Below are 70,429 nucleotides of genomic sequence, written 5' to 3'. Positions count from 1 at the left end.
CGAAGTTTGTTCGGACTCCCGGATGTGATCACGGACATGATGAGGAGTCTCGAAATGGTCGAGACATAAAGATTGATATATTGGATGACTATATTCGGACACCGGAAGGGTTCCGGAGAAGTATCGGATAAAACAGTTTGGGGGGGTCCTACTCCCGATAGGAGTAGGATTCCTCCTGCGCGCCACCATAGGGCCGGCCGCACCCCCCCTTGGATCCTTTATATACGGGGGCAGGGGCACCTCTAGACACACAAGTTGATCCACGTGATCGTTCCTTAGCCGTGTGCGGTGCCCCCTGCCACCATATTCCACCTCGATCATATCGTTGTAGTGCTTAGGCGAAGCCCTGCGTCGGTAGAACATCATCATCGTCACCACGCCGTTGTGCTGACGGAACTCATCCCCGAAGCTTTGCTGGATCGGAGCCCGGGGAGCGTCATCGAGCTGTACGTGTGCTAAGAACTCGGAGGTGCCGGAGTAACGGTGCTTGGATCGGTCGGATCGGGAAGACGTACGACTACTTCCTCTACGTTGCGTCAACGCTTCCGTTGCGGTCTACGAAGGGTACGTAGACAACACTCTCCCCTCTCGTTGCTATGCATCACCATGATCTTGCGTGTGCGTAGGAATTTTTTTGAAATTACTGCGTTCCCCAACAGTGGTATCAGAGCCTAGGTTTTATGGTTTGATGTTATATGCACGAGTAGAACACAAGTGAGTTGTGGGCGATATAAGTCATACTGCCTACCAGCATGTCATACTTTGGTTCGGTGGTATTGTTGGATGAGGCGGCCCAGACCGACATTACGCGTACGCTTACGCGAGACCGGTTCTCCCGACGTGATTTGCACATAGGTGGCTTGCGGGTGACTGTTTCTCCAACTTTAGTTGAACCAAGTGTGGCTACGCCCGGTCCTTGCGAAGGTTAAAACGGAGTCAAATTGACAAACTATCATTGTGGTTTTGATGCGTAGGTGAGATTGGTTCTTTCTTAAGCCCGTAGCAGCCACGTAAAACTTGCAACAACAAAGTAGAGGACGTCTAACTTGTTTTTGCAGGGCATGTTGTGATATGATATGGCCAAGACATGATGCTAAATTTTATTGTATGAAATGATCATGTTTTGTAACCGAGTTATCGGCAACTGGCAGGAGCCATATGGTTGTCGCTTTATTGTATGCAATGCAATCGCGATGTAATGCTTTACTTTATCACTAAGCGGTAGCGATAGTCGTGGAAGCATAAGATTGGCGAGACGACAACGATGCTACGATGGAGATCAAGGTGTCGCGCCGGTGACGATGGTGATCATGACGGTGCTTCGGAGATGGAGATCACAGGCACAAGATGATGATGGCCATATCATATCACTTATATTGATTGCATGTGATGTTTATCTTTTATGCATCTTATCTTGCTTTGATTGACGGTAGCATTATAAGATGATCTCTCACTAATTATCAAGAAGTGTTCTCCCTGAGTATGCACCGTTGCGAAAGTTCTTCGTGCTGAGACACCACGTGATGATCGGGTGTGATAGGCTCTACGTTCAGATACAACGGGTGCAAAACAGTTGCACACGCGGAATACTCAGGTTATACTTGACGAGCCAAGCATATACAGATATGGCCTCGGAACACGGAGACCGAAAGGTCGAGCGTGAATCATATAGTAGATATGATCAACATAGTGATGTTCACCGATGAAACTACTCCATCTCATGTGATGATCGGACATGGTTTAGTTGATTTGGATCACGTGATCACTTAGAGGATTAAAGGGATGTCTATCTAAGTGGGAGTTCTTAAGTAATTTGATTAATTGAACTTAAATTTATCATGAACTTAGTACCTGATAGTATCTTGCTTGTTTTTGTTTGATTGTAGATAGATGGCTCGTGCTGTTGTTCCGTTGAATTTTAATGCGTTCCTTGAGAAAGCAAAGTTGAAAGATGATGGTAGCAATTACACGGACTGGGTCCATAACTTGAGGATTATCCTCATTGCTGCTCAGAAGAATTACGTCCTAGAAGCACCGCTGGGTGCCGGGCCTGCTGCTGGAGCAACACCAGATGTTATGAACGTCTGGCAGAGCAAAGCTGATGACTACTCGATAGTTCAGTGTGCCATGCTTTACGGCTTAGAATCGGGACTTCAACGACGTTTTGAACGTCATGGAGCATATGAGATGTTCCAGGAGTTGAAGTTAATATTTCAAGCAAATGCCCGGATTGAGAGATATGAAGTCTCCAATAAGTTCTATAGCTGCAAGATGGAGGAGAACATTTCTGTCAGTGAGCATATACTCAAAATGTCTGGGTATAATAATCACTTGATTCAGATGGGAGTTAATCTTCCAGATGATTGCGTCATTGACAGAATTCTCCAATCACTGCCACCAAGCTACAAGAGCTTCGTGATGAACTATAATATGCAAGGGATGAACAAGACTATTCCCGAGCTCTTCGCAATGCTGAAAGCTGCGGAGGTAGAAATCAAGAAGGAGCATCAAGTGTTGATGGTCAACAAGACCACTAGTTTCAAGAAAAAGGGCAAAGGGAAGAAGAAGGGGAACTTCAAGAAGAACAGCAAGCAAGTTGCTGCTCAAGAGAAGAAACCCAAGTCTGGACCTAAGCCTGAAACTGAGTGCTTCTACTGCAAGCAGACTGGTCACTGGAAGCGGAACTGCCCCAAGTATTTGGCGGATAAGAAGGATGGCAAGGTGAACAAAGGTATATGTGATATACATGTTATTGATGTGTACCTTACTAATGCTCGCAGTAGCACCTGGGTATTTGATACTGGTTCTGTTGCTAATATTTGCAACTCGAAACAGGGACTACGGATTAAGTGAAGATTGGCTAAGGACGAGGTGACGATGCGCGTGGGAAACGGTTCCAAAGTCGATGTGATCGCGGTCGGCACGCTACCTCTACATCTACCTTCGGGATTAGTATTAGACCTAAATAATTGTTATTTGGTGCCAGCGTTGAGCATGAACATTATATCTTGATCTTGTTTAATGCGAAACGGTTATTCATTTAAATCAGAGAATAATGGTTGTTCTATTTATATGAGTAATATCTTTTATGGTCATGCACCCTTGAAGAGTGGTCTATTCTTATTGAATCTCGATAGTAGTGATACACATATTCATAATGTTGAAGCCAAAAGATGCAGAGTTGATAATGATAGTGCAACTTATTTGTGGCACTGCCGTTTAGGTCATATCGGTGTAAAGCGCATGAAGAAACTTCATACTGATGGACTTTTGGAACCACTTGATTATGAATCACTTGGTACTTGCGAACCGTGCCTCATGGGCAAGATGACTAAAAACACCGTTCTCCGGTACTATGGAGAGAGCAACAGATTTATTGGAAATCATACATACAGATGTATGTGGTCCGATGAATGTTGAGGCTCGTGGCGGATATCGTTATTTTCTCACCTTCACAGATGATTTAAGCAGATATGGGTATATCTACTTAATGAAACATAAGTATGAAACATTTGAAAAGTTCAAAGAATTTCAGAGTGAAGTTGAAAATCATCATAAACAAGAAAATAAAGTTTCTACGATCTGATCGTGGAGGAGAATATTTGAGTTACGAGTTTGGTGTACATTTGAAAAATTGTGGAATAGTTTCGCAACTCACGCCACCCGGAACACCACAGCGTAATGGTGTGTCCGAACGTCGTAATCGTACTTTACTAGATATGGTGCGATCTATGATGTCTCTTACTGATTTACCGCTATCGTTTTGGGGATACGCTCTAGAGACGGCCGCATTCACGTTAAATAGGGCACCATCAAAATCCGTTGAGATGACGCCTTATGAACTATGGTTTGGCAAGAAACCAAAGTTGTCGTTTCTGAAAGTTTGGGGCTGCGATGCTTATGTGAAAAAGCTTCAACCTGATAAGCTCGAACCCAAATCGGAGAAATGTGTCTTCATAGGATATCCAAAGGAAACTATTGGATACACCTTCTATCACAGATCCGAAGGCAAGACTTTTGTTGCTAAATTCGGAAACTTTCTGGAGAAGGAGTTTCTCTCGAAAGAAGTGAGTGGGAGGAAAGTAGAACTTGACGAGGTAATTGTACATGCTCCCTTATTGGAAAGTAGTACATCACAGAAAACTGTTTCTGCGACACCTACACCAATAAGTGAGGAAGTTAATGATAATGATCATGAAACTTCAGAACAAGATACTGCTGAACCTCGTAGATCAACCAGAGTGAGATCCGCGCCAGAGTGGTACGGTAATCCAGTTCTGGAAGTCATGCTACTAGGTCATGATGAACCTATGAACTATGAAGAAGCGATGGTGAGCCCAGATTCCGCAAAGTGGCTTGAGGCCATGTAATCTGAGATGGGATCCATGTATGAGAACAAAGTATGGACTTTGGTTGACTTGCCCGATGATTGGCAAGCAATTGAGAATAAATGGATCTTCAAGAAGAAGACTGACGCTGACGGTAATATTACTGTCTACAAAGCTCGACTTGTCGCAAAAGGTTTTCGACAAGTTCAAGGGGTTGACTACGATGAGACCTTCTCACCCGTAGCGATGCTTAAGTCTGTCCGAATCATGTTAGCAATTGCCGCATTTTATGATTATGAAATTTGGCAGATGGATGTCAAAACTGCATTCCTAAATGGATTTCTGGAAGAAGAGTTGTATATGATGCAACCGGAAGGTTTTGTCGATCCAAAGAGAGCTAACAAAGTGTGCAAGCTCTAGCGATCCATTTATGGACTGGTGCAAGCCTCTCGGAGTTGGAATAAATGTTTTGATAGTGTGATCAAAGCATTTGGGTTTATACAGACTTTGGAGAAACCTGTATTTACAAGAAAGTGAGTGGGAGCTCTGTAGCATTTCTGATATTATATGTGGATGACATATTACTGATTGGAAATGATATAGAATTTCTGGATAGCATAAAGGGATACTTGAATAAGAGTTTTTCAATGAAGGACCTCGGAGAAGCTGCTTACATATTAGGCATAAAGATCTATAGAGATAGATCAAGACACTTAATTGGACTTTCACAAAGCACATACCTTGACAAGATTTTGAAAAAGTTCAAAATGGATCAAGCAAAGAAAGGGTTCTTACCTGTGTTACAATGTGTGAAGTTGAGTCAGACTCAATGCCCGACCACTGCAGAAGATAGAGAGAAGATGAAAGATGTTCCCTATGCTTCAGCCATAGGCTCTATCATGTATGCAATGCTGTGTACCAGACCTGATGTGTGCCTTGCTATAAGCTTAGCGGTCAAGAACATCCTGAAATACCTGAAAAGGACTAAGGATATGTTTCTCGTATATGGAGGTGACAAAGAGCTCACCGTAAAAGGTTACGTTGATGCAAGCTTTGACACTGATCCGGACGATTCTAAATCGCAAACCGGATATGTGTTTACATTAAACGGTGGAGCTGTCAGTTGGTGCAGTTCTAAACAAAGCGTCGTAGCGGGATCTACATGTGAAGCGGAGTACATAGCTGCTTCGGAAGCAGCAAACGAAGGAGTTTGGATGAAGGAGTTCATATCCGATCTAGGTGTCATACCTAGTGCATCGGGTCCAATGAAAATCTATTGTGACAATACTGGTGCAATTGCCTTGGCAAAGGAATCCAGATTTCACAAGAGAACCATGCACATCAAGAGACGCTTCAATTCCATCCGGGATCTAGTCCAGGTGGGAGACATAGAGATTTGCAAGATACATACGGATCTGAATGTGGCAGACCCGTTGACTAAGCCTCTTCCACGAGCAAAACATGATCAGCACCAAGGCTCCATGGGCGTTAGAATCATTAGTGTGTAATCTTGATTATTGACTCTAGTGCAAGTGGGAGACTGAAGGAAATATGCCCTAGAGGCAATAATAAAGTTATTATTTATTTCCTTATATCATGATAAATGTTTATTATTCATGCTAGAATTATATTAACCGGAAACATAATACATGTGTGAATACATAGACAAACTTAGTGTCACTAGTATGCCTCTACTTGACTAGCTCGTTAATCAAAGATGGTTATGTTTCCTAACCATGAACAAAGATTTGTTATTTGATTAACGAGGTCACATCATTAGTTGAATGATCTGATTGACATGACCCATTCCATTAGCTTAGCACCCGATCGTTTAGTATGTTGCTATTGCTTTCTTCATGACTTATACATGTTCCTATGACTATGAGATTATGCAACTCCCGTTTGCCGGAGGAACACTTTGTGTGCTACCAAACGTCACAACGTAACTGGGTGATTATAAAGGAGCTCTACAGGTGTATCCAATGGTAGATGTTGGGTTGGCGTATTTCGAGAATAGGATTTGTCACTCCAATTGTCGGAGAGGTATCTCTGGGCCCTCTCGGTAATGCACATCACATAAGCCTTGCAAGCATTGCAACTAATGAGTTAGTTGCGGGATGATGTATTACAGAACGAGTAAAGAGACTTGCCGGTAACGAGATTGAACTAGGTATTGGATACCGACGATCGAATCTCGGGCAAGTAACATACCGATGACAAAGGGAACAACGTATGTTGTTATGCGGTCTGACCGATAAAGATCTTCGTAGAATATGTAGGAGCCAATATGGGCATCTAGGTCCCGCTATTGGTTATTGACCGGAGATTTGTCTCAGTCATGTCTACATTGTTCTCGAACCGTAGGGTCCGCACGCTTAACGTTACGATGACAGTTATTATGAGTTTATGCATTTTGATGTACCGAAGTTTGTTCGGAGTCCCGGATGTGATCACGTACATGACGAGGAGTCTCGAAATGGTCGAGACATAAAGATTGATATATTGGATGACTATATTCGGACACCGGATGGGTTCCGGAGAAGTATCGGATAAAACAGGAGCACCGGGGGGTTACCGGAACCCCCCGGGGGGTTAATGGGCCTCATGGGCCCAATGTGGAGAAGAGGAAGGGGCTGCCAGGGCAGGCTGCGCGCCCCCTCTCCCCCTATTCCGAATTGGACAAGGAGGGAGGGGCGGCGCCCCCTCTTTCCTATTCTCCCTCCGCCTCTCCTAGTTGGACAAGGTTTGGGGGGGGGTCCTACTCGCGGTAGGAGTAGGACTCCTCCTGCACGCCACCATAGGGCCGGCCGCACCCCCCCCCCTTGGATCCTTTATATACGGAGGCAGGGGGGCACCTCTAGACACACAAGTTGATCCACGTGATCGTTCCTTAGCCGTGTGCGGTGCCCCCTGCCACCATATTCCACCTCGATCATATCGTTGTAGTGCTTAGGCGAAGCCCTGCGTCGGTAGAACATCATCATCGTCACCACGCCGTTGTGCTAACGGAACTCATCCCCGAAGCTTTGCTGGATCGGAGCCCGGGGAGCGTCATGGAGCTGTACGTGTGCTAAGAACTCGGAGGTGCCGGAGTAACGATGCTTGGATCGGTCGGATCGGGAAGACGTACGACTACTTCCTCTACGTTGCGTCAACGCTTCCGTTGCGGTCTACGAAGGGTACGTAGACAACACTCTCCCCTCTCGTTGCTATGCATCACCATGATCTTGCGTGTGCGTAGGAAAATTTTTGAAATTACTGCGTTCCCCAACAGTATTAGTGATAACTTTTATAGGGTTTTTGTTTCTGCATAAATCAAGGAGCTCCTCCATCATCCCCGCCATCGTCCCCGTCACCGACCCCCTCCGACCTCGAGGTGAGACCAGCCAAATCTCCATGTCAATATGAGTCCTATAAGATATGATGTAGATAAAAACATGTATATCTTGTGTTGCTCAAATAGGATATGTGGTTGCCCAAGTGGCCGGTCATGTTCAGGTTACACCTCCGAGTGGCCTATATTTTGCCGGAGTGTTGATTAATTTCCGTTCCGGCAAATTTCAGGCGCTTGATATGTCCCTTTTTAGCAAAGGTCATGCCGGAATTTTCCGTGAATTTTGGCATGACTTGTGCTAGAATATGTAGGAAATATCGAGTGGCCTGGATTTTCTCGAAAAATAATTAAATGACATTTCGGGTTGACTTTAAGTCTGTCAAGGCCGAAGAATCCCAACTGTTGTCGTGGGGGTCGTTTCTCCTTCTTCTCCTTGTGCTAGACCTTTGTTATGTACTAGGGGAAGGAGGAGTAACGACCATCACCGATGGTCGCAAATGTCAGAGAGGAATCAGTGAGGAGAGTCTCCATCATATATGAGAGGACGAAGAATCTCGACTATTGTTGTGGGGGTCGCTTCTCCTTCCTTCCCGTGTGCTAGACATTTTGGTGTAATGCACTCGGGAAGGAAAGGAGGAGCGACCATCACCAACGGTCGAATGTATACACCACATGAGCTGAGAATTTTCAAGAAGAGACTCGACAGACCGATAATCAACCCGTGATGAATAATAATAATCTAATTTAGGTTTTTTAGTACATATATTTAATTGTACAAGTTTAATCTTTGAATTATGAACGTAGGAAATGTCGTATTCGGATGACGAAAGTCTTCCGGGGGAGTGCAGCTGGTGCCACGACGATCGAGGTCTGTGCGACAGGTGCCCTCACCTGGACGAAGATCGGCGCTTCAACATTAAGCTCGAGGAGACCTTCGACGTTGAAACGGTACGCAACGACGACAAGTGTTTTTTTCATAATTAAGCACGACTTGAACTATTTCAACGTCTAATTTTCATCTTTTACAATTCGACTAGCTTATCCCATGCCATGCAAGACGCTATGTCTTGGAGAGGATGGGTTTTGAAGACCATGAATATTTTGAAACAAAGAAAATACACCTAAGGACCCACCATGATATGTATTTTGAAGTAAATCTGTACAATTCTCAGATCGTAACCCATTTTGGTTGCCAAAATTGGGAAGCACTTTGCAAAATGTATGGTTTTTATGAGGGTATGATTGTCACCATGGATCTTGGTGATCCTGACATCGAGCAAAACAATATGGACATTTGGGTCCTTGTTGATGCGCTTCCGATTCTACTGCTATGTGAGTTTCTCAAACATAGTTATTAACTAATTTATATTGTTTATTTCAAAATAGTTGACAACTTATTTCCATTGACAGGTTATTTTCATTCTTCAAAGGATGTGTGGAAGATGGTAGACAAAACCCACTACACCGATGGCTCCGAATTAACTTACAAGGAGAAAAATCATCTGATCGCATTTTGTACTTTATTTGAGAATTACAATACCTATTATCGAACTCCTCCAAATTATGGTGAATACGTGCCACTAGTGCACGTGTTGAACCACGATAACTTCTATGGAGATACCCTGGTAAGATTTTTTTACTATTACGACATCCGTGCATCTTTTGCATACTTCTAAAACTAGTACATCATTGCTAACTACGAAGTTATTACTATGTTTTTCAACAGAAAATCCCGATGGATTGTGTGCCTCATCTGATGTATCAGAATGGTCGCCTTGAAGTTCTGAACATACAGCCAGGTCATCATACGGATCTCACCTATGCATATCGGATTTCTAAAACCGGTGAACACATGCTAATCAAAGAATGGAAAAAATGTTTGGACATTCGTAAGGAGGTTCTTGGAAGCAACATTAAGCGAAAGACAAGAATTGGAGACAGGATAATCTCCATTCTCCATAATGGAGAGCCAGGGGCTATCTTGTTTTTTTGCTATTTTACCTTAGAGAATATAGTAGGTCCTAAGAGAATGTAGTAGGTCCTATGAGGTACAATATATTTATTATGTGGTACAATGTGTTAGAGTTGATGATGAGGAGTAGTTTGATTATGACTAGTGACCAACTTGCTATGTGATGTCTCATCAATGAAAACGATGATCATGAGAAGGTGTTATATGACAATGATGTATTATGATGATAAGTTGTTAATGATATGATGATGATGATGATGATGATGATGATGATGATGATGATGATGATGATATTTATTATATCATTGCGTGAAAGAACCGCGAATTAGTTTTAAGTGGATGTCCATCCACTTGAAACGAGTCCACGGTTCTTTCACCCAGTGATGTAATAACTCATTATGATGTAAAAACAATCTCTAAATTGCTGCTGTATGAAAACTTGTATAGAGGTGTATGAATACAACATGAAATAAAAAAGAAATAAAATATGGAATAATAGTAGTAGCGTGGGCTGGGAGAAGCGCTACTCGTAGTTACCAGTAGCGCCGCGTGGATAAAGCGCTACTACTAAGTCGGTGTAGCAGTAGCGTGGGTTAACCAACACTACTGCTAACCTTTAGTTGTAGCGTCGTACCAGTAGCGCTCCTGCCCACGCTACTGATAGGCCTTAAACCCGCGCTGCTGCTAGGCTTTTCCCTAGTAGTGAATAGGTATATAATTGGAGAATACCCGTAGCAGCTGACCTGAAACTCACAAAAGGAAAGATGTATGCTTTAATTTGAAATACAGAACATAAAGACACACATGTAATTGAAAAAGAGATAGAAGATTATACCTGACATTTATCATCAATAACATGAACACTGCAATGTGGCCATTGTCAGGACTTGACAACTGCCAGGGTGAACCTCAAAGGTGAAGAAAATGCTAACCAATTACCCTCTCTTACTCAAGGGTGTGCATTTTTATTCAGAATTAGTGATTGTTCTCCAAGGGACTGTAGCTGTACAAATAGCTAGTAGCTTGACAATTGGCTCATAGTCTTCTTACAATTTTTTTTAACTAAAAGATAACAAAGTTCTTCACTTATATATAAAGCAGACATATAATGTACACAACTAATTTTGGGATTCATGTTGCAGAAACATATGAAATGATTCAACGGAAAGGTGTGGGTCCTTGACAGTAAAGAAAAAATTAGTTATGATGCAACTAATTCGTCTATAATAATATAATGAATACATATATTGGGTCTTTCAGAAATTGTGATTCAACAAGATATATGTTTCGAAAAGCACATACTACTTTTTCTCCAATTTATTTCTGAATATAGGACTATGATTTATAGCAGTTAATAAACAACAGGAAAACTGTACCTACCGTTCATCATTTTTTTCTACCTGCCTAGATAATCACGAAATGGAAAAATTGAAGCTAACTTGGTCTAGCGTTTGCCTCCAAGATAGTGATGATAACCATGGTATTCTACACCTGCCTAGAATGTAATATATTTTTTCATGTTGAATGGGAAATCAAAGCTACAAACTAACAAGGTAAGTTGCAGAAATGCTTTGGGATATTCATTGACAACAAAACAATTCTCTGGTCGGCGAAACAAGTAAATACAAGATAAAAACATTAGTGTTTGACCTAGAACTGAACCTAAGTTCACTTCCCTTCCTAGCTTCCAAACATGTCCTCCTCAGACCTCTCTGAACTGTACCGTTGTCATGTACAGGGCCACACTTGCTCATGAAGATGGGTGGAGGCTGTCAAAGGAACAAGAGTGGAGAGGAGACAGTATCCAACCTAGGAGACATTCTGCTATCAGAACAAATACAAACGAAATAAGTAAAGCTTTTAACAAAGCTCTCCTCTAGCATGGTCCTGTTTAGATTAGCACAAATCGTAACATCAAATTGCAGGAATATACTTGATCGTGTTAATGTGAGAGAGGGAGTAGAGAGAGAAAGATTAACCGGGTTTTCACCAAAACTCTTCCATCGGATTCTTCTGTTTCTTGTGCAGTCGATGGCAAGCTTAAATTAATTGTTTTGTTCGGCTGCACTCGAGGGCGGAACATGCGAGGAGCAAGAACACGGGGGAGCATCATCACTATGCCTTCTCTGGCCGCCGCATCGATGCCTACAACCTTCTATAAAACATTAAAACCATGTACATTTCAGATGACCTAAAATGTTAAAACACCCCTATCTTAGAAAACAGATCATCGCCACGGAAAGAAAACATAAAAGAAAAAATGATTGTGTGAATAAAATCCCCCACGTAGTGTGGGTGCTTGACACACATGAAAACAGTGCCACATGCACAAGAACAGATAACATTTTCTCAAAACACAAACAGATGAGACTTGGCTTTACAAATCAAATATTTTTCACCTTCAGAACATGATTGTAATGGCTGGCCATGGTGCATGTGTTCTCATGGGAACACATAATGTATGGTCAAAAGTGTAGAATGTGTCGCGTGACGGATGAACCCAGATCATCATTATATTCTCATAGTATCCAATCTAATTCCAAAACATATATGCTTCGAGTAAACATGTGAACAATCCAAATTTAAAATGAATCTCTTGATTAGTTGATTAGATAACATATTATCTTATATCTGCGAAAACAAAACTAGAGAGGTTGGTACAAATATGCAATAAAGCGAACTTACTTGCCAAATTTCTTGAAGATATTTTTGCAGCCTGATGATATGCTTCTTTCCTTGTACTACCAATGCCTTCACCACTTTTTCCCCCACTATCCAAACCTAAATAAACGAAGCAAGCTCAGGAACACTAAAAGCAACAATAAAAAAAAATTTGTAGACCAATCTGCCATTAGAGGATAGGAGTGAGCGGGGAAGGGAGGGGAGGGGCACACCAGATCAGACATCTTGATGAGGCCCTCCAGGCGGGAATCTTTCTTGACGTTGAGGCGGCGGAAGGAGATGCGGTCGGCGAGGTGGGGCGGGGGTGTGTTGATGAGGTGGTCAACGACGAGGACGGAGTGCGGGTTCTCGGCCATGAGCTTCTCGCGGAGGTGGTAGGAGATGAATCCGTCGGCCCCGATCACGCAGATGGTGCCGCTATGAGCACGTCCAGATCCAGTCTGCCACCACTGGCGGGCGTCGGCGGCGACATGATCTCGACGGTCGTACGGGTGAGCCGATCCAGGTCGAACGAGAGTGTTTCTTTGGAGAGGGGAGAAGAGGTTGCGTGCTCGGGAAAGAAGGTGTGTGAGGCTCGAGGTTCATCTCCTCTTTTCTTTCTTCTAAATGAAGAAAAGGACGCGGCAGCAGAAGGTCGGACCCACTCGGATTCATTCTTTCAATTGGCCAGCACACACAGTGCAGCTATGTCGACCTGGACACTACCAGAGATCGCCATAGTAGCGACTCTTATTGTGTTTGATGCCAGTAGCAAGCGAAGCCCAAGAGCCGTTCTTGGTCCACATACTAGTGGTGTTTCCTGTCTCGAGGCATTGCCACTAATAGCACATTATTAGTGGCGTGTAACAGAAGTCGCACCTCACTAGTATCCGATATATCTAAATAGCTGGTCCTCACTAACTTCAATTTTCTCAAACATGCAACTATGCCACCATACCATGCCATCATGCATGAGAAAGCAAATATATTAACATGCACTATACTCATGTTCAATACCCACTAACTTCAATTCTCTTAACATGCAACTATGTCACCTAGCCATGCGACCGTGCAGGGAAAAACACTTATATCAACATCCAATATGCAAGCTACTCAGATCAAGGAAAATGCTACAAAATAGAATAATCAAATACAACAAAGTATATGCATTTTAGTTCCAATTTGGACATTGTTAGTGTAAATAATAATGCTTCATACAACCAATTCTCATTGGAATAATTGCAACCAACTCCGCAGCAACGTGCCGAGTATATTATTTCAAGTTTGGACAATTATCAATCACGTAGTTCTTTTGGGCATACGTTTCTTTTAAAATATAATGATTTCTGCACTAGTGTCAGTAGCATGCAACGAACTGTAGGAGTACAAAGAAGGGTGCATGTACCAGCCACAGCCACGAAAGAACTTCCGGACATCATGGCACAGTAGCGCTTCTTCTTTCTGTCACGTGGCTGCCTAGGTAGTAACCATCACCCATCTCACCCCTCAAAATGTAACCATCACCATCTCTCATCTGCGCATGCTAATAGCGCCTATAGCGTGGCTGTCACTGACGAAGACAGCACAGTGCACGCTGCACGCGGCGGCAGCCGTCCTTGATTGCCCTTCTCTCTCACCCCGTCTTCCTCCCCCACCCCAACAGTTTGGCACGAGCTCTCTTCGACCCCCGGCACTGGCAGGCCCGCCCATGCATCCTCCCCTGCCGTTGTTAGGCGAGACGCTCTGCCAGGTCTGCTCCCGCCGGTGCCCACGCATCGCGCGTCGAGGGCAGGGTCCCCTTCCCTTTGAGGTCCAGAGCGTACGTCCGCCGTGAAGTTTCTTGGCAGGCTGGCCGGTCGATCAAACCAGCCACCAAACAGTGCGCTACTGAGCTGACATCATGCATCATGCATGGAGACGAAACCTTCCACGCTCGCTTTGTAAGCTGCAGGACGAAACCTCCTCTCTCTCTGGCCAGCCTGAGTGAGCTTGCGTTGCATGCCAAGCTTCCGCTCATATATGAACTCCCACGTCAGGGTATCCTCGTCCACGTACTACTACGCGTGGGCACACACAGTGTTCATCAACCATCTGTAGTGGGTTTTCTGTCGTGCGATAATGCGTATACTGTATGCACTGTACTACTGCTGTTCATGCATGCAAGCCAGCCAGTAGACTGTAGACACGATCGACACAAGCCAGGAGAATGCGACAGTGACCGGCGTGCGTTCTCCATGATGGAGTGCATGATAGAGATCTCTACATGATACGACATGACGCGGAACTAGTTGGATCTTGTCAGCTGTTGTATGGTAGTACAGTAGTATAATATTGTAGTATTTGTACTGCTGCACCCTGCAGATCGACAGTCATGTGGTGAGCAATCAAGTGGTGCAGATGGTAACCCAGAGTAGTGGCGCTAATAATTATCCGGCCACTTCCAGCAGCGAGAGAGGGCCTCCTCTCCAGTCAGGTCACACCTGAACCTCGTGTGCCAATTGCGTGCCGACTTCAAAGGAACCTCCGTCCTCGACGCGTTGAAAATTAGACATGTGTTCAAAAAAAAAGGAAAGAAAAAAATGAGTCTTTGCCGAAGCAGATCTCCCGAGTGGGCCTCTGCCAATGCAAACCGGCTTGTCCGGCCCGCTTGCTGCGATGGATCCCGGTCCCTTTTCAAATGCTTGGTTAACATTTTTCAAATACAAGATTAGTTTATTAAATACATGGTCAATATTTTTTCTATACTTTTCTAACATTTTTATATACATGATCAAAAAATTCGTCATTTTAATACATTGTCAACGTTTTTTCTATACACATTTAACATTTCCCAAATGCTTGATTAACATTCTTCAAATACTTGTTCAACATTTTTTCAAAAGCTTGATTAACATTTTTATATACATGATCAATTTTTCTCATCTTTTTTCAACACATGGTCAACAATTTTTCTATACACATTTAACATTTCCCAAATGCTTGACTAACATTTTTCAAATAATTTTCAACATTATTGTTTTGAAAATGCTTGATTAACATTTTTATACACATGATAAAAAATTCATCTTTTTTTAATACATGACCAACAGTTTTTCTATACACATTCAATATTTTCCCCATGCTTGAATAACATTTTTCAAATACTGATTAACATTTTCTAAATACTATGTGGTAGTATGCATCCTACCACCCGGGGTAGTTACCGCACATGTATCATATATTATTATGTGGTAGTACGTATACTACTTTATCATTCTAGTTCATATACTATATCTAAGATATTTAAAAGCAAGTTAGACGAAAAATTGCATATGAGCCCATAGCTTGTGTCATATTTGTGTAATACGGACATATTTGTACGTAAAAAAGGGTATGCTCAAAATATGGCACATACTACTTAAAAGGTAATATATACACTACCTAAACATTGTTATATAGTTCATACTACATGTACATACTCCCGGTTTTGATGAATAGTATATATGATATACAAAAGGCAAGTGGTGGTATCTATCACTGGTGGTAGAAAGCATTTGTCCTATAGGCTAATCTTGCTCGCCCCTTCAGCGAGTCGGAAGCAGGACTCGCTGAAGATGAGATATAGAGGCCCCCCCCCCTCCCCCTCCCGGGGGCAATGGCTCGTTCTCTGTGAGACAGTAGCTCGGCTCGCCTATGAAAATGGTAGTAGGTTGACCCAGTAGTGATGTAGGGTCGTCATGTTGTTGTCATGCACTTTTTTCCTCTTTTATTTTTCATTATATTTTAAAAAATGCTCATATATTATGAAAAATTAATTTAGCTATTTTTTAATATGTTCGTAGAATATTTATAAAATAGTCATGCAGTATAAAATATATTCGTTCGAGTTTTAGAAAATAGTCTTACCATTCAAACAATATGTATATATCACTGGAATAATGTTCACATGTTTCAAAAAAGTACGGGATACTTTTTGAAAAATGGGGTCAATGTAAGAAAGATATTTGTGTAATTAAAACATGTTTATAGCATTCAAAAAATGTATATTACATTGAAAACATTCAAATCTTTCAAAAATATGTTTGTGACATTTTTCTAGAAATATTTATACAGTTTAATAAATGTACCATAGTTTAAAAAAATGTTTGTATAACTTAAAAAATAGATTTCAACGTGTGTTTGATTTTTTTTAACACACATGGAAAAAATATTTAAAAACATGTATCTAAAAAGATGTTTAACATGTATAAAAATGTTTTAGATGTGTATGAAAAAGTAGACATCAAAACATATATTTGAAGATGTTAATTGTGTATTTAAAATGTTAGATGTGTAAAAAAGGTTCTGATGTATACGGAAAATGTACAATGTTTAAGAAAAAAATATAAATGTATTGAATAAAAACCTTGAAAATTGAAGAATGAAGGAAAACCAAAGAAAAGCCGAAGCAAACCCGAAGAAAACCGATGCAAAACAGTGAAAACCCGATAAAAAAAGCCACTGAAAAAAACTCGCATGACAAGTGCAGTACATGGCCAGCCCAGTACCGCTGCGCCAAAGGCGAGACCTACTTACCTATTGCAAAGGGCAAGAAATAGCTGCTACTCCCCGCGGCACGGCTACTTCATGATTCCATCACCCATCAAGTATAGAAATTGGTACGTCTAAGAAAATATTTGTACTAAATGACATTCATTAGATCTTAAGCACTCAACTCACCCTTCGAAACATCAATCATCTCTAACCTCTAAGGTATGCACGCTAGTTCTTTTGGCGCTTCTGACTGCATGTGGTTTCAGCCGCAACATCTCTATTGGCGTATCTAGCAGACGTGACGTCGTCATCTCGCACATGGACAAAGTAGTACGATATGGTATATTAAAATATCTTGTCCACTTGTTGCATAACTACACATTTGCTCAAATGGCAAGTTGGTTGCCTTGTAATCTATATGTAGTGTGTTCGGAAAATGCCAACGGAGGCCGAGCTCCAGTGAGCTCGTTTTTAATTTTTATTTTTTTAGCGCGGAAAATTCCAAATTTATTTTTTGAACACACATGCACATGTATACTATGTATATGCAAAATTTCACAGTATTTTATGTTTACATGTGGCGTACAGGAAAAGGACAAATACACATTTTTTAATGGGCCTTTTATTTTTGTTATTGGGCCAGAAATTTGTTATTTTGTACAGCCTACAAATCACAACATTTTTCGACGAAATTTAACACGTTCTTGCGGAATACATATAAGTTTTCATTGTATTGTTTCAGATTTTTTTGGAACTTTTAAATACACTTTTTGAAAAAAAAATTCAAAATACCGAGCTCACTGGAGCTCGGCCCCCAAAAATCCGCACTCGTTTGAATTCTCTCTATCTCATTCTTTAGTGAAAATGCAATTGGCCTATACACTCGGAGAGAATGAACAGTCTAGTCCACAAACTCAAAAACTACACGATCAACACTGACGATGTACTATAGCAGGGGTGGCCCATGGAATCCCATTAATGGGCGAGACTTAGGCCCTTCCCCATGATAGGAGTCCTGGCTTCTAGAAGGTTCTTCATCTTGGCATGCAAGCCAAGGACTCCTCAGTCGACCAGGGCTCGGGGTTGGTTAGGAAACTTGTAACCCTAAGCCTCCCCCCTCCCCTTACAAGGCCAAGCCAGGGATAGTTCGAGATCCATCTAACATCATTCTCATCGTCCAGGTAGATTTAATCGACCCATACTGTAACCCTCCACAAATTCTCATCAGTAGCGTCCCTCGTCATGGGCATGGCACTAATATAAAAAGAACCAGTGGCATGTGCCTTCCTCGCGTGCCACTAGTAATGTTGGGTTGGCACCCTTCTGGGTGGCAATCACTAGTGGAGTTCGAGTAGGTCAGCGCGCTACTACTACATACTTGCTAGTGACGTCCTTGTTTTGGTTGCAAGCCACTGGTATTCTATCATGTTCTTGTGGTGTGCGTCTTTGTCATCGACACAAATAAGGAAATCCTATAAGGCGGTTCCTGCACTAGTGTTACTTGCAACTTATTAAAAAATAATTGAAAGTTGTCCAAAAAATATATGAAAACCAGCATGGGCTCATGTTATGACCTCATAAATTTGCTTTAAAACTTTCAAGGATGTGAGAACTTGGTGTACATTACTTTCTAACTAAAGGCATCATATCATTGAAGGAAAATATGAAGTTTGTACCCCACAAAATACTTTGTTCCCTAATTTTTACATCGAATTTAAACTACAACTACATTTCATTAGTATTTAGAAACATACCTTCATGTTCCATTATTTCATTAGTATTTTTTCAACACAACATATCTTGTGCAAATCATTTAAAAAATATTTATACAAAATACTCCAATTTTTGTCTACAGGTAACATATCACTGCATTATATTGATAATTTTAAAGTCCATTATTTAGGTATTAAATGCCTTTCTAGCTACCCATTTATATATAAGTCAAATTTGATATATATGTAAATCAAATAAGTCTCCTTTTTAAAATCACATTTAAGTACATTTTTGGCATGTATCCAAAAACCATATGAAAATTACAAAATAACAATATCAGAAAACTTAGCCTCTATAATATTCATCCTCGTGATTTTCTCTCTAGGAATTATGTAGTAATACTATCTTTGTCGAGATACTTTTTATATTCCTCACAATTATTTTTATTTCTGACTACTATTTTCAGTTTTGCATTTTTTTTGTTTTTGTCTATGGGATCAAATATGATTATATATTTTTCTATTGGAAAATCATTTTGAGAATTTTGGGATCAATTCATCATGGATGCCCCCCCCCCCTTCCTAGTCCACTTAGATCTAGCTTATTTACCTAAAGAAAAGCTCTAGGTTATGTGTGATTGGTTTGGTGGCTTATTGGATCGTGGCCTAGAAGTGATCAAATAAATTGATAATGGGAAGATAGGACGACCCTTGTATTTTCGGATAGACGTGTGACACATAATATAAAAGTTTCATCTTGTATTAAAGAAAAGGGACTCCTTTCACTGGTGCTCACTTATGCAGTCACCGCGAGCACGAGATGACCGTACCTCTCGCAAACACTTTTTTGCTGCGAAATTTTCAAAATTCTAAAAGTCACATTTTTCAGACCAAAACTGCAAAAGTCCATAATTTTGAACTTGAAGTTCCAAATTCAAATTAATGGATGGTCAAATTATAGAAGTTGGTATTTTGGAAGTTCAAAACTTTGAAAGTAAAAAAAAACTCAAAAGTTTCAATTTGTGAAAGTACGTCCATAATTTTTTTAACCTGGTATTATAATACTAGAAAGTTCCCCAGAAGGGAATTACCAAAAATGGGAATTTCCTCAAAAGTAAAAAGTTAGAAGTCAATCACAAGTTAGTGTGGATGACTCTCTTAGGTACTACCACAGAATACTTATTTTTTTTGTTAACTAGAGAATTCTTATGTACTCTGCGGTAGTACTTACTTTTTGTTGTCATGTTATCAACTAGTTCCCGACGCGGGGTATTCTCTAGTTAAATATCAAAAAAAATTGAGGTACACTGCCAAAACACAAGCAAAATAATGCCCCCGATCAAGACAGAACTCAACAATGCAAACAAATTCAAAATACAAATGATTCAACGTTGCAACAACTCAGATAAATATGCCGCGTGGCGTGGCGCGAAACTTGCCATAGTTCTTTCTAACAGAACAACTCTGGACAAGGGGCTTTGCGATTAGGTGATTCGAGTCAAAAAAGAAGAAGATTAGAGTGACGAAGTAGTAGTACGTCGATGCTGCAACCTGTTCATGTGTCTATCCAAGAAGGGGATCACGCTGATGAAGTAAGTATTTATTACGTCCATGATACATGTAGCACACCAAGGAACGAAAAATACAAGAACATTAACTGAAGATAAATACAGAGTTACAGACGCTCATCAAGGAAGGAACATGGACATGAGCGCAACGCCGATGTTTTTCCCTCCGGACAGTGCGTACAGGTAGAGAGATAATCAAGGGTGAGCAGGGATCGCCGGAAGCGCCACCGCCGGGCCGGTAATTGTACTGGTACCGGTAATGGCTCCCACCAGCGGGAGCGTCGGGAGCGTCGGGAGTGTGGGGAGCGTCGGGAGCGTCGGGAGTGTGGGCAGCGTCGGGGCCGTGGGGAGCGTCGGGAGCGTCGGGGCCGTGGGGAGAGTCACAGCTGGCAAGTCCGGCAACCCCATCGCCTTGGACTCGCCGACGCCGGCACCGTGTGTCGCTGCAACCTTCTCGTTCAGCTCCCTCCCGTCGCAGGACGCGAGCACCGCCAGTAGCAGGAGCGCGGCGGCGAGACACTTCGCCATTGCTAACTGGGAGGCTCTGGTAATACTAATGAGGAGATAGTCTAGCTTGTGTGGCTGTCTTGGAGTGAGGTTAGGCTTAGCATTGTGTGCGCTGCTTCTTATAGGCGAATTGTACGGGGTGGCGGGGTGGCCGTGCCTCGTCCGAGCAGGAGAGGAGGATAGAATAGGTAGAGTGCGACATGCAAAATTGCTGGCCCGTCCTTCTCACTCAGGTCACGGGCGGCAGAGAGGCATTCAAGTATGGCGGCATGTCAACGTCGGTGGATTGGAATGTGGCGGATGGAATTATTGTCCGCGAATCCGTCCTGCCTCTTTTCATCGCAGTCGAGAAGGCCAGGTAGCTAGTCGAGGTGAGTCAATTGGTTTGCTTTTCTTGGGTAGATATTTCCTTCCCGATCAAGGATGGGAAATGTGAGCTGCTCAACACAGATGCAAGATCTAGCTTTCCCATTCCAATTTTGTGTCGATGGTTTTAGGATCTTTGTTATCCCAAGTGGTGGTGAAGAGAGCCTCTGACTGGTACGTTTCATTCCATCTTTATCCATTTCTAACAAGGACTCTGCACTCCATTTAAGACTTGGTTTGCCTGCCGAGAAGGGCAGCCACGGCGTGCCAAATACCAAATTGACTATGTAAATTATGCCTGGCATGGGTGTCAAATTTACGATCTTTCGTAAGCTTATGTGGTGCCAAATTGTTCTCACAAGTAGGACCTTGTGCACATTGATTATACATATAAAAACTTGTGTCGTATTCATTTACGTATGGCGCGAGAAGAAAGAGGTTAGAGGGGTACATCCAGATGGAGTATCTTTTTTAGAGTGAAAAACTTGTATATTACTCAACCATAATGTTGTTACAATCAGCCAAAGCTAGCTCAACAGCATCTGGACTTCTAGACATCCAAAACCGAGCCAAGTCATGGTTCTACCTTTCAATCAAGTAAACTTAGCTAAACAATCCCTAACTTTATTATAGTGATGACTAACATGAGTAATACAAGATTCACGGAGAGGCCTAAGAATCTAAGATGTCTGAGTTCCTTCACAATAGAATAATAGGTCGATTTGTAAAGATCCAGCAACTAAGCAATCCATCTCAATGATTATAGGTGAATCGCTGTGCTAGAGAGCCATAGGTAACCCTTTCATGCAAGCACAAAGTTCTGCTTCTAGAGCTTCATGAAGAGAGAACAACTGCCTGCAGAGTCTCGGGCCTCTTTGATCATGTCCCCTCTCCCGAAAAACCTCATACCTCCGATATTGAGGTCCTACTCTACCCTAATCTAGAGATCCTTTGAGAATACGGACTCATGATCAGAGCACGGCAACGCCACGTGTTGGACAGAGCAAAATGCAAACATGTTTCGTCACGAATTAGAGGCAACCACCTGCTTTAAACGAACATTTGTGTTATATTAGCATACCCACTGCACGTATTATCGTATACGAAAGGAACCACAGTGCAACCTAGGTCTACCAACTCATACACCTCTAGAGTATCTCTAAAAGTAACCATCTGAGGTTATGGACGAGGAGTGGCCGACATATGCTCAAAATCCCATAAGGCTTTGTTAAAATCTCCAATCACTAACCAAGGTAAGTCTGGAACCAACTTTAGGGCTTGTAATTTTGGCCACATAATATGACGATTTTCAACTCTCGGCTCCCTGTATACACAGGTTATCCTCCATTACTCTTCCTCTACATGCACTCTAACTATTGCATCCATCTAATGGTTGTCTTTATCAAGAATATCACCCACAAAACTTTCATGCCAAAAGAGAGCAAGCCCTCCGCTTAAAAGTCATTACCATCAACTGCAGTAAAATCTCTGAGGCCTAGTGTAACACTCCGGCCACATCCACCGGTTGCTAGCCATTACGCCTGGCGGAATCTTGACTGACCTCGCAGACCAATACTAGTTTTTCCTGCGCATTTTTTTTCTCAATTGTGCGCACTCAAGACCAACTTTCCAGTCGGTCACCCATCTTCAAATCGCTCCAAACCTAGCACGCTTAACTTTGGAGTTCTTTGCGAGTGGCCTTCCCAAAAAGAAGGAACTTTCTGTTGATACGAGAGGTCTATCATTCCTATTAAGTCAGGCTCCCATATACACCTTCACTCAAAGGAGCTTGACGTCCTCGTCGGCCCAACAGGAATGTTCCCTCTTAGTACACGTCTGTGCATCCAGTCTGGCACGTGTGCCATGCCATGAGTCACAATGGACCACGCGTGCCATGCGCCACATGCTCCTACACACGTTCGTGTAGCCGCGAAAGTCGGTTCTGATACCAATTTGAATTCCCAAACCCGAATAAACTATTAAAATTTGGTTGGGTTTACATATATCATATGGTATGCATAAATTTAAGAAATTGCAGTTAATTAGTTGCAAAAAAAGGCCTGGGAATTGCTCTACCATAATGTATATGCACACTGATTGCTCACTATAATGTCGTGAAGCTCCATCCACGCAGACCAAGAAAACTCCAAACCCGAAAGAGTTGATGAGAGATAACCATGCATCAATGCATGTCCCTATTAATCCAATCACCTTACCTCTTTCAAAGCATTGGTGTTACCTCAACGAAAACTTGCTGGTTCTTTTAACAGAACGACTCTGGACTTGGGACTTTGTGATTAGAGAGTGGTACGATCGATGATGCAACCTGTTGATAGGGTATGTTTATTCAAGAAGACGATCACACATTCGCACTGACAAAGTATTATGTATTACGTTGATGGTACGTACATGTAGCACACAAAGGAGCGAAAAATACAGACATGGACTGAGAGGAAATACAGATACAGACACTCATTAAGGAACGTGGACATGAGCGAGACGCCGGTGTTTTTCTTCCCGGCGATGTCAGCTATAGAAGTCTAAATCCCACAAGTTCAGCTTCAGCTCGTATCTATGTAGGTCAGAACATGAACTAGAGATGATCATGGGTGAGAAGGCACCCCAGGAATCACCACCAGCGGGCCGTTAATGGTACTGGTTCCGGTTCCCACAACCGGCAGGTCTGGCAACCCCGAACCCGAAGAAGCCTTAGACTCGGCGACGCCGGCACCGCGTGCCGTTGTGAGTGCCTGGTCCTTCTGGTTCAGCTCCCTCCCGTCGCAGGACGCGAGCACCACCAGCAGCAGGAGCGCAACGGCGACACACTTTGCCATTGCTAACTGGGAGGTTCTGAACTTTTGATACTAGTGACTAGTGAGGAGCAGTCTAGCTTGTGTGGCTGTGTTTGAAGAGGTACTTTGTTAGCATCGTGTACGTTGCTTCTTATAGGCGAGCTGCACGGGGTGGCGGGGGTGCTGAGGCGGGGTGGCCGTTCGTCGTCGGCGCAGGAGAGGAGGGTAGGATGGGTAGAGGTGCGAGACGCGGGCCCCTCCTGCTCGAGCACACGGTCAAGGGCTGGGAGAGAGGCATATGCATGTATGGGCGGCGTGTCAACGTCGGTGCATTGAAATCGGGGGCGGATGCCTTCCTCTGGCTGTGAATCCGTGCCGACTGATCTCGAATTGGTTTGCGTTTCTTAAGTAGATCTTTTTCTTTTCCTGATCAAGGATGGGAGGCTCCTGGATATGTGAGTAGGTTGGTGCCTTGGTGGCGAACTGGCGATAAGCTTGGCTGCTTGGGCCAGCGGGTTTCAGAGTTCACAGAACATGCCCCAGATGCCCCTGCTATTCCTGAATGAATGAGTTCATTCAACTTAGTTGAAAAAAAGAGTGCATCGGTCATTTCTAACTAGCAAAAATGCCCGTGCGATGCAATGGGAGGATATCAGAAACTCTAACCCAATATGCATGGGTCAAGATCCTCACATATTCAAATCATCCATTGCGAAATCACACCTATTTTAAAAATATAGTAGTTAGTTCGAAGTTACTTAGTCAGACTCTTTTTTTTTTTTGAAAATATCTTAGTCGGACTCATTAATCCCTCTACAAAGAAATTAAAAATGGATTCTTTATCCCTTCAAATATTGTATTGTTCAACTGCTGTGATGCTTTGATTGCATGTTGAACTGCAAAAACTGACCTGATTCATCCATCTTCCTAACGTATAAATGAGCCCGTGCTTCGTAACGGGAAAATACAATTAGTTAAATTTTTAACTAAAGATATCTCCATCTCATGTTTCTATGTTATTGTGACAAATACCAACATCTTTGTTCATGTTTCCAACGACACCACACTAACAGGTTACTTTTCTCTATATGGGATATGTCTTCATCTTAACCTTCGTAAGAATACTACTCATGCAACATTAATGAATTTTTGTTTCGTGAAGAGAAAAATATAGAATTTTTAATCTTTGTAAAATTCAACGATGGAGCAAAGAATGAAACCAACCCATCACATTATGTTCTAGGTTGGCGACCCCATTGACCCCGCATGACCTGCAATAATATCAGGTGGTTGTGCAAGCACACCGAGCATCGGTCTTTGCTTTGTTTTTCTTGGTTATGATGGTTCATTTTTCAAGGATACGAACGCGAGTCTCCATACTTTTTTTGTTTAAAATCTCACGCCCCAACTTCTCAGACACACATTTTTAGCCTCAATCTCTCACGCTTCCCTCTCTCCTCACGTACCCCTGTCTCTCAAACTTTGCGGATATTTCTTATATCTTTTTCCCAAGTTTCACAAAAAGATCAATATTTTAGGATGCTTCTAAAACCTAGTCCTAGTTCAAACCCATTTGAATTTTAAATTTCAATCAAGCCCATCTATATTTTATAGATCAAGCTCATTTTTTTAATCCAGGGGAAATAACCCCATGCCCAAACTCATTTCCTAGCCCTTTTTTTCTTCTCTAAATCTCTGGCTTTTTTCAGAAATAGAAAAGGAGAAAAACACAAGGAAAAGAGAGAGAGAGAGAGAGAGAGAGAGAGAGAGCACCAGCTGGTTTTTTCGGCCCAAGGCCCAGCCGCACCAAAGAGCCCCGCTTGATCCCGATCTCCCTTGTCCCCCAGCCACCGGAAACATGCACATGAGAGAGAGACAAGGATTTGGCCGCCGCCGTCTCTCGCACGCTTGCCTCGCGCCAGAAACACCGCCGCCCGATGTTGTCCCTCCGGCGAGATCCTCCGCCACGGCCACCTCCCTTTCTGCCATTTCTTCCTCTCCTTCCACCTGCGGACGCTCTAGTTCTGCCACCGTCGGCAGCAGACGCTGCTGTCATGGCAAGCTACCCAGCGTCGCCAGCAGCAGGCGCCACCATCGTGACAGGCTACCCAACGCCGTTGGCAGCACACCCCGCCTCGAAGACCTTCTACCTTGTCCGCCTATGTTCGCCGGAGCCCAAAGCACCGTCGCTGTGGAACCTCCTGTCGCGCCGTCTCAGCCGAGGACATGGCTGCTACACGGCCATGCCAGGGCTGAATCCACAATCAGCCTAGATAATCTCATTCACACCTCCGTATTTTTTTGGTTCAATTAAATCTCTCTCACGCCTCAATCTCTCTCATGTATCTTTTTTCTCAATCTCTAACACATCCCTCTTCCTCACGTATGTCTCTCAAACTCTTAGATCTCTCTCCTTTAGATCTATTATTTATTTATTAAATCTCAGCCGTCAATCTAAATAAAATCAACGGATATAAAAGGGTGACGTATGGAGAACTATGAAAGCCTCCTCCCTTTAATATTAGGTAAAGATAAAGATATGATCGTCAGATCATCATCCAACCACCCAGAATAGATCATTAACTATTCCATCGACTTCCTCCCTTTTTCTTCCTCCTCGCGATGCCCTCATCCTGCCCCGCCATAACCGCCGGCCTCCACCCCTGCAGCGGGCGAGTGCTACCACGCACCGCCTTGCCGCCCCACCCTCCCCTCAGCCTCCTCCCACTGTCGTTGCTAACCGCCGCGCCGGCCAGCACCAATGAAGAACCTCGGTGCCCCCCCCCCCCACCCACCCCACACCCCTAAGATAAAATAGTGGGGTTGTTGCTTTCCAGCGAACCTGCATACTCACATCCCTAAAAAAGATAGTGGGGCTACTTCTCCGGCGAGTCCCATCCTTCTATATCGCTTGCTCGGGAAGAAGGAAAAATTGACTGATGCCAACAAAAATTTCAGGCACCTTAGCAAAACTTAGTTGTGCAATCTCTAATGCTTTCTAGGTGTCTCCTCAACTGGCCCCGCAGATGCAGAGGAAACAATATGGATTGAGTTCAGACTGTAAAAGCGCACTCTGAATTATAGAAACTTCTCAATTCCATGATTATAAAAGCACACTCTAAATCACATATAACTTTTTTTTTCTTTTAACAGAACAAATTCTGGCGTGGGACTTGTGGTCACAGTGACAAAGTAGTCGATGATGAATTATTAATATGTCTAATCATAAGAGCATCTTCAATAGATGGTTCAAATGTAAAAGTACCTAACTTTTGGACCATCTGGGGCAAAAAATGATGCTCCAACAAACGTCCACATGAAAAAAAGGGACCGCGGCCTCCTCGTGATGTAAAATACAACACCTGCGGTGCAAATTTACATCACGAGGTGCATCTGGTTCAAAACCAGCCGCCGCCCGCGAACGCCCAACCGCCACTTCATTTCCTTTCCCGCCCGCGCCCGTCCGCCCGCCCAAAAACGAGCCGGCCGGAATCCACCGTCGGCGCCGCCACCACCCCACATCCCCGCCGCCGCCCTCGCCCCCATCGCCTCCCTCGCCGATAGCCGGCTCGCAGCCGCCCGGACGCCGCCGAATCGGGAGGCAGCCGCCGCGGGATTCAGCGCCTCCGGCGGTCCGGCTGCCGTGGTAGGCCTCCGCCGGGTCTTAGGCTGCCGCCGACCTCCTCCCGGCCGTGAGCCTGTCCACGGCTGTTGCGCCGGCCGCACGACCGCCGCACCAAGCCCTCCGCCCGGCTGTCGAACTATTCTTCGCCGCCCGCCGAGCTCCTCTTGGCCGGCCTCCAAGCTCATTTCTTATCACCGCCGTCGTCCGGAGCCGATCGCAGCCGTCCGCGGCCATCAGCAGCAGCCAATCCAACCGGTGGCCATCTTCTTCCACCGCGCGCACAAAGTGTTCGACGGAATTCCCCAATGTAATACTCCCTCCGTTTTTATTTACTCTGCATATTAGAGTTGACTGAAGTCAAACTTCGTAAAGTTTGACCAAGTTTGTAGAAAACAATATAGACATTTATCATAATAAATCTATACGATGTGAAAGTACATTCAATAATAAATTTAATGTTGTTGATTTGTTATTGTATATCTTAGTATTTTTGTTTATAAACTTGGTCAAAGTTTGTAAAGCTTGACTTTGACCAAAGCTAATATGCGAACTAAATAAAAACAGAGGGAGTAATTTGATATTGTGGACATGAATTTTTTTATGTTGTTTAAAAACATGTTTTATGCAATATGTGCGGCTGTACAGTGGCTGGACAGCGGCTGGACAGCAGCCGCGCGGCTGCTGGCCGGTTTTGGACCATGAATTTGGACCAACTATTGGAGTTGCTCTTTTGGACCATGAATTTGGACCATCCGAGTTGGCTTTTTTTGGAGCTCCAAAACACACTTTTTGGCGGTCCAAATTTTACATCTCTAGTTTTGGACCATCAAAATTTGGACCATCTATTGGAAATGCTCTAAAGACGGTCACACCGACAAAGTATTATGTTGGTGCCGAAGTAGGAACAAAACTTAAACTGGTGTTGGTGCCGAAGAAGGAAACATGGCGACGCTGGGCTGCTGGTGTTGTTGTTGGGATTGAGACAAGTGGAGGAGACAACATTGGTTGACTTTGACTTGCACTAGTAGAAAAAGGATCAAACGTGAAGCACATTAGTGCCGGTTTGAATTTGAGCCGGCACTAATGGTACCATTAGTGCCGGTTCGAACGACTATGCATTAATGCCGGTTCATGTTGAACCTTTAGTACCGGTTCGTGCCACGAACCGGTACTAAAGGGGTGATGGCAGGCTGGCGTCAGGCTGGGGCCCCACGATCACCTTTAGTACCGGTTCATGGCACAAACCGGTACTAAAGGGCTAACCTTTAGTACCGATTTGTGCCACGAACCGGTACTAAAGGGGTCTAACCTATAGTACCGGTTTGTGACACAAACCGGCACTATAGGGCAATTTTCAAACTCTACCCCCCCCCCCCCCCCGTGTGTCGCCATTTCAGTTCTGAAAAAATCAAAAGAAAATGATAAAAACTTCAAAAAATAAAATCCTTCGAGAGGTAGTTATATTACTACATCTACTAGTTAGGAAAATTTGAAAACTTAAATTTGGACATGTTTTGCAAAAAGTGTAGGGAAAATGTAAAACGGCTATAATTTTTGCATACGATGTCGGAAAAAAAGGTATAATATATCAAAAAATTCAGCACAAAAATCCGCATCCGATGGAGACTGCCTATGGCCTGTTTGCAATTTTTTAGAATCCTCAAATTCCAAAAGGAAAAAAAGATATGATCAAAATTAAGTTTTTTTAAAAAAATTTTGTTAAATCTGGTCAAACTACTTATTCAAGAAGTATTAATGTTACTACATAATTATTCAAGAATATTAGTGTTACTAAATAATTATTTCAATTTTTTGAATTTTGGTCAAATCTGGTCAAACTGTGGTCAAACTGTGGTCAAACTTATTCAAGAAATATTAGTGTTACTAAATAATTACTGTTTTTTAGAATAATAGTTTCAAACTCAAACAGTGAATTGTGTGACTTCATGCTCAAGCTAAACTCCTGAGGGTTAATAGGATTGGCATCTTACTATTGTCAGGAAAACAACAAGTGCAGACTTGGAAACGAAGGAGAATAGAACCCGAAAGTTAAGCGTGCTCGGGCTGGAGTAGTGAGAGGGATGGGTGACCGGTCAGGAAGTTAGATGATTTGGAATGAGTGATCCACACTTGAGCAGTTAAGAGAGGTGATTAGAGACTAAATCACCAAATAATTTATAAAAATTAAAAATAAAAAAATCAAAAAAAATTCCAAAATTTTCAAAAAAAACCCTTTAGTACCGGTTGGTAACACCAACCGATACTAATGGTCCCCCATACCAGGGCGCGAGCTCACGCCACGTGGTGGTACTTTAGCGCCGGTTCGTGCCGAACCGGTACTAAAGGGGGGGCCTTTAGTGCCCACCAATTAGTGTCGGTTATGGAACCGGCACTAAAAGCCCTTACGAACCGGTTTTAAAGCTCCGTTTTCTACTAGTGTTGAGCTACGGGGGTACCCGGTCTTGAGCTACGGGGTGAAAACCTTAGGTCTAGCCTGACTTGATTATACCTGGCAATAGCGGCGTTTTTACGTCGCTACCCTGGTGATGGCATTGCTTGGAGGTTGCTCGGACATGGACTTTAGGGTGAAAATCCACGATCGGGCCTTCGAAGCCTGACCCGGCAATGGTGGCGCTTGTGTGTGGTTCCCTTCTTGAAGGCGTTGCTTTTGAAGATTTCATAGTCATTATATTGTCAAGTGATAGTTTGACACTGTCATGGTCGTCATTGTATATCGTCTATCGTTGTTTGATCGCTTCGGGCTTTTTCCTTTTTTTATCTCCACCAAGGCATCGCTTCGGTCTTTTATGACTTTGCTTTTTTGCCAGTGTGATTTATTTGTTGGTGTTGGTTGTGTGCATCTTAACTATATAGAGGCCGAGTGTTTACTCATTGTGATTGTATTCGCTTCATGCTTCATTATGAGTCAATAAAGATGCCCTTTAACGAAAAAAATCATGAAAACACAAATGGATCGCTTGATGCATGTGCGAATTTGTCTTCTCCGTTTCAAGGGACGGGCACATTTGCTATCAACTGTAAAAAGACATAGGAATTTCTCTACCATAACGTATACGCACCAAAGTACACTGATTGCTCACTATAATGTCCTGAAGCTCCATCCACGCAGACCAAGAAAACTCCAAATCCGAAAGAGTTGATGAGAGATAACCATGCATGCCCCTATTAATCCAATCACCTTACCTCTTTGAAAGCATTGGTGTTACCTCAACGAAAACTTACTGGTTATTTAACAGAACGACTCTGGACTTGGGACTACTTTGTGATTAGAGAGTAGTACGATCGATGATCCGCTACAGCTTTTAGGGTGCCGCTAAATGGTCGTTTTCATAAATAACCCGTCATAGCTTGCTATAGCTGATTTGGAGGCTCGTCGCTATTTTTCATAGCCCGCTATTTAAAACATTGATGCAATCTGTATGATTCTCAAAAAAATGATGCAATCTGTTGATAGGATATTGTTAAAGAAGAAGATCACACTGACAAAGTATTATGTATTACGTTGATGATACGTACATGTAGCATACCAAGGAACGAAAAATACAAACATACTGAACGAAATAGAGATACACACACTCTCTCTCTCTTTTGAGAAATACGGACACTCATTAAGGAACGTGGACATGAGCGAGACGCCGGTGTTTTTATTCCGGGCGATGTCAGCTATAGAAGTCTAAATCCCACAAGTTCAGCTTCAGCTCGTACGTATGTAGGTCAGAACATGAACTAGAGATGATCATGGGTGAGAAGGGACCCCAGGAATCACCACCAGCGGGCCGTTAATGGTACTGGTTCCGGTTCCCACAACCGGCAGGTCTGGCAACCCCGAACCCGAAGAAGCCTTGGACTCGGCGACGCCGACACCGCGTGTCGCTCCCAGTGCGCCGTCCTTCTGGCTCAGCTCCCTCCCGTCGCAGTACGCGAGCACCACCAGCAGCAGGAGCGCGATGGCGACACACTTTGCCATTGCTGACTGGGAGGTTCTGAACTTCTGATGTAGAGTACTACGACCGAGGACAGAAGCCAGTCTAGATTGCGTGGCTGTGTTTGAGGAGGTAATTTCTTAGCATCGTGTACGTTGCTTCTTATAGGCGAGCTGCACGGGGTGGCGGGGTGGCCGTTCGTCGTCGGCGCAGGAGAGGAGGGTAGAATGGGTAGGAGTGCGAGACGCGGGTCCCTCCTGCTCGAGCACACGGTCAAGGGCTGGGAGAGAGGCATATGCATGTATGGGCGGCGTGTCAACGTCGGTGCATTGGAATAGGGGGCGGATGCCTTCCCTTGGCTGTGAATCCGTGCCGACTGATCTCATCGCAGTCGAATTGGTTTGCGTTTCTTCAGTAGATCTTTTTCTTTTCTCGATCAAGGATGGGATGGGAGGCTCCTGGATATGTGAGTAGGTTGGTGCCTTGGTGGCGAACTGGCGATAAGCTTGGTTGCTTTGGGCCAGTGGGGCAAATAGCTCCCATACGACATCTTTGAGTTGAATTGTCTCTAATACGACGTCGTTGGTTGTAATGGCTCTCATGCGACGTCTCCCAGCGCAGAAATAGCTCAAGCAAGACAACCCGTTTACGCGGCTAGTTGGTAGTTAGGCTAAGGTTTGGTTAGGACACTAGGGGTTATGTGCTCTGACTGATGGGATCCACCTAAGGCCACGTAGTCAAGAGTCAACCGTCCACGACTCGACCGGTGACTGTGTGACCGTGCTCGACTCGCCCGTGCTGAACTGGGCGAGCGGCGCCGCCGTAAGCATCTTCTCCGGCAGCGGTTTCTTCTCCGCGGTAGTGGAGCGCATTTCTCGGTAGCGGCAGAGCTATTGCGAGTGAGCCCGAAACCCTAGTCCCACTCCCCATAATTTTGGGGGATCTGTGGCCTCATGCTGCCCCTCTGTTTCTTGGCGATTTAGAATCTCGATTGGATCCGGAGGTTGTTTCTTCTCCGCGGCCCGATGGTGGAGCTTCTTTCTCGGCAGCGGCTATTGCGAGTGAGTATTTTCCAAACTAGTCCCATTCCCCAGAATTTTGGATAAATCTGTGGCCTCATGCTGCCCCTGTTTCTTGGCGTTTTAGAATCTCGATTGGATAGGAGCGCGGGGGCTGAATGAGATGGAGCGAGGAGACAGTGCTTCAAATCGGTAATGCCGCCCTTTTTCTCTTTTAGCTGTTATCGAACTCGATTTGGTAGTGACTGTCGCTTACACTGCCGCCGCTGCCTGCCATTGACAAAACAGGGGGGAGGTTCAGGTTCTGCCACCACTCGCAATTATAGTGAAATTTTTTCCCTGTAAAGTCAAGCTCAGTGATGGCAGTGTCCAAGACATTGATAGAGATACCACCGTGAGGTTGGATGTCGAATTTGCATATGTTGATCCCCAGGAATTGGAGAGCATGAAGGAGAAGGCCGTGGGAAATTTGGTGGAGAGAATTGGGGAGAGTATTGTTTGGGGTCCAGAACAAGAGGTATCTCTGCAACGTTTCGATAACTATAATGGTGAATATGTGAGAATTGAAGATGGAGAATCCATGGTTGCTGAAATTGATCAGTAAGAAGGGTGGGCAAGCAAATAAGTAACATTTTATGCAGAGCTAATTGATCTGCAAACTCATTCCAGAGTTGGTTATGTGCCATCAAAGATGGTTGCATAGGTGGAAGATGATGAGTGGGTTTCACAAAAGTAGATGTTGGCATTGTTGACTGAACCGACTGTAGTAGCTGAAGATACAGGGATTGATGCACATGGAGAGGGGGAACCCATGGTGCTAGGAAGATTGTTGTTGACTGGAATGTAGTAGAGTTGAATGAAAAAACAGATTTGGTCATTACACCAATATCTGACATTGATATGGCCGAAATGTTTGGCATTCAAGTTGATGACAAAGATAAGGAGAAGGATGACAGTTCTTTGCCTGCTGATGGTAACACAGGCCCTAGAAATGCAAATGAGGATGAAGAAGACCTGATGAGAGAGGCTACAGATGATGTGGATGATGCAGATGATAATGAGCTGGTTTGTTTGTATGACAAAGAGAACCCAGTTATTGAGGTGGGAAAGTTGTGGCCAAGCATGAAGGAGTTTAGGATGTCTTTCAGGACCTATGCAGTGAGAAAAGAGTTTGATGCCCAGACTATGTGGACTGATCGGAAAAAAAATTATGCTCGGTGCAAAGGTTATGATGGTGGTGGCAATCCTTGCAAATGGTACTTGTCTGCCAGACTACAACCTGATGGAAGTACAGTAAGAGTAAATCAAATACCACACCAGCATACATGTATGACCACTTCACAGAGAGTTTCAAATATGACATCACAACTTTGGGTTACAGAGAAGATTACTTCTATTTTAGCCAAGACTCCAAACACTACTGCAAAGAGTCTTAAAGTTGACTTGGAGAAGATGTACCCCATCCAGCTGCAATATACCACAGTGTGGAAAGCAAAACAAAGGGCCATGAAATCATTGTATGGTGACTGGGCAAATACATTTAGGATGTTGTATAGTTTTAAAGCAGAGGTGGAGAAGAGGTCACCTGGAAGTGTGGTGGAGATAAATACAGAGGTAATAGAGGATGGCAAGGTTTTATTTAGCAAGTTTTTTATGTGTTTGAAGCCTTGCATAGATGGATTCAAAGCAGGTTGTCATCCATATTTGAGCATAGACTCATCTTTTTTGACTGGAAAGTGGAATGGTCAGTTGGCTGCATGTAATGCTCTAGATGGACACAACTGGATGTTCCCAATTGCAATAGGAATGTTTCAATCAGAGACAGAGGCATCATGGATATGGTTCATGATGCAACTCAAAAGATGCATAGGGCCAGTTTCTCCTTTGGACATCCACACAGATGCATGTAAAGGGTTGGAAAATGCAGTAAAAAATGTTTTCCCCCATGCTGACCAGAGGGAGTGCTTTGGACATATGTGGATGAATCTGATAAAAAAATTCAGAGGAGATGAATTTGGGCGCATGTGGCCAGCAGCAAGATCCTATACCAGACAAACACATTCCTATCACCTTGGTAAGATATTGGCATCATGTAGTGATAATGAATTTGCTTTATGGTTGAACACCCACCATTCTCTCTTGTGGTATAGATCAGGTTTTAATACGGCCATAAAATGTGATCATATCAATAACAACTTGGCAGAAAGTTTTAACAACAAAGTGAAGGATTTGAAAGACTTGCCTGTGCATGACATGGTGGACCAAATAAGGATCATGATCATGCGTTTGTGGGAGTTGAGAAGAAAAATTGCTAATATTTTGAAAGGGGACAAGCTTCCAGCAGTGGTACAACAGGTGGTCAACAGGAGTAGAAATCTTTCATATCTATCTGTTGAGAAATCTTTCTTGTGGGGCGCTGAAGTTAGAGATACAAAGAGTGGCAAGAGGCATGTGGTAAATACTGAGTTGCATGAGTGCACTTGCCAAGAGTGGCAACACACTGAAAAACCATGTGAGCATTCCATACTTTTTGGCATCTAAACCCAGGTTAAATATGCACCCATATTTGCATGAGTATTATTCAGTACAAAAATTCAAAGCTGCATATGCAAGTCCAATTCCTACACTGACTGACCAATCTCAGTGGCCTGAGGTGGAAATAGACTTTACCTTGTGTTCCCCTGTCACTAGAAGAAAGGCTGGGAGGCCAAAACAGAGCAGATTCAAAGCTTGGTTTGAGAAAGGTGGTTGTAGTAAGAAGGGGGAAAGGGGAAAGGAAAAGAATGATAAGCCCAAAAGGGCTCAAAAAGGTAACAAAAATAGGTGCAAGTTGTGTGAGGTATTTGGGCACAGAATTGGTTCATCCAAATGCATCTACACTCCTCAGAGGCCAAAGTATGTTTATGTTACTGTTTTTGCAAGTTTTTGATTTTGCTACTTGTTCTAGTATCTAACCAAGTGAAATGCTTTATTTTTTAGGAGGAAGCGTGCAGAAAAAGCCCCACCTCTTGTTGTTGAACAATGCTGGCCAGTGAAAAAAGCAAGACTCAATGGTTTTAGATGGAAGAGCGCTAAGCAGATAATGTTTGGTGACAAAGATATGGAGCAAACTGAAACTGTTATTGCTGAACATGAGCTAAGTGTTTCTGTTTTGGACGATGTGATGCATACTGAATCTGTTTTGCAGGCGCTAGGGCAATCTGAAACTGTTGCAGATGAAGCAACTGTTGTGCTGCCATGCGAATCTGCTTTGACAGCTGTGTTGCCATGTTTGGAGGTTGTGCTGCCAAGTGTTGAGTTGCAAACTGAAGTAGTTGAACAATGTGTGCCACCTACTCAATCTGCAAAAGTGCAAACTGAAGAAGTGGGACATGGTCAGGTGCAAAAGTTGAGGGGGCCTAGTGGAGTTGGCAAGAAAACCAAAGGGCCAAAAAGCAAGAGCATCAGCATCAACAAACTATGCGCCGTGGAACTAAACGGTGGAAAAAAGATAAGAAATCGAGTGGTAGAAAGAAGCAAAAGAAATAGAGTCGAAATCATTCAAATTTGATGTGAAAACTTAAGTTTGTTGTCATTTGATGTGAAAAATTATGTTCTTTCATGTGAAAACTTATGTTCTATGATGTTGATTTGACTTGAAATAAAATTCAAATTTGAACCGACATTCAAATTTGAACCTATCTTCAATATTTTTGGAGTTCATTTGTTTGTTTTGTGATGTTGCATTGTTTTATGTATTACTATGCACTTTAGTTCATAAATTCAATCCTTTTTGTGAAGTCCAACTCATAGTCACTGAAAATGTTGTCCAAATAGGCTCCAAAGTAAGAGAAAACGACCCCATTTCTAAGCAAGTTTTTTTCGACCTTCTCAAAATCACCCAAAAAAATTTTCTTAGCTTATATTATACCTATATAGGATCAATACGAAGTCTCATCTTTTTTTGAATAAGTATTCATATTATTAATTTATTTTTGAAAAAACACTCTTTAATACAAAGTCAGCAATAAAACAAGTTTAAAAATTTAAAATGCAAAAATAACTTCAGATCCTCCTTAGTCACTCCAAAATGAAGCTAAGGTGAGGTTTTTGATTTTTTGCATTTTCAAAACCTCAAACCCTCTTCTCACTCCTTTGAACTCTATGCAACCTGAGTCGAGATAGTCCAATTTGTGAAGGTTTTTCCATGCAAAGATCATTAGATCAAGTTTATCATTTTATATCATAACTATGTAACATAACAAGACTATATGCGCAGGTTTTTCATTTTTAGATTTTTTTTGAATTAGTTATACACATTTGAATGTTCGGTCAAACCTTTTAAAACCCCGTTGACTGCCTCCAAAACCCATGTAACCCTAGCACCAAACGTCCACCGTCGATCTAACCCTAACGCCAATATGCGGCCGTCGGATAGGCCTTCTAGAAGGATTCCGCGGGGGCGATCTGTGGGAGCCCTGATTCTCCAATCTGATTGGCCACCATTTTTTTTCTCTGACGAACAGATAATGTTGAGCGGGGGAGCATCTCAGTGACTGTTGGACCGAGCGGATCGGGCCCGGCGGAGCCTGGCGTGCGTGCGCACGACCATTGAGAGGGGGGATGGGCTGCATGCGAGAGGATCCCTGACATGTGGGCCATCCCTGTCCCATGCATGCCATGAAACAGCGTCGCAGCCTAGCTATTCTGTGCTCGTGAACACTGGGACACAGCCTAGCCATTTGCATGCGGGCTTGCATGCACGCATCGACGCAGTAAAGCAGCGACAGGGGCGCAACGTATAGGTACGTCGCATCTAAGCTATTTTAACAAATGCATGTTTGAACTTGAGACACGGGACGGACGCGTCGGTGGTGCAGCTCTTTTTTCAGTGTCACGCGCGGATGAACGGGCCTGTTTCCCACGCGGCGTCACCGCCGATGCAAGTCCACGAAACGATGCATCTCGCCTGTGCCGCCCGTGCCTCTTTGGATGATCTGCCTGCCGTTTTTGAATTAATGCCTGCAATTACTTATGCCAGCACGAACGGAGAAGAGAAACCGATCGAAGGCATCGTGTACATTGACTACGGGTGCAACACGGCTATAAAAGGGCACCATTTCCTCATCCTTCTCACACTCATCTCTCAAGCCTCCTCCACTTCTTCTTTTCGAGCCAAATCCACCACTCGAGCCACCATGTAGTTCTACAGCCCTACCTACCGTCGCCCTCGCACCGTGCCAGGGAGGGAGTACCCGGCCGGAGTCATCGTCGAGAATAGCCTGAGGGTGTGGGCCATCTCAAGGTGGAGGGGCCCTGGAGAGTTGGCTCGCTTCTTCCTCCAAGCCGGCTACCGCCACCTCCCTCCGGGCACTCCGCCCATGTTCCACCTCCACGAGAAGTACGATGGCGACGCCAACGGCATCGTCATCGGCCTCTACGTCACCTTCACTAACCCCTACGACGCTCACCACCTCCTCGGCCAGGTGTTCTGATGTGGATGCAAGTTTATCGCGTTCACCACCTACACCATCTTCACCAACTTCCACCACATCTTCCCCCACCCCAACGGCATGCACACCCTCCCCTACCAGATGCCGGAGAACGACGAGTGAGGGGCACCGGCTAAGGAGGGGCCAAGGAGTTGTTCGAGTGTGAGTCTTTCTATCTATCTAGCTTGTGTTGTGTTGGTTGGGGCGTGGGTGCCCGTGTCTTCTAGCTATATGTCTAGTTTTAATTATTTTCCTTTCATGTTTTATGCACTATATGTGGTAAGGGGATGCCCCTCTATATGTTCTCTAAGAGGATGCTACTAGGGTACCCGATGCCCCTCTATCGTGCTATCTATTAATGTTTTTTCGGGCCTAAAGTTTATGCATTGCATTTTATTTTTGTGGCCATGTGAACTAAAAAATGCACTAAAACATGATCCAATCATAAAAGTTGTTGTTAGCAAGTGTCTAGTTAATTATCTTCCTTTTATGTTTTATGCACTATATGTTGTAAGGGGATGCCCCTCTGTTGTAAGGAGATGCTACTAGGGGCACATTAGATGTCTTGTTTTTTGAGAGGGGCACAACCTTTTTCGGTTGAAACACACGAGTAAAAACTTTGAAAACACCATAGCACAAATAAAAAAAATATTAAAAATAGTGCTTGGTTGAAATAAACTAGAACCAAACAATTGCAACTTTTTTGGTTCACAAAGACTGCAAGTTACACTGCTAACTAGAACCAACCTTTTGTTTTAGCCGAAACAACACGGGACCCTACCATCGGACACGATAGCTTGCGCATAAAAAATAGCTCAAATAATTATCAGATGAGTTATCTCAAAAAAGGTGACAGTAGGAAACTTAAAATTTGTGAAATAACCTAAAGCCGAAAAGATATATCGATATCAATGACCGTGTGCACTTTTTTTGCACTAGCTACACTTCTTTTATCAATGGGCCTGGATATGTTCTTTTCGGCCCTGCCTAACTTCTATATCGGCCTGGCCTTTTCGAGCAACTGTGGACGAACCTTTTTTTTTCTTTTCTCCCTCTACCACTGAAACTGAAACTGATGACGAACTGAAGAACTGAAAAAACGGGGCCGAAACAGAGTGGAGAAGACATGCCGAATTCGTATAGTGCAACACTTTTATTCAAACATCCATATCATTACGATTACAAATGATGCCCAATCTATTCACTTACGACTAATTATCATCACATAAACAAATGCGAGAGCAATTACACAAACATAAAAAAGTGCGGCCATCAGCCCCATCAAATTGCCCTGCGTCTGCAATTCGATGAGTTTCTTCATCTGCCTGTTCAGCTTCTTCAGCTCTGCCATCACTCCTGCATCCCCCACAGTAGCACCAATGGAATGGGCGCCTCCAATGGAATTGTCAGATCCAAGGGGCCCAGATCCAGACGGGCCCGATCCAAACTTGCCCAACTTCTCTGCCTCCAACGGTAAATCGAGCTCCCCTGATGCACCCTCTAGTTGAATCCGCTCTATGTACTCATCTAGCCACTCAAAATGGGTGCATTGCTTCAATTTCTGAAATCGGAAAGATGAACCCTAAATCCCAAATCCGATGAAAAATGGGCAAATATGAAATTGGGAGACAAAAACCAAAATTGGCATATTGAGAAGTAAAATCTCACCTTTCCCTGCTCTGGTTTGCTCTCGCATTTCACGAATTCCCGCCCAAGGTTGCCATTCTTGTCGGTCGTTGTGACTAGCCGCTTCAGGGGTGCGGTACGTGGGCATGCAGGGCACCTTGTCATGGGCACTGCGCCATAGCGCGGCCATGAGCGGCGGGAGGCTGAAGCGGAGCTCGACATTTCTAGGTCGCGGCCCAGAACGGCGTTGCTGCGCGTCGTCGCTGGAGAAGAAGAACAACAACGGTCGGGGAGGGGGGAGGATGGGCTCGGGTGCTGCACGGCTCGGGGCACGGCTCGGTGTCCTCATCTACCAATGCTGAGCTGGATAAGTTAGTGGGTCCCACGCTGTGTGTCCCGCTCACCTGACCAATGCTGAGCTGGATAAGTTAGTGGGTCCCATGTTGTGGGTCCCGCTCACCTGATTCGAGTTTTAAACATGTGTCTTTGGATTAGGCAGCAGTGTCGCACGGCGGCTATTTTTTCAAACGCAGATGTCGCATGAGAGCCATTTGAACCAACGATGTCGCATGAGAGACAATTCACACCAATGACGTCGCATGGGAGCTATTCGCCCGGGCCAGTGGGTTTTAGAGTTCACAGAACATGCCCCAAATGCCCTGGTTGTTCCTGAATGAATGAGGCCAATTTCATCGCGCGACCCTATCCTGTCTGGTTCTGTACGTTGGAGGTAAAAGGAACAAACCAGACGACCCAGCACGCGACGGCCTGAATCCATCTGGTCTATTTTGTGTCGGGGCCGACCCATTACGAGCACAAACATGCGCCGGGTTTGGGTCGAGGCGAACAGCAAACGGACGCGATGCTCGTCCGCGTCGGGGTCGCGTGGCAGGCGGCCACCTACCACCCACCCGCCAACATCAATGCGCACGCGTGGTCGGCCCCATCTGTCATCCGCCCAGGCGCACGGTCGCCGTGCTTCTTAAATAGGATGGTCATGGACCGATCGTCGTCCACACTTCCCACTCCAGCCCGCTGCCTCCTCAAAACCCGACACCCCCAAACCCTAGCCTCTCCCCATCCTCGAGCTCGTCGGCCGGCCGCCTCGCAGCCATGGGGTTCTGGAACCACGGGCGCAAGGGGAAGCACGACCGCGAGGCTGGCTCCTCCTCGGGATGCCGCGGCGGCTCCGTGAAAGAGGAGGCCGCTTCGCCGCCGTGTCGGGCCCCCGCGCCTGCCCCATTCACCATCGGCCCTAGGGCCACCGGCGAGCGCGACCGGCAGTACCTGGCCGTGGACGTATGCCGACGTTATTGGGAGACGCGGACGCCGGTCCCGTGGAGCGACGTCCACCTCCCCAACCACTGGCACCTCTCCGCCGATCGGGTCCCGATCCCGTCGGTCCCGATGAGCGGCTATGCGCACCGCAATGAGATTGAGCGCCACCGCCGCCTCCTCCCTAACGACCTCTACTACGATGATAGGTACGCCCCGACTCCGTGCTCTGGGACACGTGGCTCCAGGACAAGCACGACGTGCGGCGCGCTTCCTACTTCACCGGCACGGCGTCGGGGCCGCGGAGGCCACGTCGGGAGGTGCACTGGCGTACGCGGGTGCGCAGCCTCACACCCACGCCGTCACCTTCCCCATCTCTGTCGCCACATCCACCTCCTCGCATGAGAGCGGAGGAGGAGGCCCAGCTCATGCAACGTTTCATGGAGGACTCCATGAACACGCACGATGAGCGCCAATGGCCGGGCCTCGAGGAGACGATGGCCCTCTCTGCGGCCGGCGACATCGCCATCCCCGAGCTGGAGATGGTGAGAGCGGAGGAGGTGGTGGAGGAGGAGCCGGTGGCCGCGTTCCACCCAGCCCTGGTTGGGCAGCACTAGAGCTGGTCATGCTCGGCTCCGGAGATGGCCGACACCGTGGGGGGCGCGAACTAGTGCCCCACGCCGCCGCGGTCACAGGAGCAGGATGCGTCGCCACGGGAGGAGGTGGTGCAGGCACCTCCCTCCTTCCAGCCCACCCCCGTCTACCACGGACCGCGGCCCACCTCTGGACGCCGCCGAACTACGTCGACGTCATCAGCGACGACGATGACATCGGCGGCCAGCGAAGACGGCGACGGCCACGACATCGGCGGGCACGGCAGGAGCGTGCGGGAGGCAAGAAGACGGTGTTTTTTATGTTAATATGGCAATGTGAACCGTGGAACTGGGCCGTTTTGTGGCTGTTATGTTTAATTATGTTTTATGTTTTTATGTTTTGCTTTTATTTACTTTTTTCGGCATTTTATTTTAGTTTTTATGTTTTTTTAATCACGTCCACCCCGGACATGATTTGGAGTGCGGCCGCACGTTAGGCGCACTCACGACCCAACGGACAACAGCGGACATGGGCGAACCCATTGCCGCCCCAAACGGACGAAATCTGGCCAAACCGGACGTCTGTTTGGGGTCGTGGGGTGGAGTTGGCCTGAGTTCATTTAACTTAGTTGGGAGCCTCTATTTGTCAGTTAGTTGAAAAAAAAGTGCATCAGGCATTTCTAATATGATCGTCAGATCATCTGCCCAGAATAGATCATTAACTATTCCATCGACTTCCTCCCTTTTTCTTCCTCCTCGTGATGCCCTCATCCTACCCCGCCGGCCTCCACCCCGCAGCGGGCAAGTGCTACCACGCACCGCCTCGCCAACCCGCCCTCCCCTCAGCCTCCTCCCACTGTCGTTGCTAACCGCCGCGCCGGCCAACACCAATGAAGAACCCGGTGCCCCCCCCCCCCACCCCACACCCCTAAGAAAAAATAGTGGGGTTGTTGCTTTGCAGCGGACCTGCATACCCACATCCCTAAGATAGATAGTGGGGCTACTTCTCCGGCGAGTTCCGTCCTTCCATCTCGCTCGCTCGGGAAGAAGGAAAAATTGACTGACGCCAACAAAAATTTCAGGCACCTTAGCAAAACAGAACTTAGTTGTGCAATCTCTAATGCTTTCTAGGTGTCTCCTCAACTGGCCCCGGAGATGCAGAGGAAACAATATGCATTGAGTTCAGAGTTCAGACTGTAAAAGCACACTCTGAATTATAGAAACTTCTCAATTCCATGATCATAAAAGCACACTCTGAATTACATATAACTTTTTTTTCTTTTAACAGAACAAATTCTTGGCGTAGGACTTGTGGTCACCGTGACAAAGTAGTCGATGATGAATTATTGATATGTCTAACAGTCTAATCATAAAGGCGGTGACACTGACAAAGTATTACGTTTGTGCCGAAGTAGCAACAAAACTTAAACATGAACTGGAAGGAAACATGGCGACGGTGGGCTGTTGTTGTTGTTGTTGTTGTTGTTGGGATTGAAGCAAGTGGAGGAGGCAACATTGGTTGACTTTGACTTGGTGGTGCTTCTCGAGTACCCGGTCTTGAGCTATGGGGTGAAAACCATAGGTCTAGCCTAACTTGGTTATACCTGGCCGGCATTTCTACGTCGTTACCCCGTTGATGGCATTGCTTGGAAGTTGCTCGGACATGGACTTTAGGGTGAAAATCCACGAACGGGCCTTCGAAGCTTGATCCGGCGATGATGGCGCTTGTGTATCATTCCTTTCTTGGAGGCGTTGCTTTTGAAGATTTCATAGTCATTATGTTGTCAAGTGATAGTTGGCCACTGTCATGGTCGTCGTTGTATATCGTCTATCGTTGTTTGATCGCTTCGGGTTTTTTCCTTCTTTTTTACCTCCACCAAGGCATCGTTTCGGTTTTTTATGACTTTGTTTTTTGCCGGTGTGATTTATTTATTGATGTTGGATGTGTGTATCTTAACTATGTAGAGACCGAGTATTCACTCATTGTAATTGTATCCACTTGATGCTTTATTATGAGTCAATAAAGATGCCCTTTAATGAAAAAAATCATGAAAACACAAATGGATCGCTTGATGCATGTGCGAATTTGTCTTCTCCGTTCCAAGGGACGGGCACATTTGCTATCAACTGTAAAAAGACCTAGGAATTTCTCTACCATAACGTATACGCACCAAAATACACTGATTGCTCACTATAATGTCCTGAAGCTCCATCCACGCAGACCAAGAAAACTCCAAATCCGAAAGAGTTGATGAGAGATAACTATGCATGCCCCTATTAATCCAATCACCTTACCTCTTTGAAAGCATTGGTGTTACCTCAACGAAAACTTACTGGCTCTTTTAACAGAACGACTCTGGACTTGGGACTACTTTGTGATTAGAGAGTAGTACGATCGATGATGCAACCTGTTGAGAGGATATGCTTATTCAAGAAGGCGATCACACTGTTAAAGTATTATGTATTACGTTGATGATACGTACATGTAGCACACCAAGGAACGAAAAATACAAACATGAACTGAAACGAAATACAGATGCACACCCTCTTTTTTTTTGAGAAATACAGACACACATTTATGAACGTGGACATGAGCGAGACGCCGATGTTTTTCTCCCGGGCGATGCCAGCTATATAAGTCTAAAACCCCACAAGTTCAGCCTCAGCTTGTATGTATGTAAGTCAGCACATGAACAAGAGATGATCATGGGTGAGAAGGGACCCCAGGAATCACCACCAGCGGGCCGTTAATGGTACTGGTTCCGGTTCCCACAACCGGCAGGTCTGGCAACCCCGAACCCGAAGAAGCCTTGGACTCGGCGACGCCGGCACCGCGTGTCGCTCCCAGTGCGCCGTCCTTCTGGCTCAGCTCCCTCCCGTCGCAGGACGCGAGCACCACCACCAGCAGGAGCGCGACGGCGAGGCACTTTGTCATTGCTGACTGGGAGGTTCTGAACTTCTGATGTAGAGTACTACGACTCAGGAGAGGAGACGGTCTGGATTGCGTGGTTGTGTTTGAGTTGGTAATTTCTTAGCACCGTTTACGTTGCTTCTTATAGGCGAGCTGCACGGGGTGGCGGGGTGGCCATTCGTCGTCGGCGCAGGAGAGGAGGGTAGGATGGGTGAGGTGCGAGACGCGGGGCCCTCCTGCTCGAGCACACGGTCAAGGGCTGGGAGAGAGACATATGCATGCATGGGCGGCGTGTCAACGTCGGTGCATTGGAATGGGGGGCGGATGCCTTCCCCTGGTTGTGAATCCGTGCCGACTGATCTTATCGCAGTCGAATTGGTTTGCGTTTCTTAAGTAGATCTTTTTCTTTTCCCGATCAAGGATGGGAGACTCCTGGATATGTGAGTAGGTTGGTGCCTTGGTGGCGAACTGGCGATAAGCTTGGCTGCTTGGGCCACTGGATTTCAGAGTTCACAGAACAAATTCTGGCGTGGGACTTGTGGTCACAGTGACAAAGTAGTCGATGATGGATTATTGATATGTCTAATCATAAGAGCATCTTTAATAGATGGTTCAAATGTAAAAGTACCTAACTTTTGGACCGTCTGGTGCAAAAAATGATGCTCCAACAGATGTTCATATACAAAAAAATTTGGACCGCGGTCTCCTCGTAATGTAAAATACAACACTTTGCGGTGCAAATTTACATCACGAGGTGCATCTGGTTCAAAACCAGCCGCCGCCCGCGAACGCCCAACCGTCACTTCATTTCCTTTCCCGCACACGTCCGTCCGCCCGCCCGAAGACCAGCCGGCCGGAATCCGCCGTCGGCGCCGCCACCACCAAACATCCCCGCTGCCGCCCTCCGCCGCCGCCGCTGCCATCGCCGATAGCTGGCTCGCAGCCGCCCGGACGCCGCCGAATCGGGAGGCGGCCGCCGCGGGATTCGGCACCTCCGGTGGTCCGGCTGCCGTGGTAGGCCTCCGCCGGGTCTTAGGCTGCCGCCGACCTCCTCCCCGTCGGCCGTGAGCCTATCCACGGCTGTTGCGCCGGCCGCACGACCGCCGCACCAAGCCCTCCGCCCGGCTGCCGAACTATTCTTCGCCGCCCGCCGAGCTCCTCTTGGCCGGCCTCCAAGCTCATTTCTTATCACCGTCGTCGTCCGGAGCCGACCACAGCCGTCCGCGGCCATCAGCAGCAGCCAATCCAACCGGCGGCCATCTTCTTCCACCGCGCGCACAAGGTGTTCGACGGAATTCCCCAATGTAATAATTTGATATTGTGGACATGAATTTTTTTTATGTTGTTTAAAAACATGTTTTATGCAATATGTGCGGCTGGACAGCTGCTGAACAGCAGCCGCGCGGCTGCTGGCCGGTTTTGGACCATGAATTTGGACCATCTATTGGAGTTGCTCTTTTGGACCATGAATTTGGACCATCCGAGTTGGCTTTTTTTGGAGCTCCAAAACGCACTTTTTGGCGGTCCAAATTTTACATCTTTGGTTTTGGACCGTCAAAATTTGGACCATCTATTGGAGATGCTCTAAAGACGGTCACACTGACAAAGTATTACGTTGGTGCCGAAGTAGGAACAAAACTTAAACATGAACTGGAAGGAAACATGGCGACGCTGGGCTGCTGGTGTTGTTGTTGGGATTGAGACAAGTGGAGGAGACAACATTGGTTGACTTTGTCTTGGTGGTGCTTCTCGAGTACCCGGTCTTGAACTATGGAGTGAAAACCTTAGGTCTAGTCTGACTTGATTATACCTGACAATGGCGGCGTTTTTGCGTCGCTACCCTGGTGATGGCATTGCTTGGAGGTTGCTCGGACATGGACTTCAGGGTGAAAATCCACGATCGGGCCTTCGAAGTCTGATCCGGCGATGGTGGCGCTTGTGTGTCGTTTTCTTCTTGAAGGCGTTGCTTTTGAAGATTTTATAGTCATTATATTGTCAAGTGATAGTTGGACACTGTCACGGTTGTCGTTGTATATCGTCTATCGTTGTTTGATCGCTTCGGGTTTTTTCCTTTTTTTTTATCTCCACAAGGCATCGCTTCAGTCTTTTATGACTTTGCTTTTTGCCGGTGTGATTTGTTTGTTGACGTTGAATGTGTGCATCTTAACTATATAGAGGCTGAGTGTTCGCTTATTGTGATTGTATCCACTTGATGCTTCATTATGAGTCAATAAAGATGCCCTTTAACAAAAAAAACATGGAGACACAAATGGATCGCTTGATGCATGTGAGAATTTGTCTTCTCCGTTCCAAGGCACGGGCACATTTGCTATCAAATGTAAAAAGACCTAGGAATTTCTCTACCATAAGCGTATACGCACCAAAGTACACTGATTGCTCACTATATTGTCCTCAAGCTCCATCCACGCAGACCAAGAAAACTCCAAATCCGAAAGAGTTTGATGGGAGATAACCATGCATGTCCCTATTAATCCAATCACCTTACCTCTTTCAAAGCATTGGTGTTACCTCAACGAAAACTTACTGGTTATTTAACAGAACGACTCTGGACTTGGGACTACTTTGTGATTAGAGAGTAGTACGATCGATGATGCAATCTGTATGATTCTCAAAAAAATGATGCAATCTGTTGATAGGATATTGTTCAAGAAGAAGATCGCACTGACAAAGTATTATGTATTACGTTGATGATACGTACATGTAGCACACCAAGGAACGAAAAGTACAAACATGAACTGAACGAGATAGAGATACTCTCTCTCTCTCTCTCTCTCTCTCTCTCTCTCTCTCTCTTTTGAGAAATACGGACACTCATTAAGGAACGTGGACATGAGCGAGACCCCGGTGTTTTTCTTCCCGGCGATGCAAGCTATAGCCTATAGAAGTCTAAAACCCACAAGTTCAGCTTCGGCTTGTACGTAAGTCAGCACATGAACTAGAGATGATCATGGGTGAGAAGGCACCCCAGGAATCACCACCAGCGGGCCGTTAATGGTACTGGTTCCGGTTCCCACAACCGGCAGGTCTGGCAACCCCGAACCCGAAGAAGCATTGGACTCGGCGACGCCGGCACCGCGTGCCGTTGCGAGTGCCTGGTCCTTCTGGTTCAGCTCCCTGCCTTCGCAGGACGCGAGCACCAGCAGCAGCAGGAGCGCGACGGCGAGACACTTTGCCATTGCTAACTGGGAGGTTCTGAGCTTCTGATGTAGAGTACTACTGAGGACAGAAGACGGTCTAGATTGCGTGGCTGTGTTTGAGGTGGTAATTTCTTAGCATCGTGTACGTTGCTTCTCCTTTGATTTGTAGGAATGTCATAGAATTTTTATAGGATAGAATTTGCATAAGAAAATTATCTTTGAGGCTCTTTGATTTGTAGGAATGGATTCCTATTCCTATATAGAATAGGAATCAATCCTTCACATTTTAAAGAAAAAAAACATTAGCTAAGACTCAATAAAAAAATTCTCATCCTATGCATCAAATGACATCTCTTTTTTTATAGAAATTGAGATGCAAGTCATCTCACTTCCTATGATTTTTCTATTCCTACAATATTTCTATCATATAAACTAAAGAAGGCCTTATAGGCGAGCTGCACTGGGTGGCGGGGGTGCTGAGGCGGGGTGGCCGTTCGTCGTCGGCGCAGGAGAGGAGGGTAGAATGGGTAGGAGTGCGAGACGCGGGTCCCTCCTGCTCGAGCACACGGTCAAGGGCTGGGAGAGAGGCATATGCATGTATGGGCGGCGTGTCAACGTCGGTGCATTGGAATGGGGGGCGGATGCCTTCCCTTGGCTGTGAATCCGTGCCGACTGATCTCATCGCAGTCGAATTGGTTTGCGTTTCTTCAGTAGATCCTTTTCTTTTCTCGATCAAGGATGGGATGGGAGGCTCCTGGATATGTGCTTGTGACCTGTGAGTAGGTTGGTGGCGATAAGCTTTGGCTGCTTGGGCCAGTGGGTTTCGGAGTTTCACACAACTTGCCCCAAATGACCCAGCTGTTCCTGAATGAATGAGTTCATTTAACTTGGTTTACACCTCTTATGCAATCTTTAACTTACTGCTTTCAAGGTGTCTCCTCGACATCAAACAAACTACCAAATGGTACTTCGAGTTATTTTCAGTAGATTTTTCTTCTTCTCAGTTGATTAACAATTTTCAGCTACTTATAATAAGAATTGCTGACATTTTTTGTTTTGATTGCTAACTATGCTGATTCCGCTATTTTTATTGTTGTTACTTTTTTCCAAAAATGAGGAATACCCCGGCTTCTGCACCTCTTGATGCACACAATCATATTATTAAAGAAAAAGTTCAGGTTCAGGTTCAGAACAATGTCTCAAACAAGCCGACAAATCTCATAAAAAAGTTGTCACAACCGGCGAAAATATGGTAAGATGACTAGACACCTATCCTATTGCTGGACCGCCATTCAAACCGGTTGTAAGTATCCAGTGCGACCATCTCTCAGCAGTTGCACCCAATATCCATAAGTTCTCTGTGCTCCGTATGGCTAATAACGACCACGTACAGATCTAGGCAGACGCCCTGAAGATAATCTGCAAGAAATTTGTAATGGTTTGTCTGTTCAAGCCAATATCATTTTGATTATTTCATATGGCCCAAAGTAATGCACACACTCTCACTCGAATATGTGCTACCGCCTTAGACTCAACTCCAGTTAACCAAGTCTCAAATAAATGTGAAAACGTGACGGGCGGAGATACGTTAAAGGACACGTGAATCGGTGGGCATTGTATAAAAAGATGTTGTATTGTTTCGTCCTCATCACAAAAACAACATCATTTACTACCCTCCCAACTTTGCTTTACCAAGTTATCCTTTGTCAAGATCACTTCCTTATGCACAAACCATATAAATACCTTGGTTTTTAACGGCACCTTGATTTTCCAAATGTGAACCGACCTTGGGATAGGCCCGGTGTTTATCAAACCAGTATACATCGACTTAACTGAGAAGACACCTGACACTGACAACCTCCAGTGTAAGGTATCCAGTGCATCAGAAAGGTTTACCTTCGTTAACCTACACACAGGATGCACTCATCTATCCCATCATTCACCCACTAGTGTTCGCCTGAACTGAATGTTAAGAGGAACAGAACTCAACACTATGCTAACGAATACTTCTTTCCGTTGTGTAATGTTGTATCCAGAAACAAGCATAGCAGTGCCCACCCAGCCTCCTCCCCGCTCGGGATTTCTGGCCGTCGGATCAGTTTTTTGATGAGTTCTGAGCCGTACGATCACGCCCTCAGATGATATCGGCCGTCGGATCAAGCCCGGATCACTGCTACAATGAATAGTGATGAATAGTAGCCTCCATTCGGTTTTCTTTACTGACTTTTCTTACTTTGGAATTACTTTTCTGCCTCGTGACGTGTGGGGTCACTCGCTGGTGGGCCACGCCCGTCAGTGACTGTGGCTGTGATCGTGGCTTGTGTGGTTCGTCGGCATCCTTTCCAGTGTGCCACGGCCTGTATATTCGCTGCCCCGCCGAGGGCATTTTCGTCATTTCAGACCCAGGGATATAAAAGCCAGCCGCTCCCGTGGAGACGACCTAGCCGTCCTGCTCCTCCCACAATCACGTCGTCCCCTCTCCTTCCTCTCTTTCTCGTCTGCGCCTGCCTCCCTCCCTCCCCATCGACCCGCGCCTGCCTCCTTCCCATCGGCCCCCTCCCCCCATCGCTCATCCTCTTGCGTCACCCGAAGGGGAGCCGCCGCTGCTCGGCCCTCTCCCCCTCGGCGTCGAGCGGCTCATGGCGGTGCCGGATCCGGTGTCGGGGTCGAGGGGCACGCAGGATCCAGGCGTGACGGCTCATTGGTGAGCGCGGCGGCCGCCATGGATGAGCTCAAGCCGGGTCATGTGGGCGCGTTGGTTAGCGCGGTGGCGGCCATGGCCGAGCTCGAGCCCGGGTGCACCGGCGAGGGTACTAGGGGATTTCACCGTGATCTCCTCCTCGTCATCGGTCAGGTGATGGTCCTCGCGATCCCGTCTTGGCTCCTTCGAGGCGTTCTTCTGGCCGGTCCTCACTTTCCCTCTTTTCCTTTTCATTAGTTGTCTTGCAGGTAGTTCGAGGGTGTGACCTCTTGGCCGTGCGGTTTGCTTGCCGTCACCTTGGCCGCCGGCGTGCCGTTGAAGAGTGTATTGTTCTGGTCCCTTTCCTAGCCCTGTGCTACCTTTGCTGGTTCCTTCCCTGCCCGATTCTGATGATTACCTAGGTCCATTTTTGCCTGTTTGGCAGAGATGTTATTAGGATTTGTTTTGCTGGTTAGTGACCAGTAGTGTTCTTCCTCTTGCAGCCAGTAGTGTTCTTCCTCTTGCAGCGGATAAGTTGTGGCTCTTCGAGGATAGCTCACATTGCTTAGTTGCGCAGGTGACTGCCTTTTTTTGGATCCTACAGTTTTGGCATTATATCCCATCTTGTTTCTATTGTTTTGGCAAAGTGTGTGTTTACTTTGGAATTACATGCTCATAGTATTTGTATAAGGATAAAATTTGTTTTGTCGTCACATTCTCATACTGTTTGTTTAAGGAACGGGTTCTCATGCATCTGTCTGTATATTTTTCAGCATCAGATGGGCTATTTTAGCATTTCTGGTTCATATTGAGAAATTGAGAACTATAACAAGCGTTGCTTATTTTTTTCACCCTGCATTTTGTAGAGAACTAGGAGATCTCATCTAACTATCTTGGCTGAGCTTGTTCAATTGACAAGGTATCTCTCTCATCCTGTATTTTTTCCGATCATCTTTGAAAGTACAGTGTACCTAACGTCCTAACCAATGCCATCCTATTCGTATAGGCGGTGGTAACTTCAGAATTTCATGAATGAGAATATTGTTTATATTGTCAGAAGTTCACATCATGTGCCTTCCCTTCAGTTTTCACATGAAACTAATTTTTCTCCCATGTTTAGAATTTATACGTAAGTGTTGACCGACTCTTCATGTTCATTGCCTACTTTGACATTATTTTTTTAAGAATGTCTTTTAATGGTGTTTGATCAATCTTATCAGTTAACCACACTACATGTTCTACATTCTTGCTTTGTTTGCTGGCTATGTTTCTTGGCTGGGTTGGTGTGCAGGATAATATGGGTGAATTAACAATCAAAAATGAAAAACGGTGCAGGGCTAGGGGCTAGACAGTGGTGAATTAACACACTATTAGTAACAAAGTAAAACGAAACCGGTTCCGAGCATTCGGGTTGCAGGTTCTGAGGTGTGATCGTTGAGGTGGGGTAGCAAATATAGTTAGCAGTATTGTATCCTAACCTGGAGAACATCCATTTACTAATTTTGGGTCCGGAGTTCTGTTAGTGAATTAGAAAATAGTGAGCCCCTGCTCTGAGGCCAAGGTACGCCAATGATCGTCCAAGGTACGCCAATGATCAAAAGAACACCTGAATGAAAAAAAGTTCTTCCATTTGCAGCGAACTTTCAGTAGATATCGTCTCTATTTCTTTTACATGTGGATACTGTTGTTTCAAAGCAAATTTCATCATTAAGTTTTACCAGGTTTTGTTACCTATAATCTTTTTTTATTAGGTTATTTTTTTGGTTTTATCAGGTTTTGTCACCTATAATCTGTTTTTTTATCAGTTTTTCTTGCTTATTCTCTCTAATCAGAAAAGGAGCCTGAAAATCTGCATTTACATTTGCAGATACGGCAGGAAAGTACAGCTTATCCAGAGACATCAATTGGGAGAGGTACAGCATATGCATTTCAAAGAGAACTGGACTCTGCTATTTCTGATTTCACCAAGGTTGAAATTTTAAATTCAGAACTTCAGTGATGCTTACTGTTCTCTTTCCTTGACAATGTTTGCACAATATATATATTTTAGAGACAGTAAATATTTGTGCCTTGTGAGAATAGGTCTGCTGTCAAGTGACATCATGCAACATAGATTTAGAACGAAGATTAAGATATGTTTCTGTACAGCGACTACTGGATCGATAGTACAAAATAAATAGCTTGAATGGATTTAGCATTAAGAACAAAATAAGATACGGAAATTCTAAAGCTACCCTTCTTGTGGATCGACTGATAAATCCATGTAATATTTTGAGAAAGAGTTAAATCCGTATATGTTGTTTGAGTGCCTTTTTATTAAGATACTGGACTATGTTGGTACACATATATTTGGATGCTTGTGATTGGCTGGAAAGAAAAGAAACTTAGATTTGTTGTTGGACTAAACTGAGACTGAGTAGTCATAGCCTTTTGGCTGATGCATCCTTCAGTATACCAAAACACTTGCTATTTTTCATGTTCTTGTACGCGATGGGTTTAGGACACAAACAATTATTTGTTTTACCTACGAAAAACTTTTGCTTCAAGATTACAATGTGTTGAATGCCTTTCGTGCTTAGTTAAAGTATAAGTACTGCTTATATGTGATTTCAGTTCAGCTTGACCAATTTTCTTTGCTCTGCTTTTCCCTCCCTCTCCACTGAATATGACCATGTTCAAAATAAAATGCGCATTAACACTTATGAGAGTAACCGTATTTTATTTTTGTTGGGACTCTTCTCTCTAGATTTGCGTTGATCCCACTCTCTTGCATTTTTGCTTTCACAATTACTAGGACTCCAGTAATAACCACATTATGAAATGGGCGATAATCAGCGACGCTATTTACATCAGTGATGACGAAGGTGTGGGTGTATATATAGAGTACCAGCGTCGTTGTCTCTAATTCCTATTAACGATGTTGTATCCGACGCTGGTTGTCTCAAATATTCAGGTAAGCACCGCCATAAACGCCAACGTGCCAAAAAGACAAGGGGTCGAGCTCCATGTAGCGAACCATGTCTTTGTGAGAGGACCTTAACAAGAGGTAGCATGCTGGCCTTATGCCATTGTTCAATACTTTGCATGTTAAATGAACTCTTACGCACCATTGTTCAATAGATTGTTCTTCACAAGTTAGACTGAACTCTTACGCATAGGACCAATATGGTGCGAACTATGGGGCAAACCATCGCTCACTATCCACAAGCGGTCAGTTAAAAGAACATAACCGTATTATCCATGATTTTTTTGGCTATGGCTTGATTGGCTAAACTAAATACTCACAGCAAGTTCATGTGACGTGCCATGTGAGAAGTCGAACGTGAAGACAATCAAGTGAAGTTATCAGATAGTATGCTTTAGTTGAACTGTATAGATGCGCTCTGGCTTGATTTTGTTGTCTAACTCTACTCTGTGTATCTAACTTAATGTGAATTGATCGTCCTGCCTTAGTTTTGGAACAAAGAAATGTTTCTCTTTTATTATGAGCCTCCAGATCATTTGTTGTACTGATTAAATATTTCCTACTCACCTTGCTTTTGGTATACCCAACATTGTTCTTGATTTACTTTTGGAACACAATATATGTTTCCCCTTATTCATGAGCTTCCAGATCAATTGTTCTACTGAATAAATATATCAGGTTTGCCTTTCTTTTGGTATATCTAATTGCTTTGGCCTTTGGCATATATAACTTTGACAAAATTGTATGTACTGGACTTGGTTATCCTGCCTTTTTTATGGTACATCCTTGATGTAGTGAGATAATCCATCGTGACCAATCTGTCTAATTCCCTTTGGGAGTACTAAACACTTTGATTAAATGCTGGGACAACGCAATGAGCCAGGCACCCTGCGCGGATATTATAACTGCTCTGTCATGTATGACATTTGTTGCCTATTTTGGTATGATCAAATTTTTTGGAAAACACCGCCGTACAAAGTAATGGAAGGTTTAGATCACATGTAGTGAACCATGTCTATGTGACAGGACCTTGACAAGTGATAACACCCTAATCTCCATTGCTTGCATTTAGAAATCCTTTTCAAACGTTTGACTAAACATATATAAGCAAAGATTATTTTTTTGATAAACATATAGGGCCACAGTTGGGTAGTTTCAACTTCTTAAGACATGAATGTGTCTATGCAGGTGAATTGAACATCTCCCCATTCGAAATCAAGTGACTACTCAATTCTGCCTAATAATCTCACATGCCGATGTTGAACTACATAATGTCTTCCTTGTATCACATGTGATTTTTTCTTCTTTTATTTTGTGATCATGTTTGAATGCGTATGTTAAAGTTGAATTCCTACTAACTTGAGCATTAACTACTTGACCACAACGTTAGGACCGGCACCCTCGCGCCAAGGCGCGCTCCCGATCTAGTAAGAAAGGATACTGCAACTCTGCAAGGCTAGTGGGGTCTCACCCACCCGTGTATCTTCCCAAAACCTAGTGTTGTTTCCGTTCCCCACAATGAATTTGCTCCTGCTGAAGAAGAAAACATTTGTCCTCATTAGCCCCTTCCAAAAAGAAGAGTCGGTCAGTTGTCCCGTCACTTGTGCCAGAGTTTTGGAATGTAAGTACTTATTACGCAATAACTGTAACCAAACCCAATCCCTCTCTACCGCCAATCTGTAGAGCCATTTGCTAAGAAAGCACTTATTTTTCACTTCTAGATTTTCAATTCCCAAACAACCTTGGTCCTTCGGTCTATAAATAATGTTGTTACTTTATCATAACTTTACTATTGTTAAGTAAACTTATTACTGTTGTTACTTTATCATAACTTTACTGTTTGCAGAACAAAATAGAGCTTTACAAGGTCGAATGCTGATTGGATGAGTGCTACCGCCTTGTATAAACAAGCGGGTTGTATGTCGTTGCCATCTTCTTGTACTCTCATTGACTATTTTCTCCCTGCGGTGCATGTAATTCAATTTCATCTCCATTTTAAAGAAATTGCTTATAGGTCCAGAAAGGACAATGAGAAAGCAGATGATGAATTTAAGAAGGCTTGAAAAGGAAAAGAAATTATCTCATTGTATTGTTCAGAAATTTATCTCTGTCTGTTGTATTTTTGCATCATGAACAATCACCAAATGTACCCTCAACAGAAATGCGTAAAAAATACACAAATGCGGCCGGCATTTCACTTCCGGCTGGAATTGCACAACGGTCAGTAAGTTACACGTGTAACACCTTCGTTTTAAAATACATCCATTCCAAGCACGGCCTTAGATGTATGCGCGTACACCCTATATCTGCACCTGATCCCTTGATGCTGTGAGATATTATTATCATCGTATGGTTTGGTTACATTGCCTTGCCGGTGCTTCATGATGTGTATATCCTACACTTACGGACAAAATGCTAACGACTGATTTCACGGGGAGATGTATCCTCCTCTCCACCACAAATCCATCCCTCCTTGATTTTACCTGACCCCACCCTCTGATTTTAACTCGGCCATGTCAGCCCGTAACCTCCTTTCTGTAACAAATGGCACTTAGATGTAGCAAAGCTCATGTTGAAGGAGTAATGCTACACACACGGGGGACTTTACGGGGGCTCTACGGGCTAACTGAAAATTAATGGCTGTGATTTTAGTTTATTAGGACGGCCTCGCCACTTAAAATCGGGGGGCAATCAGATTAGCGCAGGTTCTCCACCCCGTGAAAGTCCATTGGAACTTGCCCGTGAATGTGGTATTATCGATGTTGAAGTACAGACGGATCCCACAACTCTGGGCTTGGGACTTTGTGATCACAGCGACAACGTACTATGATATCGATGATGAAATATTTTGATATATGTCTACTCATAAAGACAGTCACACTGATAAAGTATTACTGTAGTACATTGACGACGAAGTAGGGACATAACTAAACACATGAACTAAGAGGAAACATGGCGGATAGGGATAGTTGGCGCAGATCAAGGCACACGGACAAGAGCGATGCGACGCCGATGTGCTGCTTCTCCGGCCGGTGCTAGCTAGTTATAATAAGAGTCTAAAACGACAAGCTGATCTACGGACGCAGCCTGTAAACATTATGCAGAGGCGCGTGAACTCGATCGGCATGATATGATCATGGAGACTTGTGGTTGTCGGCGGAGCCGTGGGCAGCGGGAGGGATCCCGGGGACCACGGGTGGCAGCGGCAGGTTGGGCACCAGAGGCGGCAGCGGCACCGGCAAGCCGGGCAGCAGGTCCTTCACCTCGTCCACGGCGCCACCGGCGCCGCCCTTCCCTTTCAGCTCCCTCCCGTCGCAGGACGCGAGCACCACCAGCAGCAGCACGAGCGCGACGGCCAGACGCTTCGCCATTGCTGCGTTTTGCTGATCAAGTACCTTTGGGATAGTCTTGGGCCTTGGCGTGGTGTGGTAGCTAGCTGTGTCGCTCTGCAACTCTGCATGAGCTTTGGCTGATCGATGCGCTGCCTTTTATAGGCGAGTTGCCGGAGTTTGAGACGGTTGGTTGTTCGCCTGGGCGTGCAGCGGGCGGCGTGTCAGGGGAACACGTACGTGTCAGGAGAGGCGCATAGGTGGCGGCGCGAGGCGAAGGCGGTGTGGTACGCGGCGGCGCCCGTGATGAGACGTGCGCGGGCTCACGGGCGGGGAGAGAATGCATGCATGGCAATGGCATGTGCACGTCGGTGGAGCGAGGAATGGGGCGGATGGCTTCCTTTGTCTTCTCCGTGGCCGACGTGCTGCGCAACCTTGCGACGGGCACCCCCGGCCGGTAGTACGCAGATTGGGAAATTAAGAGACGACCGACGAGGTGAGTGGCCACGACGCAGCTACCGGCCGGCCATGTGAATGTAGGTCTGCAATACCACATCAGTCGGGCAAACAAATGAGTGTTGCGCGTTGGGTAGACGGAAAATTTTGGATCATGGTAAAATCTTCATTGCAGAGAAAAAAAAGTATGCGAAAATAAGAACATATAGAATTTATTTCCACTTCCAATCACAAGCCGACCTTAGCTCAGTTGGTAGAGCGGAGGACTGTAGTATTTGCAGATAAATCCTTAGGTCGCTGGTTCGAATCCGGCAGGTCGGACATCTTTTTGTATATTTTTTGTTTTGAACATTTGCATAGTAGTAAAAATAGCCCACAGACTTCTTTTTGTATATTTTTTTAACATTTGCATTGTAGAATACTTGCTCCGTTCCATAATATAAATTTCTTTCTGTACTTGATCAAATTCAGGCAGACGCAAAACAACAGATTGTTTGTTGTGCATGGCCTGGATAACTCCTTCATGGGACACCGCGATATGGGAAGTAACTATTCATGTGCAGGCTTTTTATCTGCAGGCGTTTCTTCTGCATTTGCCTCAGCTTCAACTATCTTCCCATGTTGCCTGCAGGCGTCCCTGCATTTGCCGCAGCTTCAACTACCTTCCCATGTTTTTCTGCAGATAGCTCGTCACTGGGCACTGGCCACCATTCGTAATGGCAGAGGTTTTCGGATGCGAATGACTCCTCCCGTGGAGAAGAAACCATGATCCGCTGAGAATATGCGAAATTCGGTCAAGAACCTTTGTTTCAGGCAGCTGGTTTTTTTTTCCTTTTCGAAAGTTGTTGAATGTAAGTACGAATCAAGAGGCTTACAGCTCGGACATCTTTTTGTATATTTTTTGTTTTGAACATTTGCATAGTAGTAAAAATAGCCCACAGACTTCTTTTTGTATATTTTTTTAACATTTGCATTGTAGAATACTTGCTCCGTTCCATAATATAAATTTCTTTCTGTACTTGATCAAATTCAGGCAGACGCAAAACAACAGATTGTTTGTTGTGCATGGCCTGGATAACTCCTTCATGGGACACCGCGATATGGGAAGTAACTATTCATGTGCAGGCTTTTTATCTGCAGGCGTTTCTTCTGCATTTGCCTCAGCTTCAACTATCTTCCCATGTTGCCTGCAGGCGTCCCTGCATTTGCCGCAGCTTCAACTACCTTCCCATGTTTTTCTGCAGATAGCTCGTCACTGGGCACTGGCCACCATTCGTAATGGCAGAGGTTTTCGGATGCGAATGACTCCTCCCGTGGAGAAGAAACCATGATCCGCTGAGAATATGCGAAATTCGGTCAAGAACCTTTGTTTCAGGCAGCTGGTTTTTTTTTTCCTTTTCGAAAGTTGTTGAATGTAAGTACGAATCAAGAGGCTTACAGCTCGGACATCTTTTTGTATATTTTTTGTTTTGAACATTTGCATAGTAGTAAAAATAGCCCACAGACTTCTTTTTGTATATTTTTTTAACATTTGCATTGTAGAATACTTGCTCCGTTCCATAATATAAATTTCTTTCTGTACTTGATCAAATTCAGGCAGACGCAAAACAACAGATTGTTTGTTGTGCATGGCCTGGATAACTCCTTCATGGGACACCGCGATATGGGAAGTAACTATTCATGTGCAGGCTTTTTATCTGCAGGCGTTTCTTCTGCATTTGCCTCAGCTTCAACTATCTTCCCATGTTGCCTGCAGGCGTCCCTGCATTTGCCGCAGCTTCAACTACCTTCCCATGTTTTTCTGCAGATAGCTCGTCACTGGGCACTGGCCACCATTCGTAATGGCAGAGGTTTTCGGATGCGAATGACTCCTCCCGTGGAGAAGAAACCATGATCCGCTGAGAATATGCGAAATTCGGTCAAGAACCTTTGTTTCAGGCAGCTGGTTTTTTTTTTCCTTTTCGAAAGTTGTTGAATGTAAGTACGAATCAAGAGGCTTACAGCTCGGACATCTTTTTGTATATTTTTTGTTTTGAACATTTGCATAGTAGTAAAAATAGCCCACAGACTTCTTTTTGTATATTTTTTTAACATTTGCATTGTAGAATACTTGCTCCGTTCCATAATATAAATTTCTTTCTGTACTTGATCAAATTCAGGCAGACGCAAAACAATAGATTGTTTGTTGTGCATGGCCTGGATAACTCCTTCATGGGACACCGCGATATGGGAAGTAACTATTCATGTGCAGGCTTTTTATCTGCAGGCGTTTCTTCTGCATTTGCCTCAGCTTCAACTATCTTCCCATGTTGCCTGCAGGCGTCCCTGCATTTGCCGCAGCTTCAACTACCTTCCCATGTTTTTCTGCAGATAGCTCGTCACTGGGCACTGGCCACCATTCGTAATGGCAGAGGTTTTCGGATGCGAATGACTCCTCCCGTGGAGAAGAAACCATGATCCGCTGAGAATATGCGAAATTCGGTCAAGAACCTTTGTTTCAGGCAGCTGGTTTTTTTTTCCTTTTCGAAAGTTGTTGAATGTAAGTACGAATCAAGAGGCTTACAGCTCGGACATCTTTTTGTATATTTTTTGTTTTGAACATTTGCATAGTAGTAAAAATAGCCCACAGACTTCTTTTTGTATATTTTTTTAACATTTGCATTGTAGAATACTTGCTCCGTTCCATAATATAAATTTCTTTCTGTACTTGATCAAATTCAGGCAGACGCAAAACAACAGATTGTTTGTTGTGCATGGCCTGGATAACTCCTTCATGGGACACCGCGATATGGGAAGTAACTATTCATGTGCAGGCTTTTTATCTGCAGGCGTTTCTTCTGCATTTGCCTCAGCTTCAACTATCTTCCCATGTTGCCTGCAGGCGTCCCTGCATTTGCCGCAGCTTCAACTACCTTCCCATGTTTTTCTGCAGATAGCTCGTCACTGGGCACTGGCCACCATTCGTAATGGCAGAGGTTTTCGGATGCGAATGACTCCTCCCGTGGAGAAGAAACCATGATCCGCTGAGAATATGCGAAATTCGGTCAAGAACCTTTGTTTCAGGCAGCTGGTTTTTTTTTTCCTTTTCGAAAGTTGTTGAATGTAAGTACGAATCAAGAGGCTTACAGCTCGGAATTATTAGTATTTTTCTAGAGAAGCTCCCAAAATTATTTGAACAAGCAACAATATATTTATGTATAGATAACAAAATGTTGACACTGGGCCTCCAAATTTCAGCCTTTCCTGCGAAAAAAAATGCAAAACCAGTAGCACTTGTTTCCTGACTGGCCTGGTGAAGTGAAGTGAGCAACGATTGTACTATTTGGATTTACCACAGAAAGCTTGTTCAAATAACTGCTTATTCGTATCATTCCATCCATCCACCGTGATGGTTCATAACTTCACATCGTACCTCGTACATAAGATCGATCTACTTGTCTACAGCACCACTCCGTATTTGTGTCATATATTATGCCTCAGCCAACGAACAGCAAAATAAATTAAATGTCAACAACGAAAAGGAAAAACCTATAATATATATGATGGTTTCTTCTAAGCCAGGCAGGCCATTCTCTCTGTATCTTCTTCTTCCAGGTGCTGCGAAATAACATCACTATCCTTCTGTGGCTGCCTGCTACGTGTCTACGGCGAAAGGACCAGTGTTCTCAAGGCTATATCACTGCACATGGACCCGTGGGTCTGTGTTGGCGAACTTCTGTTGAACCTACCGAGCACCGGATCAGGCCGACCCGTATCCACGCGGGTGCGCCTTCTGCCATTTCCAGGCCGTCGCAAGGCTCTCGCGGAGGTCTGTGTGTTCGGCTGTCCAGTTCAGCTCGTCGCGGATCTTGGCCGGGTTGCTGTATACTTCGGCGTAGTCCCCGGGCCTCCGGTCGAGGTAGTCAACCTTGATGGTGGCTCCGGTTGCCTTCTTGCACGCTTCTACAAACTCCTTCACTGACCTACCTGATGAAAACATCAACAGGATACAAGTTCAGAAACAAGCGAGTGTGTGGTCTTAAATAGATTTAGGGTATTCACGTGCGGACAAACCGCACGGCATGATTATAAATCTTTCAACAACCTTTCCCTGTGCCGACATTGTAGATTCCAACTTTGTTAGGCTCGGCTTTACCAAGAGCTTTGACATGAGCATCAACAAGATCTGTGACATCGATGTAGTCTCTTACGCAAGTTCCATCAGCAGTAGGGTAGTCTGTTCCTCGAACCTGAAGGGGGCAGATCGAAAGTCATATACTGTGATTATTATGTAATAATGTCAAAGTGATGGATGCTAGATTATGCACGTCAATATGAGTACCTTTAGCCCTGGAATGATTCCTGATGCTGCGTCAAAACACGCACCAGAAATCCTTCCATGCTCACGCAGTTCAGGCCTTGGAGCTTCCCCGAGGCGTCCCTCCGGGTCTGATCCAATCACATTGAAGTATCTAATTCAAAAGAAACCATAAGTGGGTTTCCTAAGGATTACATATTTTATCTCGGGTAGGAGAGACAAACCTTAAGATCATCACAGCCATGTTAGATTTCTTTGAGAAATCTAGAATGATGTCCTCGGACATCTTTTTTGCCTTCCCGTATGGATTGATAGGTATCTATGTGGCAACACGAGTTATTTACAGATCATTAACCTAAAGTAAACTGTCGAAAAAGAGAAGTTCAGGCACCAAGGACCAACCTGAGGAGTTGTCTCTACAATAGGCATTGTGTCAGGTTCACCATATGTTGCACAAGTACTCGAGTAAATCAGAGTTTTTACATTATGTGCTGCCATTGCCTCGAGCACTGTCAACGTATTTGATGTTATGTTGTGGTAGTACCTGTTATATCAGACTGTCAATATTAGCATTCAATATTTAACGATGAGCTGTCAAGAATGACAAAAATGGATGAGCCTTATTCTAATTTATTTTTCATTTAATGCTATAATAGTATCAACAGATTGCCATATTTGGCAGTTTGTATGGAAAACACAGGTAATTTGCAGCCTACATATTACACAGGAGATACACAGTATCAATGACCTGTATTTACGTAGAGCTATTTAGTGCCTAGCTTTCTAAATAGTTCGAGCAATACAAGGACACTGACACACCACATGCCTAAAATAAAAACTGTACCTTAGTGGCTCTTGCGTGCTCTCACCAACATAAGCAACAGCAGCGAAGTGCATAACAGCATCAAACGCGTTCTCCGAAAACATTTTGTTGACCTGATTGTCGGTTAAGTGCAAAACACATTTCGCAAATGCATGCATGGAAGATATATATGGTGATCTAAGTTATTTTTGTAAGGACAAAGGATACAGCTTTCGGATCGCCTAAATCAGTGTATATAAACTGAAGCCTCCCAGGCTCTGGAAACAGCCTCTGAAGAGCTCTGACAGCTCCCATGTTCCCCCTTGAAAGGTTATCCTGTGAATATCAGATGGCATAAGTCTCTCACTACCAAAGCTCTTATAGCATAAGAACTACAAATATAAACAGGGAATAAGGAATTTACCACAATGGTAACTCGGTAGTTGTCCGTAAGGAGACGAAGAGTAGCATGTGAGCCAATGTATCCAGCACCTCCAGTCACCAGCACATGAGTCACCCCAGTTTCATGGCGAGAGAACTGCAGCACATGTAGATGCATCAACTCCAGTTTGAAAGAGTGGAGTTGCAGGAGTAAATAACTGTAAACTCCTAGATTAGATGGCAATCTGAAATGTCTGTACGAAATCGCTTGCATCTGATGGAATAATGACTATAGTTTATCTAGAACAGATGATGCAACAAAGTATTCTAAAATAATCTCAGCTCGAAGAAGAATAATGAACTGTTCGTCAAATTAGATGGCAGAATGAAATGATCCATCAAATTGCCTTACTGGCCCTTTTTGTCATGAAATCAATATATTAGTGCTCCATGTGGAACTTGAGTGATAACATTAAAATTAAGCCGGAAAGAAGGAACATGACAGTGCCAACTCATCAGCAAGTGACAGCGACATAGCATTCCCACGATAACCTCAGCTGAAAGAAGAAGAATGAACTGTTCCATCAAATTAGATGGCCGAATGGCATGTTCCCTCTAGCTGCCTTACTGGCCCTTTTTGTCATGGAATCAGTATACTAGTGCACCATGTGGAACTTGAGTCATAACATTAAAATCAAGCCAGAAAGAAGGAATCAGGACAATGCCAACTCATCATCAAGTGACAGTGACATAGGCCAGTTGGTGAGAGGTTAGCACATACCACGCTAGTACCGCCAAAACCAGGAGACTGTTTCAACACAATTATGCACATGACAGTGAGGGCAGCAGCCACCGCGATCTTTCCCGCGTAATTAGGCTTGCGTCTCGTGTCGCCGAAGTCCATGCCTGCAAAAATGATGCGCCGAATTCAAAGTTGTGCCAGCAAAGTCATAGTGTCCTAGCCCCAACTACATGTTCTGGCACTCATAGCATAGGTTTCAGTAAATTTGAACAGCCTATAAATTTCGCAGAAGTACAATCACATAATCAGAAACTCCTATGATATTAATGGCATGTGTGTACAACATTTGACCATGAACAGACGCTTTCGTGCCGCAGCCTGCAATAACTATCAAGGTCAAACATTTGGTCTGTATGACTGTAGCATTCAAGTTTCATTCCCTGGTGGTAACCGGGTCAATGAAAAGTTGAAAACAGGCCCAAAAATGGTAAAGTGAAAAATAAAAGTACTAGCAGAAAACCATGAACTGAGGAAGAAATGATGTTGTACCTGACAAGATCCAAGACCTGGTGGTCCTAGCTTGGCTTCTGCTCCGGGGGGTTGTTGGCATGTGCGGTCGGCTCCCGCGGAAGAAACCAACAAGAACTCAACTTCCTCCCCTCCTCCTCCTCCTCCGGCCGACGAATCTGCACCGGCAACAGGGCCACGCACGATTATTCGCAAGAACAAAGAGCAGAGACATCGCCAAATTGGCCTCACAAGAAGGGAAAACTCTGAAACAGCTGCAGTGCAGCTCGCCGACGGAATAAATCACGCGGAAAGCAAGGCGAGAAACAGGGGAAGGCGAGGGAAGCGTGGTGGCAGGAACCCAAATCAATCCTTGACCGGAGGAGAGAGGAACTGAGCCAGGGAACTCACCTTGCGAGCAGATCGGCGCGGCGGGGGACGGAGGCGGAGGCGGGCTTCGCCGGCGATTTGGGGGCCGGCGCGAGATCGGTGTGCAACGGTCCGAGATGGGGGAGGGAAGTGAGAGGGGGGGGGGGGGGGGGGGAGCAAGTCGTCGGGGAGTTTCTATTTACCGAGTCATGAGCGCCGATTTATAGGAATCTTCTGCATATGGCTCGCTCGCTGGCTGGATTCTCGCGTATTTAAATACGGTTCTTTTCTGTAGACCGGGAGTATTTTAGTTGGAGGCAATTGTTTAAATGGAAGGTCTAGGTAACGAACGTTCACCCCCGGTTTCTAAGGGGTGAAGTGCTTGGCAACCGTGGGATGCAACATTATGCGGTTCAGATGCAATCACTATGTGGAGAAAATACATGGAGTGGGAGGGAAACTGAAAACAGCACAAGGAGGAAGGGTGCGAGGAAGGGGGGGGGGGGGGGGGGGGTTAGCAACATCGGCTTATCGTCGTCAGACAGAGAAAAGGGATGGACATCAAGGGGGTGGGGGGGGGGGGGGGGGCAGATGGTCGGTGGGGTGGTACCGGCAAGGCGGTTCCACCTTTTTTCCAGAGGTGACAATGCGGACATATGGTTGCCGACGTTTAATGGTGACATGGGTGTAGGACGAGAGGAGAAGAAACGATGGCAGTGAAGCAAGGTACTGGTGGAAAGAGTAGAGCGATGCGATGGAAGGTGCGACGAGAGGAGGAGGAGGGAAAGAATGTTGAGAAAAGGCAACCCTAGGGCCAGCTATCTCGCGAATGATCATGCTTCATTCAAGTTTTCACACGAACACAAGCACACTGTAAGCAACACCCGAACATATTGTGTATTAAGTGGATGGGCTCCCACCACTCATTCTCCCCCTCTCGCAAGTAAGAATGGACACTGGAGTCTCCCCTTTCTCTCTCTACAACCCTCGTCTTGAATCCTCAAATGTCGACCAAAAGCCGAGGGAGGGAGCGCCACACAGCCATGACCGCTGAGAAACCCGAAGCCTAGGGGAGTGCCTTTTGCTTATTGCTCCAACCGGTCAAGATCAGCAGGGAGCCAATTGAATCAAGAGAAAAGGCCGAGGATCACCGGCCATGGGGGACAGGAAGAGTTATTGTTCCTGCTCCTATACCCATGTCTTCTCGATGCCTCCACCGTTCTTCTCCTTCTTCACCTTGTTGTGCCACTATGCGTTCGCCGCCGCTGCCGGCAACCCACCCCTGTCTCTAAACAGAATGCAGGAATCCGTCATGAGGGATCTCTCGCGCTCTGTCGGCTCACCCGAGTGGAACGCAACCGTCACAAATCTATGCCTATGGAGAGGAATCGGTTGCTCCCCTTCTAACTCCACTTCCTTCTCGGTGGTGACTACCCGGGTACAAAATTATGAAGTGCCAGATGGGCCAAGATCTTACCTTTTTCCTAATATAATCCCTGCATAATAATTTTTCTACATAGTTCTGCCTAAGACTGGGTGGGGGGGGGGGCATGGCCCCCTCAAACTTGTACTAAGCTCCGCATTGATGCAGATAGATGGTTGTCCACGTTTCATGGGTGTAGGACGAGAGGGGACAAAGCGGTAGCGGTGAAGCAAGGTTGTGACGGAAAGGGTAGAGCATTGGCGATGGAAGTTAGGGCGACAGAATGGTAGGAGAAAGACTGTGTTGGGACAGACGCAACCCTAGGGCTAGTTATCTCGCGAATGATCGTGCTTCATTCAAGTTTTCGTGTTTAAAAGATAGTATTTCACACCATCACAAGCACACTATAAGCAAACACCCACACATATTGTGTGATTAAGTGGATGGGCTCCTAGCCAAGTGCCGAGAACAGGGTGGTGTCCCTCGACAGACTTGAGTTTGAATCATGTGGGCTGAAATAGTCATTGCGTGGTTAACATGTATACTCCGATCACATACGGCGCACCGTACAATGATAGTGGATTTTTTGAGCTTGAGCTCTTTTTTGAAAAATAAAATAAAATCGAAAATCATATTTTGAAGTTTCAAAAAATTCTGAAAAAAATGCACATGAACGTAGAGATGTATACTGCTCCATGTTCAAAGCTCCGCCCGTTTTTAGACTGACCCTGACTAGTCATGAAGAAATTTGTAAAGAATAGTAGCATGGCAGCTGCGTAGTGCTGGGAACCAGATCTCCTAGGAAGCGAACATGCGCGCTAGAAAAAACGGCAAACCTGGATGTGTACACGAGACAGGCGCACGCTCTCAGGTCGCCGACGCCGACAGAAGTGAAGATGTGTCACATGGTTCGGGTGCTGTGCTGGTCGCCTACACCGGCTTCCTACTATGCTACACTAGGGACGTGTTTGGTTGCCGTGCGCTACAATACCCGCATTGCATATACTTCTTCATTCAATCTAGCTATGCAAATGCACCATATGCATGTTGTTTGGTTACCTGCATGCCCTCTTACCTGCATGGGCTGAACCACACTGTCTGGTGTTTGGTTGCCTGCATGTTAGTCCACAAACTCAAGACATGGTGTTTGGTTGTATGCAAGGCCTGATGTGTGGTAACCTCTTTGGCTAGTTGGTGAAGTTACCACCACACTTCGGCAGCACACATCATAAGCACAACAGAGTATAAACAGAGCATCAACTAGCATAATTCAGATATAAGCAGTACCACAGATATAACAGTTCAACGCATAAACTATAAACATGTTCAAAGCAGACTCGATAGTACGCTCGAAAGAGATGGCCCGGCCCTACTCCTTGGCGGCGAAGGCTTCGTCATGCTTCCCGCACTTGTTGACGACCTCAATGACATCGTCGTCGAAGATGATGACCTTGAGGGTGTCGGGAGTGAGGAGCTTGAACGTCACCATGTAGCCGATCTTGATCTGATGAACGGCTGCGTAGGTGGCCCAACCCTGATCCAGGGTCACCTTACCGTTCATCAGCTTGACCGCCACCTTCCAGGAGCAGCCAGTGTTGTTTCTGAGCTTGAACTCCGTTGGCACCGCGACGAAGTGCTTGGTGAAGTCCAGGGGCATGGGGATGCACTCAAGCTTCGGTGCAAGGATGACCTTGCAGAAGTGAGTTGGGCCATCCTCCTGATGGTAGTGGCCGTAGTTGCGGCGCTTGTTGCTGGGGGGCTCCTCCATGCCCTCATCGCCGCCACCCTCAGGCGTCTTCGGGTCTTCCTCCGCGGTGGGCGGGAGCTCAACCTCGTCGGGCATTGGGTGAAGGGGCTGCTTGCCCTTGCTGTCAACGGCCGGGAGCACCTCCGTGCCCATCTCATTGTTATCCTCGATCTGCACACAAGTCATGGAGTCAGGCATTGCACAGAGTTCATGGCTAATTCAAGAGTTTGTAGTTAAAACGACATGACTGTCACTCTTCTCTTTCTCTCCATCCCCCTATATTTACTCACCCTGCCCACCACTATTTACCCACTCCCTCTCTTCTCTCACTGTCAACCTTCCTCCTCCCCATCGCCATGAGCTCTAGCTCCAGCTCCAACGCCAACCACTTCCCTTGGGGTATTGGCTAGAGGGTCTTCTTCCTCGAGTGGACGGCTGGTGACCGGACCAAGTTCGAGAACACCATGGAGGTGTGCTCGAACTTCGGCTCCATGCCGGACATGCAGAACGAATCTAATGCCGTGCTCATGAAGGCCACTAAAGAAGAGCTGCAGACGTTGATTCCTGACCCAGCGAAGGGCGCGATGGCAGTTGACATCATTCGCTGGGCCATGAATCAGGTCGTCTCCGACGACCCTAAATAGAGGAAGAAGTGGTGCAAGTACAAGACCTACTGGGCTCCTAATGACCGCCGTGCCGCAGTGTACTGGGAGACGGCTATCGCGCCGCCGACGGTCATCGGCGGGGAGACTAAGGAGGAGGAAGAAGAGACGGTGCACATGCCAGCTAGGGCGCCGGAGCCAGTCCGTCCTACCTGGCAGATCGACCTCGACTCCGCCGAGGACGACGAGGACGACCCGCCGGCCCGCACGACGATGAAGAAGAAGATGAAGGCCAGCGGCTCGACCAGCCGCTCCGCACGCCGGTGACGGCCGCCGCGGTCAGCCGGTGTCCGTTGTGTACCCCCTTTCCCCCTATTCCCCTATCCCCCAATCCCGAAATCTACCTTATGCATTCCGATCTTGCATGTATGAACTCGTATGAACTGCTATGAACTAGTATGAACTACCCCTATGCTTATCTACCTCTATTCCCCATTCCCCTCCGCCGTGGATCGAATCTAGCGTGCATGTCGAAGAGAGAGAAGTGCTTACCGCCATTGATGGAGTCCGGTGGTCTTCTTCCTCTGCTCCGATCCGCCGCCGCCGGTGATGGAGTCCGGTGGTCTTCTTCCTCTGCTCCGATCCGCCGCCGGTGAGAGTTGAGAGATTGAGGAAGAGTGGGGAGAGGGAGCGGTGAGGAGCGGCGAGGCTAATAAATGTCGGTGCTTCGGGAAGCAACGCGGCTTCTCGAGGGTGGCCACGCACGTGCAGCCGTGCCCGCCCACGTGCACCGCTCGGGCCTGGCCCTGGAGAAACTGCCGATTCGTGCGTTTCCAGTGAGCCAGGCCCTGAGGTGCTTTAAGAAGCGTGCGATACAGGTCCAATAATATATGCGGGCTATCAAACAGGCCGCGTACATCCCGCGTGGGCTTGGTTGGGCTGCATACGGGTAACCAAACACGCCCTATGTACATATTTGTTTTCGGTAGCACGTAGTAGGATTGGTTGTAAAAATCGCAAGCAAAGTGGCAGCAGTCCCGCTAAACGGCTAAAGTAAAGCTGTAGCTAGTGCTCTTCGTACGCTGGTTTTTGGTTTGTTCCCTGGCTGGCTGGATAGCTTGGCCGCGTGAAAGCCAGCCACCATTGGTGCGGGTCAAAGCTTTCCCCCTTGTACGCGGCGGGGTCTGCTGCATGTCCTCACCAGCCCAGCCACAGCCAATTGCCAATGCAACGTCGGCCAAATCAGAGGCGTTTCTTAGAAATCATGGCCGTACTCGTAAATCATGCTTAGAATACATTGAAAACAGTCGTACTCAAAGCAGTACTCCTACTGTGTCTGCAATAGACCGGCTCCGGCGGATCGAACCGAACGTCGGTACTCCACTAGCAAACAGTAGAGGTTGTTAAATTATGTACTTCTCGTAGAAAGAAAATCTCTAGTGTGATTAGGACAAGCGAGCGAGCAGGCGGTGATTGGCGGATCCAGGCCGAGAGGGGAGGCCGGGTCAACACTTGCGCCGCGTGTGGGATTGAGATTGAGATTGGACCTAACCTTCCTGAGCTAGTAGCTATACTCCCTCCATTTTAAAATATAGTGCGCCCGCGCTTCCCGAGGTTCAACTTTGACCATAAATTTAACCAACGAGACCAACTCCGGCGGAAGAAAAAAAATACAATTAAAAACTTCGTTGGAATACGAATTCACTGATATAATTTTTGCTTCCGCCGTAATCAGTCTTGGTAATTAAATTTACGGTCAAAGTTGAAGCACACAGATAAAGAAAGCAATACATTTTAGAACGAAGGGAGTACTTGAATAGTCCGCCTCTACCGGGCGTCTGGTTGCCGGGAATCTTTCTTGCCCAGACGCAGACCGTGATGTGATGTGCTGTGCTGAGCATGCACCTGCAAGCAGATCGCATCGTGGTTGCCTGCCCGCCTAACACTTTTCTAACCCGTGCCGGGCTGCTCATCTTTGTTTAACCTCTAGCTAGCTCGATTTGGTCTGGACCGAACCAGGCAGGAAATTAAGTAGAGGGGTTTGGTCAAACTCAACGGTGCCAACACCATCGAGCGGTGGTGCTGGTGCGTGTCTACGAGGAAGGACAAGTACTTACGGTGACGAACGCACCGGCACCGGAGTTGGGTGCGGTGTCGCGTCTCGGGGCCAGGACGCCGGCCGGATCCCGGACGTGACGGCTGGAACGAACTTGGCCTAATTTCCTGCACCTGCAACTCCGTCTCAAGAGTACACACAGCGGCGAGGCTTCGGCAGCTAGCACCCGTCCGTGTCGTCTGGTCCATGCCGCTTGCCGCATCGGCTTCAGTGACTGACAGCAACTGATCATCATCGTCGCCACCATCACTAGCCAAATACTGATCATCTTGGTTGCTGGGAAGGAATCGCACCGCGTGGCCGCAGGATGCAGTTTGAATTCTAGTTCCACTCTCTGGATGGATCCGATTCGAGACTTCAATCATGCGCGGGCCAGTTGACCGGTCGTATTTTACACGGTACGAGTGTGGCGTCAAATTAAGGCTCACGTGATCTCCTTTTACCACACCGTGCACATCAGTCCGTCTTTCACTCCTACGGCTCAAAAAGAAGACACGAGAGAAGTTTTGGTCAAAATCAACGGTACCAACGAGAGCTTCTATGATCTGTTCTCTTTTTCTTTCGAATTGAGGAGCAGACCTCCCAATTTCATTTCATTGACAACACAGCTTGCCGGTGCTGACACATCAAAAACCAAAA

General features: G+C 45.4%; 6 protein-coding genes, 1 non-coding gene and 1 pseudogene across 20 annotated transcripts; 3 read left to right on the top strand and 5 right to left on the bottom strand.

The window, feature by feature from the left end:
* Positions 1–20,104: 20,104 nt before the first annotated feature.
* Positions 20,105–20,704, bottom strand: LOC125534085 (uncharacterized). The gene has a single exon (XM_048697382.2). It carries the CDS (start codon positions 20,613–20,615, stop codon positions 20,283–20,285), a length of 333 nt encoding a protein of 110 aa, XP_048553339.2. The 5' UTR covers positions 20,616–20,704; the 3' UTR covers positions 20,105–20,282.
* An 18,308-nt stretch (positions 20,705–39,012) lies between these two features.
* On the bottom strand, positions 39,013–39,659 carry LOC147986721 (uncharacterized). The gene is made up of 2 exons (XM_087540132.1): positions 39,480–39,659; positions 39,013–39,372 (listed from the first exon to the last, which is right to left on the bottom strand). The coding sequence occupies exons 1-2, from the start codon at positions 39,657–39,659 to the stop codon at positions 39,013–39,015; spliced, it is 540 nt and encodes a 179-aa protein (XP_087396258.1).
* Positions 39,660–40,550: 891 nt separating this feature from the next.
* LOC147986720 (uncharacterized) lies at positions 40,551–41,329 on the top strand (annotated as a pseudogene).
* An 8,491-nt stretch (positions 41,330–49,820) lies between these two features.
* LOC125539716 (uncharacterized) lies at positions 49,821–53,622 on the top strand. Of its 14 annotated transcripts, XM_087544910.1 has the most exons (10): positions 49,821–50,228; positions 50,324–50,399; positions 50,558–50,631; positions 50,921–50,973; positions 51,061–51,183; positions 51,922–52,023; positions 52,849–52,918; positions 53,008–53,100; positions 53,175–53,264; positions 53,342–53,622. In XM_087544910.1, exons 1-5 carry the CDS (start codon positions 50,097–50,099, stop codon positions 51,068–51,070), a joined length of 345 nt encoding a protein of 114 aa, XP_087401036.1. In that variant the 5' UTR covers positions 49,821–50,096; the 3' UTR covers positions 51,071–51,183; positions 51,922–52,023; positions 52,849–52,918; positions 53,008–53,100; positions 53,175–53,264; positions 53,342–53,622. The 14 variants fall into 14 exon arrangements, 8 of the variants coding, with proteins under 8 accessions (XP_087401036.1, XP_087401030.1, XP_087401029.1 ...); XR_015617401.1 differs by lacking the exon at positions 51,061–51,183 and having other exon boundaries at positions 50,313–50,442; XR_015617399.1 differs by having other exon boundaries at positions 50,313–50,442; positions 51,061–52,023.
* Positions 53,623–55,900: 2,278 nt separating this feature from the next.
* LOC125539717 (uncharacterized) lies at positions 55,901–56,477 on the bottom strand. The gene has a single exon (XM_048703229.2). It carries the CDS (start codon positions 56,388–56,390, stop codon positions 56,154–56,156), a length of 237 nt encoding a protein of 78 aa, XP_048559186.2. The 5' UTR covers positions 56,391–56,477; the 3' UTR covers positions 55,901–56,153.
* A 562-nt stretch (positions 56,478–57,039) lies between these two features.
* On the top strand, positions 57,040–57,125 carry TRNAY-GUA (transfer RNA tyrosine (anticodon GUA)). The gene is given in 2 exon segments: positions 57,040–57,076; positions 57,090–57,125. It is a non-coding gene; the product is annotated as a tRNA-Tyr (tRNA).
* A 3,021-nt stretch (positions 57,126–60,146) lies between these two features.
* On the bottom strand, positions 60,147–64,095 carry LOC125539714 (putative UDP-arabinose 4-epimerase 2). The gene is made up of 11 exons (XM_048703226.2): positions 63,945–64,095; positions 63,576–63,712; positions 63,066–63,190; positions 62,328–62,441; positions 62,132–62,239; positions 61,946–62,037; positions 61,504–61,645; positions 61,326–61,420; positions 61,126–61,255; positions 60,889–61,033; positions 60,147–60,770 (listed from the first exon to the last, which is right to left on the bottom strand). Exons 2-11 carry the CDS (start codon positions 63,634–63,636, stop codon positions 60,544–60,546), a joined length of 1,239 nt encoding a protein of 412 aa, XP_048559183.2. The 5' UTR covers positions 63,637–63,712; positions 63,945–64,095; the 3' UTR covers positions 60,147–60,543.
* Positions 64,096–66,694: 2,599 nt separating this feature from the next.
* LOC147986719 (putative B3 domain-containing protein Os03g0621600) lies at positions 66,695–67,243 on the bottom strand. The gene has a single exon (XM_087544902.1). It carries the CDS (start codon positions 67,223–67,225, stop codon positions 66,695–66,697), a length of 531 nt encoding a protein of 176 aa, XP_087401028.1. The 5' UTR covers positions 67,226–67,243.
* Positions 67,244–70,429: the final 3,186 nt, after the last annotated feature.

Source organism: Triticum urartu, chromosome 2A (genome assembly GCF_056163025.1).
Source record: "Triticum urartu cultivar PI428250 chromosome 2A, HENAU_Tu73, whole genome shotgun sequence".
Classification (NCBI taxonomy): domain Eukaryota; kingdom Viridiplantae; phylum Streptophyta; class Magnoliopsida; order Poales; family Poaceae; genus Triticum; species Triticum urartu.
The sequence above is the reverse complement of the archived record's forward strand: the minus strand, read 5'-3'. Positions and strand labels throughout refer to the sequence as shown.

What these genes read in the sequence shown, in the direction of transcription:
- LOC125539717 (XM_048703229.2), bottom strand. Translation starts at nt 56,390, where the DNA reads ATGGCGAAGCGTCTGGCCGTCGCGCTCGTGCTGCTGCTGGTGGTGCTC.
- LOC147986719 (XM_087544902.1), bottom strand. Translation starts at nt 67,225, where the DNA reads ATGGGCACGGAGGTGCTCCCGGCCGTTGACAGCAAGGGCAAGCAGCCC.
- LOC125539716 (XM_087544904.1), top strand. Translation starts at nt 50,097, where the DNA reads ATGGATGAGCTCAAGCCGGGTCATGTGGGCGCGTTGGTTAGCGCGGTG. An exon ending in CACATTGCTTAGTTGCGCAG is followed by an intron (nt 50,632 to 50,920) that starts GTGACTGCCTTT and finishes TGCATTTTGTAG; the next exon opens with AGAACTAGGAGATCTCATCT. An exon ending in CTATTTCTGATTTCACCAAG is followed by an intron (nt 52,024 to 52,848) that starts GTTGAAATTTTA and finishes CACAATTACTAG; the next exon opens with GACTCCAGTAATAACCACAT.
- LOC125539714 (XM_048703226.2), bottom strand. Translation starts at nt 63,636, where the DNA reads ATGCCAACAACCCCCCGGAGCAGAAGCCAAGCTAGGACCACCAGGTCT. An exon ending in GTTTTGGCGGTACTAGCGTG is followed by an intron (nt 62,442 to 63,065) that starts GTATGTGCTAAC and finishes CATGTGCTGCAG; the next exon opens with TTCTCTCGCCATGAAACTGG. An exon ending in AGCACGCAAGAGCCACTAAG is followed by an intron (nt 61,646 to 61,945) that starts GTACAGTTTTTA and finishes CTGATATAACAG; the next exon opens with GTACTACCACAACATAACAT.
- LOC125534085 (XM_048697382.2), bottom strand. Translation starts at nt 20,615, where the DNA reads ATGGCGAAGTGTCTCGCCGCCGCGCTCCTGCTACTGGCGGTGCTCGCG.
- LOC147986721 (XM_087540132.1), bottom strand. Translation starts at nt 39,659, where the DNA reads ATGTCGAGCTCCGCTTCAGCCTCCCGCCGCTCATGGCCGCGCTATGGC. An exon ending in GCAAACCAGAGCAGGGAAAG is followed by an intron (nt 39,373 to 39,479) that starts GTGAGATTTTAC and finishes TTCCGATTTCAG; the next exon opens with AAATTGAAGCAATGCACCCA.